Source organism: Piliocolobus tephrosceles, chromosome 10 (assembly GCF_002776525.5).
Source record: "Piliocolobus tephrosceles isolate RC106 chromosome 10, ASM277652v3, whole genome shotgun sequence".
In the NCBI taxonomy this organism is placed as follows: domain Eukaryota; kingdom Metazoa; phylum Chordata; class Mammalia; order Primates; family Cercopithecidae; genus Piliocolobus; species Piliocolobus tephrosceles.
This window is the reverse complement of record NC_045443.1, coordinates 130496970-130568716: the sequence shown is the minus strand read 5'-3', so window position 1 is coordinate 130568716 and position 71747 is coordinate 130496970. Positions and strand designations below refer to the sequence as shown.

At 45.3% G+C, this 71747-nt stretch overlaps 2 protein-coding genes across 15 annotated transcripts in view; one reads left to right on the top strand and one right to left on the bottom strand.

The window, feature by feature from the left end:
- Nucleotides 1–21142: 21142 nt before the first annotated feature.
- Nucleotides 21143–47478, bottom strand: ZNF26 (zinc finger protein 26). 5 transcript variants are annotated; one of them, XM_023196850.3, is made up of 4 exons: nt 46981–47478; nt 26562–26688; nt 26187–26282; nt 21143–23585 (listed from the first exon to the last, which is right to left on the bottom strand). In XM_023196850.3, the coding sequence occupies exons 1-4, from the start codon at nt 47011–47013 to the stop codon at nt 22240–22242; spliced, it is 1602 nt and encodes a 533-aa protein (XP_023052618.2). In that variant the 5' UTR covers nt 47014–47478; the 3' UTR covers nt 21143–22239. The 5 variants fall into 5 exon arrangements, with proteins under 5 accessions (XP_023052618.2, XP_023052620.2, XP_023052621.2 ...); XM_023196852.2 differs by lacking the exon at nt 46981–47478 and adding an exon at nt 36614–36632; XM_023196853.2 differs by lacking the exon at nt 46981–47478 and adding an exon at nt 29110–29128.
- An 18397-nt stretch (nt 47479–65875) lies between these two features.
- Nucleotides 65876–71747, top strand: part of ZNF605 (zinc finger protein 605) — a 35466-nt gene continuing 29594 nt past the window's right edge. For 3 of the 10 annotated variants that reach the window (XM_023196843.2, XM_023196846.2, XM_023196836.2), the window contains exon 1: nt 65907–65958. The gene's annotated coding sequence lies outside the window, so the exon portion shown is untranslated. Of the gene's footprint in view, nt 65959–66239; nt 66409–71747 lie in introns of those variants that run through there. The other 7 variants (XM_023196844.2, XM_023196841.2, XM_023196839.2 and 4 more) reach the window with 5 other exon arrangements.

Here is a 71747-nt window from a genome sequence, read left to right as displayed (position 1 = left end):
TTTAGTTTTTCTTTTTACTTTTTTCTTTTCTTTTTTTTTTTTTTTGAGACGGAGTCTGTCTTCCAGGCTGAAGTGCAGTGGCGTGATCTCGGCTCACTGCAAGCTCTGCCTCCCGGGTTCCCGTCATTCTCCTGCCTCAGCCTCCCGAGTAGCTGGGACTACAGGTGCCCGCCACCACGCCCGGCTAATTTTTTGTATTTTTAGTAGAGACGGGGTTTCACCGTGTTAGCCAGGATGGTCTCGATCTCCTGACCTCGTGATCCACCCACCTCAGCCTCCCAAAGTGCTGGGATTACAGGCATGAGCCACCACACCCAGCCCATTTTTTAGTTTTTCTTTTACAAACTTTAAAACATTATTGTATTCATAATTTCTCAGTTTATATGTGGTTTTTAGAAGATTTATTCCCAGACAGTTCTCATTTTAAATTTAACATTTTATAAGATATATTTCTAAGTAGCTTATCATTTCTATTGCTATAATGAATATGAGGGTTTTTTATAGTATTTTTTGTTTGTTTGTTCGTTTGTTTTTGAGATGGAGTCTCGCTCTGTCACCCAGGCTGGAGTGCAATGGCACGATCTCGGCTCACTGCAACCTCCACCTCCAAGGTTCAAGCGATTCTTCTGTCTCACCCTCCCAAGTAGCTGGGATTATAGGTGCTAACCACCAAGCCTGGCTAATTTTTTTGGTAGTTTTGTAGAGACGGGGTTTCACCATGTTGGCCAGGCTGGTCTTGAACTCCTGACCTCAGGTTATCCACCCGCCTCGGCCTCCCAAAGTGCTGGAATTACAGGCGTGAGCTGCCACACCCAGTCTATAGTATGTTTTCTTATTGGATGTTGGTGGAGTCACGGACTGAATGTGCCCTTTAAGTCATATATTGAAGCCCTAACCCCCAGTGTTGCTGTATTGGGAAGTGGAATCTCTAAGAAAATAATTAAGGCTAAATAAGGTCATGAGAGGCCAGGAGTGGTGGCTCACGCCTGTAATCCCAGCACTTTGGGAGACCAAGACAGGTGGATCACCTGAGCTCAGGAGTTCGAGACCAGCCTGGCCAACATGGTGAAACCCTGTCTCTACTGAAAATGCAAAAATTAGCGGGCATGGTGGTGGATGCCTATAATCCTAGCTCGGGAGGCTGAGGCAGAATTGCTTGAACCTGGGAGGCAGAGGTTGCAGTGAGCCAATTGCGCCATTGTACTACAGCCTGTACTACAGCCTGGGCAACAAGAGTGAAACTCTGTCTAAAAAAAAAAAAAAAAATGATGTTATGGGATCTTTGGGGTGTCACTTTTCTTGTCAGAAACCTCTGTGGCCGGTGGCACCTTTGCTCGAGTTTTGCTGAGGCCCGCTGGGCTCATTCTGCCCCCCTGGCCTAGCACATTGTGCTCAGCTCACACTACCAGCCCAGATCCCACACCTCTAAGGGAAGACCGTGAGGCAGGTGTGGAGCAGCAAGGGGTGTGTGAGCAAGCATGGGATTCAGCCACTGCACCGACATGCTGGCTGCTGCTGTGGGGCAGGCAGCTTCCGGTGCTGCCATGGGTGCCAGCTCTCTGTGAGGCTGCGGACGTACTCAGCACACCACAAGCAGCTTCCATGGCTAGCACTGGAGAATGCAGTGTTGCCCAGAAGCTTGGAGACCCCAAAAACTCCAGGGCCTCAAAGAGGGAGTCACAGCCCTGGCTCAAAGATCTCCCAGGTCTGGGCTCCTCGAAGGGCTGAAGCTCTTCTCTCTTTCTCTTCACCCACAACGTGGCGAGCAAGGGGCATGTTTCAGCCCTGTGTGTGTTACGGCTCTTTCAGCCTTGCCGTTCAGCGGGTCCTGAGTTCTTGTTCTGCGACCAGAAGGAAGGAGGCAGGCAGACAAGTGAGGGTGAGCAAGATGAAGAGGAGCTTTGTTGAGTCATAGAATAGCTCAGAGGAGACCGCAGGGGGCAGCTCCTGTCTGCAGCCAGCGTGTCCCCCGGTGTTTAGCTCCTAGCACAGAGGGTAGCTCCTCTCTGCAGCTGGTTGTCCTGACGAGGGCTCAGCTCTCAGCGGAGAGGAGGCCCTAAAGTGAGTGACCCCTCTCTGCAGGCAGATGGTCCCACTGTCGGTTCACCTCTGGCTGAGCCTGGGGCTTGTACTGGTCTCAGAGAGGAGGAAGTGCTTGCCGATTGGTTCATGGGCGGCCACGAGCAGCCAGGATAAAGGAACCATAAGTTCCCACTCCGCGTTCGTGGGACTGGCAGTCTGGCCCCCTAGTCTTCAGGCCTCCCTTGGACTGCAGGTGGGGCCTCACCAGGGACCCGCCCCCTTCCTCCCAGGAGCCTGTCTCCTGTCACTGTGTGCTCAGGCTGCTTGCACCAAGGGGCACCTGTAGGCCAGCCCCGAGCTGCCCTCAGGCCCGCCTTGGCCACCCCGTTGCACTCTTTGGCACCCGAAGTCTGGCGGGTCGGAGGCGGCAGGAGGCTGGTGTGTCAGTTCCGCCCTGAGCATGTGCAAACCCGGCTGGGCTGTGACTGTGCCTGAGCTCAACTCCAACCCCGCTCCAAGACTGGGCTGGGTGCTGGGAGCAGGAAGAGGCCAGGCAGCGGGAGGAGATACCCCCGAGCCTGTCGGGGGAGGGGTCCTACCCGGGCCTGAGGGTGCAGAGTTCAGAGATGCCCGGGTCCTGCGCCTGGGAGAGCAGGGCTCCGGCCTGCTTTGTGCAACGGGCAGGCAGCCCTGGCCGCAGCCTCCTGGCAGCCTGAGGTGGGGGCTCCAGGTCCTCATTGGGCCCCTGTCTGCCCGATCACGGGTGGCCCAGCCTGGCCCTATCGCAGTGGCTTCCAGGGCAGCAGGCTCTGGAGGGGCTCCTACTTGTCCCTGGCTTCTGCCAGCTCCGTGGAGCACAGCATCCTCTCGGGTCCAGCTCTGCCTCCTCCCCGTGCCCTTCCTGCAGTGGCGGCGGGTGACAGCAGCCACTGGGGACCGGGGCCGGGGAGCGGGTACCACGCAGCCACACAAGGGTAAAGGCAGCGCATCAGGTGCCTCTGGGACACAGGGCGGGAGACCCACTGCTGCCCCCACAGCCGCTCCTGACGGCCTGATGACAGTGGCCACTCTGGATAGCCTGCCGCTGCCATCAGAGAACACTCGGTCTCTCAGCTCCCACTGAGGAAAGGCCGTGTGAAGACAGTGAGGTAGCCATCTGTAAGTCAGGGAGACAGCCCCAACCAGAAACCCATCATGCTAAGCCTGGGCAACATAGCAAGACCTGTCTTAAAACATAAAAATAAATTGGCCAGGTGTGATGGTGGTTGCCTATAGTCCCAACTACTTGGGAGGCTGAGGCAGGAGGATCACCTGAGTCCAGGAGTCCGAGGCTGCAGTGAGCTATGATTGCAGCGCTGCTCTCCAGCCTAGGAAACAGCGTGAAACCCCATCTCTTAAAACACTAATGAATTAAATACAAACTTTTTAAAAGAAACGTATCTTGCTGACACACTGATTGCAGACTTGTAGCCTCCAGAATTGTGAGAAAATAAACCGTCGTCGTTGAAGCCACCCAGTCTGTAATAGTTTCTTCTTGCAGTCTGCGTAGACTAAGATGAATAGTAAACAGCAACAGTATTAATATGTACCTTGGAACAATGCTGAAGTCACTTCTTAGATCTGTATTAGTCAGAGAGACGGAACCAATAGGCTAGCGAGGTAGACGAATAGATGTGTGGGAGGGGATTTACTATGGGAATTGGCTCGTGGGCTTACAGAAGGTGATTAGTGTCCTTATAAGAAGTCCCACAGATGTGCAGTTGCAAGCTGGAAAATCTGAGAAGCTGGAAGAGTGGCTCAGTCCAAGTACCAAGCCCTCAAAACCAGGGAAGCCAGTGGCCTAACGCTCAGCTGGAGGCTGAAGGCCCGGGGACCTTGGGTTCTGATGTTGAAGGGCAGAAGATGGTGTCTCCGCTCCAGGAGAGAGTGAAATCACCTCCTGTCAGCCTTTTTCTTCTGTCTGGGCCCTCAACAGATTGGACAGTGCCCGCTCTCACTGGGTGAGGGTGGATCTTCCTTACTCTACTGATGCAAATGCCAGTCTCCTCTGGAAAAGCCCCACAGGCATACCCGGAAATAATATTTTGCCAGTGATCTGGGTATCCTTTAATCCAAACTGACACCTAACATTAATCATCACAAAATCTTGCTTGCAAACAACCAAAAATATTTCTCTTTCTTTCCTGTCCAATATACCTCTTAATCTTCATTCCTTGTCTTACCACTAAAACGAGACCACTTCTGTTGTCCTTCCCAGCTTCTCCCCCACTTCCCCTTTTCCCTAGTTTATGACAAGAGAAAAGGGGGAAAGCAAAAAGGTGGAAAGAAACAGAAGTAAGATAAATAGCTAGACAACCTTGGCACCACCACCTGGCCGTGGTGGTTAAAATAATAATAATAATATTAACCCCTGACCAAAACTACTGGTGTTATCTGTAAATTCCAGACATGGTAGGAGAAAGCGCCGTAAAACTTTTTGTTCTGTTAGCTGATGCATGTAGCCCCCAGTCACGTTCCTCACACTTGATTTATCACGACCCTTTCACGTAGACCCCTTAAAGTTGTAAGCTCTTAAAAGGACTAGGAATTTCTTTTTTGGGGAGCTCAGCTCTTAAGACGTGAGTCTGCCAACGCTCCCAGCCGAATAAAAAACCTCTTCCTTCTTTAATCCGGTGTCTGAGAAGTTTTGTCTGTGGCTCATCCTGCTGTACCACATTGGTTAGGACTTCAGCTCAATGCCAGGGAGAAATAATGAGAAAGAGCGGTGATCTCAGTGGTTCCTCATTTTAATTATACTGTTTGTAAGGTTCTGCTTGAAGTATGTTTGCTGAGAGGTTTATCATGAGAAAAGGGTGTTGCATTTTATTCTGAGTTTCTTAAGAATATTATAACAAAGAATTGCTCCAATTTATTGAACATAAACAATTTACTTATATAGTTTATTTTTCTTAAACTATATAAGTACTTACGTTTCATATCACCCTATTTCTACATTATCTGGTCAAAATGATAAATACATAAACTTTAATATTGAATTATCTTTGACATATTATTTATTTATAAAGTTGAACTAGCCAAGTGCAGTGGCTCACACCTGTAATCCCAGCACTTTGGGAGGCCAAGGCGGGCAATCACTTGAGGTCAAGAATTCGAGACCAGCCTGGTCAACAGAGTGAAACCCCGTCTCTTCTAAAAACATAAAAATTAGCCAGGCTGGGGGCAGGTGCCTGTAATCTCAGCTACTTGGGAGGCTGAGGCACGATAATCACTTGAACCTTGAAGGCAGAGGTTGCTGTGAGCTCAAATTATGCCACTGCATTCCAGCCGGGGTGACAGAGTGAGACTCTGTACCAAAAAAAAAAAAAAAACTTGAACTATATGAAGTTGTCCTTTTTGTGGGTTGGTCCAGTCACTCTTCTACATAACAGAACACCTCAAAATTTAATGACTTATTATTTTAACTTGATTAAAAAAAGAGTGACTTATTGGCCGGGCACGGTGGCTCACGCCTCTAATCCCAGCACTTTGGGAGGCCAAGCGCAGGTGGATCATGAAGTCAGGAGTTCAAGACCAGCTTGCCCAAGATGGTGAAACCCCATGTCTACTAAAAATACAAAAATTAACCAAGTATGGTGGCAGGCACCTGTAATCCCAGCTACTCACGAGGCTGAGAACTGCTTGAACCTGGGAGGAGGTTGCAGTGAGCCAGGATTGTGCCACTGCACTCCAGCCTGGGCAACAGAGTGAGACTCCATCTCAAAAAAAAAAAAAAAAAAAAATAGTGACTTATGATATCTAATAGTTTCCTGGGTCAGGAATTCAAGACAGGCTCAGCTAGGCAGCTTTTTCTAAGGCTAGATCTAGAAGAGAAGGGGCTGGAATGCCTGGGGGTGCTTTAAGCATCCCTCACTCTTGATGTAGTCTGTGTGTGAACTAGTTTGGGCTTTCTTACCACAGGGCAGCTCAGGGCCATTGGCTGCCAAGGGGTGCAAGTGTGAATTCCAGTGACAAGGTGGAAGCTGCATCACCTTTTACGACCTAGCTCTGGAAGTTACACAGCTTCACCTCTGCTGCATCCTTTTTTGCTTTTTAAAATAGAAACGGGGTTTCACAGTGTTTCCCAGGCTGGTCTCAAACTCCTGGGCTCAAGCAACTTTCCTGCCTTGGCATCCTGAAGCTCTGGGATTACAGGTGTGAGCCACTGCACCTGGCCTATTGCTGCTGCATTCTCTTGGCTACAGGCAAATTACAAGTCAACCCAGGTTCAAGGAGCTGGTGTCGACCTCAACTCTCATGGGAGAAATAGCAGTCACAGTGTATGTGTGATAAGAGATACTTTGCCATGTTTGGAATTACCACGGTCGGCCCTCTCGCTGTAACAATTCACATCACCCCCACCCCCCGGCAAAGTACAGCCATCTCCTCCCCAAAGTCCCAATGTCTCATCCCACTATAATATCAGATTGAAGACCAGGATCTCATTGTCAGACTCTGCTACAGGTGCAGACGGGGCTCTTGAGGATGCAGTTCCTGAGGTGCTATTTCTCCCAATGTGAATGCCTGTGAAATACGAGACAAGTTATTTTCATCTTACACACCCAGGACATAACAGTGGGGCAGACATAGAAAAACTGTTATCAATACTCCTATTCAAAAGTAGGGACAAGGCCGGGCGCGGTGGCTCACACCTGTAATCCCAGCACTTTCGGAGGCCGAGGCAGGCGGATCACAAGGTCAGGAGATCGAGACCATCCTGGCTAACACGGTGAGACCCCGTCCCTACTAAAAACACAAAAAATTAGCCGGGCGTGGTGACGGGCACCTGTAGTCCCAGCTACTCGAGAGGCTGAGGCAGGAGAACGGCGTGAACCTGGGAGGCGGAGCTTGCAGTGAGCCAAGATTCCGCCACTGCACTCCAGCCTGGGCGACAGAGCGAGACTTCCGTCCCAAAAAACAAACAAAACAAAACAAAACAACAAAAGTGGGGACAAGAGGAGGCACACAGTAGTCACTGTTCCACAGAAATTCTTAAATCCTACTGGGTACCCATTACCAGTTCGGTGGTTCGGGTTTGGTTCTGCTGTCTTGGACTTCTCCATGGCTCTTTGCTCTACCCTCTGGATCTTAGTTCTGCTGTCTTGAGTCATCTATGGTTTTTCGTAAAATGTGACCATGTTTGCAACTGAGTACCCTTCTCAACCTCCTTCCTGAGCAAAAAGGTTGAGAGTTCAAATACCTTTTTTGTAGTTTGTCCGTATCTGTCAAGTTAGCATCACTGTTTTTAAAAACGTGTGGGATTTTTATCTATCTGTGTACAATCCATCCCATTAGACAAAAGCCATACCCCAAAGATCTCTTAATAAGACTTTCTCTACCATGGGCTCTCGGTGGGCCTTGTGTGGGACCTCACCTTTAAAATTCTTGGCAGTTCTGTTGCTTATGAGAGGGCTCACAGAAGCATTCCCTCGAGTCCTCAGAAGTCCTTTCTGTTTATTCATTGAAGGGGGTCAGGAGATACCACATTAAACATTTCTGGAATCTTACACAAGGGCACTATAGCCAGGCTTGGATTGCGTCTTTTCCCTGAGGAGCTTTCTTACTTTGAGAATGCTTTACAAGCTGAAAAGACTGTTCTGGGCCATTTATTTCCCCCATGGAGTGGTTCATTTTTTAGTTCTCTTTCCTCTCTCATTTCATTATAAGCAATGAGAAACTAGGTAGCACCCTGAACCCTGGGTCTAGAAAACACTTAGCTCTATCACTGAAGTGATGAGGTACACTTTCTATTTTCAATTTACATTAAGTGACAGTGTTGATAAACATCCTGTCACTACATAAAAACGTCTCATTTTCTCCATGTTTCAATAATGCTTTCCTTGTGTTCCTTCCAGCCCTCACCAGCAACCTCCTTGATGACTTTTAGACTCTGCTAATACCATCCCCAAAGCTCACTGAGTTTTACTGACATTTTACTCAAGGGCCTTTCAGATTCTGCTCATAATCCAGTGCCAAGGCCAGTGATGCATGTGAGTAGCACCCCACTTCCAACACTATATTCCAATCACTACTATGCTCTAAAATATCACCTCAAAATATTATAGCACAAATGGCAACAAAGACGTTATTATCTCTGATGGTGTCTGTTTGTCAGGGATTCAGGAGAGGTTTGACTGAGCCTTTCTGGGTCAGGATCTCTCATGGAGCCGGAAAGGCATGGAACGGGAGCATAAGGGGCTGGACAAGCATCTCTTTCTTTTTATGTCATCTCAGAGCCTCTCCGTGTGGTTTCTCTATATGGACTACTTGAGATTTCCTCCTAGTACTGCAGCTTCAAGGACTGCTTACATGGCAAATGAAGGATCTCTGAAACCAAGGCAGAAGCCGTATTCCTTTTTATATCCTGTGAAGTCTTACATGATCACTTCCTCCACACTCTTTTGGCTACAAGTGAGTCACAAGCCAACAAAACTCAAAGAATGGGGCAAGACTATCAGTGGGAGGAGTGGCAAGATCACACTGTAGGAAAGGAGATGGCAGCTACTGTCATAGCCCACCTCAGAAAACAAAATCTGCCACATATGTAAAACATGGTTGATTATTGTAATTTCCTATGGGTCAACCTTATATACAAATGTATAGCGAAAGAGACCTGGATTTCATTTACTCAGAAAACTTTCATGTATTAGATTGACCTGTATTCTGTATTTCTTTCTTCTACTGTCTCTATCCTGATTTCGTGTAAAGGTTATAAAAGAATTTCTAGGTGAATTTGGAAGAGAAATATATATATATATCTTCCAAATTTACACACATATTACATATTATATATAAAATATATAAATTTATATAAATTATATATATAATACATATTTTTATATATATATAAATTTTTTTTTTGTTTTTTTTGAGACGGAGGCTCACTCTGTCGCCCAGGCTGTAGTGCAGTGGTGCGATCTCGGCTCACTGCAAGCTCCGCCTCCTGGGTTCACACCATTCCCCTGCCTCAGCCTCTGGAGTAGCTGGGACTACAGATACCCACCACCACGCCCAGCTAATTTTTTGTATTTTTAGTAGAGACGGGGTTTCACTGTGTTAGCCAGGATGGTCTCGATCTCCTGACCTCATGATCCACCCGCCTCGGCCTCCCAAAGTGCTGGGATTACAGGTGTGAGCCCCCGTGCCCGGCGGAAGTAATCAATATTTTTAAAAATTTCTAATACCACTTACATAACCTAATGATAATCAAGTCCTCAATATTTGTGAACATTTTATTGGACATTCATCTGGGCTTGCTATATTTCATTGAGGGAAGCTTTTGATACTCCAATTTTCTTATTTATTGTTGATTTTACTCAGTCTTGCTCTTTCTGCTTGGTCGGTTTTGATAATGTGCAATATTCTAGAAAATTGAAAATTTTGTTATGTTTTTATATGGATTGGCTAATGGTTATCCTTAGTATCCTCCTAAAATTTTTTAAAATTTAGAAATGACTCCATACAACATGAAAGTTTAAAGAGTAATACAGAATTTACGCAATGATAATGAATTTGTAAATATTCTTTACCAATATTCCTCAAATTTTTACCATGTTAGCTTTCTCTATAAAAAAACTTTTTTTTCTTTTTTTTTAGACAGAGTTTCACTCTGTCACCCAGGCTGGAGAGCAGTGGTGTGATCCCGGCTCACTGCAACCTCTGCCTCCAGGGTTCACCCCATTCTCCTGCCTCAGCCTCCCAAGTATCTGGGATTACAGGTGCCCGCCACCACGCCCGGGTAATTTTTGTATTTTTAGCAGAGATGGGGGTTTCACCATGTTGGCCAGCCTGGTCTCAAACTCCCAACCTCAGGTGATCCGTTCGCCTCAGCCTCCCAAAATTCTGGGATTACAGATGTGAGCCACTGCACCCAGCTAAATAAATGTTTTTCTTGAAATGTATGAGCATTGGCAGGGCACAGTGGCTCACGTCTGTAATTCCAGCGCTTTGGGAGGCCAAGGCGGGTGGATCACCTGTGGTCAGGAGTTCAAGACCAGCCTGGTCAACATGGTGAAAACCCGTCTCTACTAAAAATATAAAAACTAGCCGGGCGTGGTGGTGGGTGCCTGTAATCCCAGCTACTCAGGAGGCTGAGGCAGGAGAATCACTTGAACCCGGGAGGTAGAGGTTGCAGTGAGCCAACAGGGCACCACTGCACTTCAGTCTCAGTGAGAGTGAGACTCTGTCTCAAAAAAAAAAAAAAAAAAAAAAAGAAATGTATGAGCATAGGTTGGAGGCATAATTTCACAACATCCCTAAACACCTTGGTGGTGAAACAGTGTCCCCCCGCCCCCCAACTCAAAGAGATATGCTGGGGTCCTAATTTCCATACCTTAGAGTGACGCCTTATTTGGAGTGTTTTTACAGAGGTAATAATGTTAAAATGAGGACTTCAGAGTCATTATGACTGATGTCCCTATAAAAAGGGGAAGTTTGGACAGAGATATGCACATATAGAGGGGAGATTATGCGATGAGACATAGTGAGAAGACAGCCTGGAACAGATCCTTCCCTCAGAGCCCTCAGAAGGAACCAAACCTCTCAGTGCCTTGATTTCAAACATGTAGCTTCCAGAACAGTAAGACAATATGTCTGTGTTGTTCAAGCCATCCAGTTTGTGGTTGTTACGACACTCCTAGACAACTTACACAATTGTTGTTATACTGAAAGTGAGATATGAAGTCTCCAACTAGTATTGTTGAGTTGTCTATTTCTCTCTTCATTTCTGTCAGATTTTGCTTGATGTATTTTGCTGCTCTGTTATTAGGTACATATATGTTTACAATTGCTGTATCTTTTTTGCCTTTTTTATTGAGGCAAAATATAAATATATAAATAAAATGCAAATATATTATATCATCATTACCATTTTTAAGCGTACAGTTCAGCAATAATAAATACATTCATATTTTCCCCTTCATCCCTCCCTCTCCTCCCAGCTTCTGGGAACCCTTATCTTCATGAGCTCTACTTTTTTAGCTTCCAAATATGAGTGACAACATGTAATATTTGTCTTTCTGTGCTTGGCTTATTTCACTTAATATAATGGCTTTCAGTTCCATCCCAGTTGGTGCAAATGACAGGATTTTATTATTTTTTTATGACTGAATAGTCATATTGACTGTATTTATATATATCACATTTTCTTTATTCATCTGTTGATGGGCTCTTAACGTTGATTTCTTTTTTTTGAGACGGAGCTTCGCTCTGTTGACCAGGCTGGACTGCTGTAATGCAATCTCAACTCACTGCAACCTCCGCCTCCCAGGTTCAAGTGATTCTCCTGCCTCAGCCTTCCGAGTAGCTGGGACTACAGGTGTCCGCCACTACACCCAGCTACTTTTTGTATTTTTAGTAGAGACAGGGTTTCACCATGCTGGCCAAGCTGGTCTTGAACTCCTGACTTCAAGTGATCCACCTGCCTCGGCCTTCCAAAGTGCTGGGATTACAGGCGAGACACTGCGCCCGGCCTGACTTCATATTTTTGGCTCTTGTGGATAGTGCTGCAGGAAATGTGGGAGTGCAGGTGTCCTTTTGATGTACTGATTTCCTCTCTTTTGGATATCTACCCAGTAGTGGGGTTGCTGGATCATACAACAGTTCTATTTTCAGTTTTTCTGAGGAGCCTCCATACTGTTCTCCATAATGGCTGTACTAATTTACACTCCCACCAACAGCATACAAGGGCTGCCTTTCCTCCATATCCTCACCAGCATCTGTTCTTTCCTTTCTGATACAAGCCATTTTAACTGAAGAGGTATGATATCTGATTGTGGTTTTAATCTGCATTTCTCTGATAATTAGTGATACTGAGCATTTGTTCATATACCTGTTAGACATTTGCATGTCTTCTCTGAGAAACGTCTGTTCAGATCTTTTGCCTACTTTAAAATTGGACTTGGAGTTTGGGGGATTTTTTTGTTATTTTTGTTTTTGCTATAGAGTTGTTTGAGCTCCTTGTATATTCTAGGAATTAACCCCTTGTCAAATGGATAGTGTGCAAATATTTTCTCCCAGTCTGTGGGTTGTCTCTTCATTTGGTTGTTTCCTCAGCAGTATGGAAGCTTCCTCCCCTGCTGTAATCCCAATTGTCTATTCACAATTGTTACATCTTGATGGCTTATTTTTATAAAATACCTCTCTTTATCTCTAGTGAAACTTTTGTTTTAAACTCTATTATGTTGGATATTAGAAAGCCACTGGAGATTTACTATGGTTGCTGTTTGCATTTTATCTTTTTCAATCCTTTACTTCTAATCCAATTGTATCTTTGAGTATGTACGTATGTCTCCTACACACGGTTGGATTTTTTTTATCATCGCTTTGACAATCTGTGTCTTTTGACAGTTTGATCCATTCACACTTAATGTTATTACTGGCCAGGTGCGCTGGCTCATGCCTATAATCTTGGTGCTTTGAGAGGCCAGAATGGGAGGATTGCTTGAGCTCTGGAGCTTGAGACCTCCATCTCTATAAATAAAATAGCCAGGCATGGTGGTATGCACCTGTAGTCCCACCTACCATGGAGGCTGAGGTGGGAGAATTGCTTGAAGCCAAGAGTTCAAGGCTGCATGAGCTGTGATCATGCGACTGCACTCCAGCCTGGGCAACAGAGCAAGACCCTCTTTAAAAAAAGTTATTATTGATATAGTTAGATTTACATAAGCTGCTTTCCCTTTTGTATTTTATGTCTCACATATTTTTTATTCATCTATTTCTCCTTCACTTTTGTCTTTGCCTTAAGGGCATATTTTCTAATATAATATTTTATTTCTTTAATGATTCCTTACAATATTTTTGCAGTAATTTCCTTAGTGTTCGTTCTAGGGCGTGTTAAATACACACTAACTTATCAGAGTCTACTTCAGATTTATACTACCTTAATTCCAATAAGATTTTTATAAACCCATTATTCCTATATAGCTCTAGCTCCCACCCCCACTTTTGTGCTGGTATTGTTATATACATCTGTTACAAACGCAACAACACATTGTTATAAATATTGCTTTATATATTTTATTTAAAGAAGCTGAGAGAAGAATGAAGAGAAAGTATATATTGACAGCTTTTGTTACAGTAGCCTATTTATTTCCTATTTCTGGTTCTCTCAGCTTATTCTTGTGGCTTTGCCATCTAGAGCCATTTCCTAACCCCAACACTTTTCTCCCACCCTCCTCCTTTGTGGTGTTACTGGCAGACATATTACACTTCTGTATGTTATAATCCAAACAGTATTGCATATTGTTTTATATAATTGCTTTTTTTTTTATTTGAGACAGAGTCTCGCTCTGTCGCCCAGGCTGGAGTGCAGTGGCGTGATCTCGGCTCACTGCAAGCTCCGCCTCCCAGGTTCACGCCATTCTCCTGCCTCAGCCTCCCGAGTAGCTGGGACTACAGGTGCCCGCCACCACGCCCGGCTAATTTTTGTATTTTTAGCAGAGACGAGGTTTCACCGTGTTGGCCAGGATGGTCTCGATCTTCTGACCTCGTGTTTCACCTGCCTCGGCCTCCCAAAGTGCTGAGATTACAGGTGTGAGCCACCACGTCTGGTCTATGATAATTGTTAATCAGTTATTAATAAAATTAAAAATCTGCACTTGTACTATCTTTTATTATTACATAACTACCCTTTACTGGTGCTCTTTTTCTGTGGAAACAAATGACTGCCTGGGGTCATTCCTCAGACTGTTGCTCTTCAGTCTCCAAACTGATCACTGGAAATGATGTTAAGTGGGGCCGATCCCGTTCCCACTCCTTGGTTCTTGGACATGTGTGTGCTCCCTATTGAGTAATCACTATCAGATAAAAGTCGGATTCTAGGACTGCATCTTGGAGGACAGTGCCCTATGCTTGTCAAGTACTGTCACTAAGCTGGTACTTCAACCCACCTGCAGCAGGTCATCCGATGCTCTGTCACACCAGCAGCTTCTAGGTGGTGAGGTAAGCATAAGGTGTGACCAACAGATCCCTTGGTTATGGGACCACCACTGCACCTTATCTGTGGTGAAGTGAGACTCCTTGTCTAATGCCCTGTCATGTGGGATAATCAGAATCTCTACTCTCCTAAAAATTAATTATTAAATAGACTTCTTCCAATGTTACACACTATTATTTTCTGGGGTTTATTTCCATATTTTTGTACCACCAAATTACATCTTATAATTTTTAAGTCTGTTTAGATTTGGCCAAGCATGACTTTTTATTTTTTTGACTTATGTTTCCAACTTTCTTAGTATTAAATATTTTGTTTAAAATGACATTATTTCACCGTGGTTTGTGAATAACCCTTCTATTCTAAGTAGATGTTTTCTTTCAGCACATTGAAGACATTATTTTACTGTCTTCTGATGTCTACTGCTGCTATTGAGAAATCAACTTAAGCATGTAAAATTGGAAAAGAGCAACTCAATGATAAAATATCAGACTTTCAACTAATATTCCCATCCTTACAGCCTCCAATGATGATATCTGATAACATATTACAAATACAAAGAGGCCGGGCGCGGTGGCTCATGCCTGTCTGTAATCCCAGCACTTTGGGAGGCCGAGGCAGGCAGATCACAAGGTCAGGAGATCGAGACCATGGTGAAACCCTGTCTCTACTAAAAATACAAAAAATGGCCGGGCGCGGTGGCTCAAGCCTGTAATCCCAGCACTTTGGGAGGCCAAGACGGGCGGATCACGGAGTCAGGAGATCGAGACCATCCTGGCTAACACGGTGAAACCCCGTCTCTACTAAAAAATACAAAAATCTAGGCAGGCGAGGTGGCAGGTGCCTGTAGTCCCAGCTACTCGGGAGGCTGAGGCAGGAGAATGGTGTAAACCCGGGAGGTGGAGCTTGCAGTGAGCTGAGATCCGGCCACTGCACTCCAGCCTGGACGACAGAGCGAGACTCTGTCTCAAAAAAAAAAAAAAAAAAAAAATTACCCCTACACTTTTTCACAATAAACCTTAAATCTTCAAGACACTCACAAAACCAAAAGCCACTTCCTTCTCCCAACACTTACCCCCAAAATATATGGCCTACTTAGTTCAGACTTCTATTAAAGAGTTAAAAATTCCATCAATAAACATCCAGCATGAATTTCTAAATAAATGTCTGCTTGAAGCACTTCTATTTGCCAGTAGAAGTAATATATTCAACTGCCTCAGGTCAGGAGTTCCTTCTGGCCTCCAGCCTGATCTCAGACTGGACTTTCCTCTTTGGGAACTCCTGTGCCCTCTACTCAAGACTGTCCTCTGGGCTTCTTTTGGCTTTTCAGCACCATTGACATTTGTCTTCTTTATTATTTAGTTTGTTTATGTATTTATTTTTACTTTTTACAGAGACGAGGTCTTGCCCTGTCATCCAGGCTGGAATACAATCATGGCTCACTGCATTCTCCACCTCCTGGGCTGAAGCGATCCCCCTGCCTCAGCCTCCCAAGTAGCTGGGACTATAGGCAAGCATCTTTTTTTAGTTCTTCTTTTTTATTCTTTTGCAACAAGTTGATAATTGAGGCCCATGCAAATGAAGATGTAGACACGTGCCACAGTTAGGACTGTGCTATATACACAGTACATGTGTCTTTGTTTTTTTCTTTTTCTTTTTTTTTTTTTGAGACGGAGTCTCACTCTGTCACCCAAGGTGGAGTGTAGTGGCGTGATTTCTGCTCACTGAAACCTCCGCCTCCTGGGTTCAAGTGATTCTCCTGCCTCAGCCTCCCGAGTAGCTGGGATTACAGGTGCCCACCACCATGCCTGGCTAATTTTTGTATTTTTAGTTGAAACGGGATTTCACCATATTGGCCAGGCTGGTCTCGAACTCCCAACCTTGTGATCTGCCCACCTCGGCCTCTCAAAGTGCTGGGATTACAGGCGTGAGCCACCGCTCCTGGCCATGATTTTCATAAACACCATTTACATGATGTAAAAGCAGTGGCCCCAGGAGAACAGGACAGCATTCTACAATAGTCAATTATCCCACAGTAATGGGGAACCTCTGGATTTCAGCAATGCCGTTCAGTATTTCAAATAAAACAGAGGTTGGCCAACCAAATGCAAATCTAAAAAATACTACATAGACACAAAAGCCAAAGTGATGTCACCCTTCATTAGTGATTACAGGAAGGGTAAAGGAATCCTGAACTCAAGTATTACCCAGTTTGCACTGGCTACACCTTTCCGTGGAAGGCTGGACTATCTTGCCAATACACCTGTTGTTTCCTAATGTTGCCCTATTCTTTATGGTTCTGTTATCTTATCTGTAATAAACAACTCAAACTGCTATGTTTTCTGATTTTCTGAAAAGTTAAAATCCTTCTGTTTCTTAATTCCACTTTTATATAAGAATGCTTTTAAATGCAAAAGAACCCCCAACTGAAAGTGGCATAAAGACTGACTTGCAAATCCTTGGTTCTAAGTATTTCAGTTCTTCTTTCTTGTTCTTTTGCCACAAGTTGATCATCGAGGCCCAAGCAAGTGCAGATACAGATACATACCACAACTAGGATTGTGTCACATACACAGTACACATGTCTGTGATTTTCATAAACACCATTTACATGATGTAAAAGCAGTGGCCCCAGGAGAACAGGATAGCATTCCACAACAGTCAATTATCCCACAGCAGTGGGGAACCTCTGGGTTTCAACAATGCCCTTCAGTATTTCAAACAATACTTGCAAGTCCTTAGTCCTTACACTACTTTAAGTTACAGGTTCTTTTATTTGCATTTAAAAGCATTCTTATATATTACAGGTGGTGGCTCACGCCTGTAATACCAGCACTTTAAGAGGCTGAGGCGGGGAGATCACTTAAGGTCAGGAGTTCGAGACCAGCCTGGCCAACATGGTGAAAACCCACCTCTACTGAAAAAACAAAACTTAGCTGGGTATAGTGACGCACACCTGTAGTCCCAGCTACTCGGAAGGGTGAGGCAGGAGAATCGCTCAAGCCTGGGAGGCAGAGGATGCAGGGACCTATGATCGCGCCACTGCATTCCAGCCTGGGTGACACAGCGAGACTCTCTCTCAAAAAAGACTAAGGACTTTTTTTAATACTAAATTTGGAAGAAAGTAGTTCCAGGGTTGGATCGCAATTCAATTATTTTCAAAAAGCCAGGATTTTGCCACCTCTAGTGCTATTCCTAGTGATTCCCACTTTGATCACAAACCAATCACATCATCACACACCAATATAAAACAAATGGGAAAGCGAGTTTGCATGCAATCGAGGAATACCATTCCTGGAAAATAACCAGCAGACTTTCATTATATGTTACTGGCAGGACCTCAGAGACATGACTCCTAAACTAATCAGTAGCAGAGGGAAATGAGGTTTCCACCCTCCCTGTGGACAGTACTACCTCGATACCAAATAAATGTGGATTTCTTACCAAGGCAGACACTCTGGTAGCCAGTGATTACCACAGAACATGGTTAGTAACTGTCCACTCCTCTGCTTTTCTGAGCCACTATTCTATGAAGCTTTCCCTGAGGGAGTCCTGTGCAGGCTGAGTGGAATTGTTCACCCTGATACCGTTTGCCTTTGCCCACGCCAGCACCAAATTATCCCAAGTGCAGAACTAGTTTTTACGTGAATTTGATAGTTTGAATGTTGCTGAACTTGCAGATGGGATTTGGGACCTTAAAACTGAGCATGTTGCAAACACAAAACACTTCGCACGCAGTCCCCAGTACAAGCTTCCGCATCCCTTCCTTCAGTTGGTGGGTAGGCTTTCCCTACTTTGTCCTTTTGCTATGGGTGCTGTCCACTCACGCTCTGCCTTTAATGCAGAATTTGCAGTCCACAAGTCTTAAAGTTGAAATCTCGCACACACTGTTAAAATGTGGTCTGGTCTGCAAGCTAGTAGCAGTCTGTATGAATTTATCAACTATAAACAGGCATGTGACATGGTCATGGCATCAGAGGCAGAGTGGGCTCTTCGCCTTGTGAGAGTACAGCCCCGTTAAGGAATTGTTGTATTTGTGTGGTGAGTTACATGGGCACAAACTGCCTACCAGAGCAGCACTGGACTATGATGTCCTGGGAAACAACCACTGGAGAAGATTCAATGGTCCACATTCCTTGGATCAGAACTCCGACTTGGCTCATCAGATCACAGTACTGTGATCTGATATGTGAGGTCGGAGCTAGTATTCAACAGCCTCTGAAGCTACTTGGGTTATGAGTATAGCACCCTAAAAATGACAGGAAATAGGTTCACATTATATTCTTTCTTCAACAGTATATGGCCTATGGCTAATTCAAGGAACACGGGCTCTTCGAAGCAAGTATGCAAGTTGGGCTGGGGACCATGGCACTCATGATGCCTGTTACATCAGGTGCTTTGATTTTACAGACAAATCCTTAAATGGGTTGAATTCCATTCTTAGAGTTCACAATTAACAATCAACTGGAGACCTCATTACCATGCCCACCCTACCACCCTACACTAATCAAACCAACCTAGCTTAGTTGTTAAGGGCCATTACCAGTCTTCTGAAAGAACAGTATCCTCCGAGAGATGATAGATTTGAGTAACAGATGCTCTCACCCACATTCCCAGCCTAGGGAGAGCAGCTACTACTTTCTTCTTTTTGAGACGGAGTCTCGCTCTGTCGCCCAGGCTGGAGTGCAGTGGCGCGATCTCAGCTCACTGCAAGCTCTGCCTCCCGGGTTCACACCATTCTCCTGCCTCAGCCTCCCAAGTAGCTGGCACTACAGGTGCCCACCACCACACCTGGCTAATTTTTTGTATTTTTAGTAGAGACAGGGTTTCACCATGCTAGCCAGGCTGGTCTCGATCTCCCGACCTCGTGACCCACCCGCCTTGGCCTCCCAAAGTGCTGGGATTACAGGGGTGAGCCACCATGCCCAGCCAGCAGCTACTACTTTCAATAACACATTTGTATTGGGTCTCGGTGGAGGGAGAAGGCTTAGGGTCTTAGGAACACATAACAGATTCAATCCCAGCATGTCACAAAGCATTACCATTCTTTCTTCTAGATCATGGCAAAGTTCCTGACATTTGTTCTTCCTCTTGCCAGGAGCCAGTGTTGGATCTGGTCTTGCCCTAGCTGCTGCAGCTAACTTATAAAACCACCATCATGGCCAGGTGTGGTGGCTCACGCCTGTAATTCCAGAACGTTGGGAGGCCAAGACAGGTGGATCACCTGAGGTCAGGAATTCAAGACCAGCCTGGCCAACATGGTAAAACCCCATCTTTACTAAAAATACAAAAATTAGCCAGGCATGGTGGCATGCGCCTTGTAATCCCAGTTACTCGAGAGGCTGAGGCAGGAGAATCACTTGAACCCAGGAGGCAGAGCTTGCAGTGAGCCAAGATGGTGCCATTCACTCCAGCCTGGGCGACTGAGTGAGACTCCATCTCAAAAAAAAAAAACCAAAAACCAAAAAACAAAACCATCATCACTGCTGGGTGTCAGCGCACCAAGTACATGCTGTAAGTAACTGCCCTTCACTGAACACCCTCAAAGGATTTCACAAGTATTTACCCGCTCCCCCGACTTTTTTCCTGAGACAGGGTCTCACTGTTGCCCAGACTGGAGTGCAGTGCAGCTCACTGCACCCTTGACCTCAAGCAATCCTCCTGCCTCAACCTCCTGAGGAGCCGGGATTGCAGGTGTGCACCACTGTACCCAGCTTTTTAAAAACTTTCGTAGACAGGGTTTTGTCACGTTGCCTTGGGTTTCGTCATGTTGAGAAGTTTGGATATATTACTCACTCCTGCAATGCTCTATGAATTCTACCTATTTCCCTAAATGAGCAATCCCATCCCAGGGCATGTTTAGTGTAGATTATTGTTACCAAACTGGTAAAAATAAGCCACGGGGAATTGGTAGAATAAGCTTCCTCCTGCAAGGCAAATTCCACGTTTTCCCAGAAAAGGGAAGGGGTTCTATTTATATCAGGAGGTGGCAGGTTTTTTATACCTCAACTACTCAACTGTGCCATTGCTGTGCAAAAGCAGTCAAATAATACACAAATATATTTAGCCATGTTCTAACAAGTTATTTATGGACACTCAAGTTTGAATTTTATATATTGCCAACATCTAGTCTATATCCTTAAATGAAGCACCTGCAGTGCAAAGTACATCAGAAGAGTTTGCTAGGCTGAGTTCTCAGGTTCTTCCCAGATACTCCTATTCAAATTATCAAGGGATAACTTTTTTTGGGGGGGGAAGGGGAGAATATGGATAACTTTTTCAATGCATGTTTACATTAAGGGATTTAGTGAACATTTGAGGTGAACTGACTTTAATTCACCAAGCCAAATATACTATTTGATCCCCACCATCTCACTCCTACAGCTGTAAGAAACTTTTACAGCAATGTCAAAATTGCTGAGTCTAACACTCCAACCTGAGATGAGATTTCAGGGCTTCAGGCCTGGCATTCTTATGATCTAAGATCTAGCACGATCAAAATCAGCCATCTCCGTCCCATCTCAGATTTTCTCATAAATTTAAAATTCTTAAAAGGCTATAGTTCTTCAATGTTTCCAAAATTTCAGTGCCAGGGACTACAACATTCCAGGTGTACAGAAACAATAACATTAGTTCACGTGATGGGCTAAAAGTTGCTATCTTCAAATATAAACAAGAATGGGATTTTCTTGTCTCAGGAAAAACAGACAAACCTAAATCATATACCCCACTTTTTGTCAACTACATGCTACCAAGGCAACAACTTATCAGTTAAAGCCCTTAGGTTACAAGAAATAGAAAGCTGGCCGGGCGTGGTGGCTCACACCTGTAATCCCAAGACTTTGGGAGGCTGAAGTGGGCGGATCACCTGAGGTCAGGAGTTCAAGACCAGCCTGGCCAACATGGTGAAACCCCATCTCTACTAAAAATACAAAAATTAGCCGGGCGTGGCGGCAGGCAGCTGTAATCCCAGCTACTCGGGAGGCTGAGGCAAGGGAATTGCTTGAACCCGGGAGGCAGAGGTTGCAGCGAGCTGAGATCGCGCCACGGCACTCCAGCCTGGGGGACAAGAGCAAAACTTAGTCTCAAAAAAATAAAAAAGAAATAGAAAGTTATTCTTCTTAAGAAAAAAAAAACAAAAACCCAAACAACAAAAAGTAAAAGACATTTTTATTGAGAAGTGAGGAAACAACAGAAGATCAGAGAAGCAGGTTCTAAAGGGATAGTATCCACAGTTATTCTTGTAATCAATTAGCCAGAATGAATGGATGTTCTCAACAGAATTCTGGGACAAGAATGAATGAGTTCCCACATTTTCTGGTTCACGTGCGAATGAATTACAGACTCAAAATTCTGAAAAAGAGATCACCATTATCCAACAATGGGTAAAATGCTCACCTGTAGCTAGTGGAACGGATACCTGAAAGACACTACCACAGGAAGCACCCAGAGAGGGGAGGTATTTCTCCAGAGAAAACAAGGGTGCTCATGTCAATCAATGGACAACAGGCACGGAACTGCAAAATACAATAAACGTTCATTACAATGAGTTCTCTGAAGCGGCAGCCCTGTAATAAATGCCAGATCTGCTTATGAAAAGAAAAGACAATTAGCATTTAATATGGAAAATACTGGGGGATATTATTCCACAAACTATCAAATATACATATATATAGTTAGATAGACAGAACAAGTTACATTAAAATATAAAATACTAAAAATTTTAGAAATACTTTTCGGTGTTAACTCAGGGAACTCATATGAAATATCCCTTAACTTTAAGAATCTGTTCCCTGTGTTTTTCCTGAACATTACTTTATTTACATATTTTTTAAAAAACAACTTTATACTCCACCATGAAAAGTCAACTGTTCATAACGAGATTTTATTTTACAAAAACACAGCTTCAAATCTGGAATGTGACTTTCCATGGAACACACTTTCAATGGGAAAATGCTTCTTTAATTTATTGAACTTATAAGGTGTTCCTAGTGTAAATTCTCTGAATCTTCATGATGATACTACAACATCTGATACATTTATTGCTCCGCATTCCTTCCATTATTTTCATCTACAAAGATTTGCAACTTATTTCTGAAAGCTTTTACACTCATCCCAAATATGGTTGGTCTCTCTCCTCTCTGATTTTTGACATGAGTGTAGTTTTAGGGCCTCCTGCTTGTAAATCCTGTCTATATTATCTGAAGTCTCCTGAACATCAGTTTCTCACATGGCATCGTTCCGATTTCTCATTTATGAGTCTTCCGATGTATACGAAGCCCTGAATTCCAACAGAAGGATTTCCCACATTCAGAGCACTTCCACGGTTTCTCTCCAGTGTGAACTCTCTGATGTTCACTGAGAGATGACTTCTGAGTGAAGGCTTTTCCACACTCACTGCATTTAAAAGGTTTCTCTCCCGAATGAGTTTTCTGGTGTATCTGAAGTGATGCCTTCCTAGGGTAGGCTTTTTCACATTCATTGCATTCATAGGGTTTCTCAGTTGAATGAGTTCTCTGATGTATAATCAGCTGTGATTTTCCACAAAAGGCTCTCTCACACAGACTACATTCATAGGGTCTCTCTCCGGTGTGTGTTCTCCTGTGGATAACAAGGTATGACTTGCTACTGAAAGCCTTCCCACATTCACTGCATCCATAGGGCTTCTCTCCCGCATGAGCTCTCAGATGTGCAGTGAGCTGTTCCTTCCTACCAAAGGCTTTCCCACATTCACCGCATTGGTAAGGATTATTTCCTGTGTGAACTCCCTGATGTACGATGAGTTGTGTCTTCATATTGAAGGCTTTCCCACAATCACTGCATTGATAGGGTTTTTCTCCCGTATGCATTCGGATGTGAACAAGGAGATAGGACTTACTCCTAAAGGCTTTCCCACATTCACTGCATTTATGTGGTTTCACTCCTGTATGCGTTCTCTGGTGTACAACGAATGGAGACTTCAAACTAAAGGCTTTCCCACATTCACTGCATTCATAGGGTTTCACTCCTGTGTGACTTCTCTGGTGTAAAAGCAGCTGTGATTTCCAACTGTAGGCTTTCCCACATTCACTGCAGCCATAGGGTTTCCCTCCTGTGTGAATTTCCTGATGGACAATGAGCTGTGACCTGAAAGAGAAGACCTTCTCGCACTCACTACATGAGTAGGGTTTTTCTCCTGTATGAACTCTCTGATGAGCATTAAGGTTTGACTTGGCACTGAAGGCTCTTTCACATTTACTGCATTCATAAGGCCGCTCTCCTGTATGAATTCTGAGATGTACAATGAGCTGTGACTTACAACGAAAAGCTTTCCCACATTCACTACACACACAATTTTTTTCTATGCTATGAGCTCTTTGATGCTTAAGAAAATATGGTTCTTCATAACCAGGAAACTTCTCAGAATTCCTTCTCAAATAACTTCTGCTTGAAGCTGAGTTTTGTGTCAAACTTTTCCCATGTGTGTTATAGAGTCTCTGTCTTGAAGAATCATGGGTTTTGCTCAGATTAAGTCTTCTCAACACACTACAAGTATAGCTTCTTTCAATACTTTCAAGCTCATCTTGATTGTTCTGGTACCATTCTTCCCACCCATCTACAAAAAACAAACAAAAGATTAACTTTTGGAATCATGACATAGCCTGATACGGAAATAAACAGTGTGAGGACTGTCATGTAATCAACCTTTCTCTTTTGGTAACAAGTCTACCACACTGGTTCACAAGAAATACTGGCCGAGCATGGGGGCAAGGGAACTGAATCAAAACAGACCAAAATAGGTCCCCTCGTGAAAACTGGTAGCAAATTACCAGTAATCAAAAATAGTTTTTAAAATAGAGGTTTAAAACTGGCACTTGGATTAGCCAGGCATGATGGCGGGCACCCGTAATCCCAGCTACTAGGGAGGCTGAGGCAGGAGCATCACTTGAACCCGGGAAGCAGAGGTTGCAGTGAGCCGAGATCGTGCCACGGCACTAAGTACAAAGTTCCTGAGGAGGAAGCCTGACTGACAGAGTTTAAGAAATAGAAAAAGGCCAGGAGAGCTAAAACCCACTGAGTGAATGAATGAAAGCAGAACCAAATTATTCAAAACCATGGCAAAAAGTTCTTTACATTTCTAAGACTTTTTTTTTTTTTTTTTTTTTTTGAGACAGGGTCTTTGCTCTGTCATCCAGGCTGGAGTGCAGTGGCGCAATCTTGGCTCACCGCAGCCTAGACCTCCTGGGTTCAAGTGATCCTCCCATGTCAGATTCCTGAGTAGCTGGGACTATAGGCACTCGCCACCACATCCAGCTAATTTTTGTATTTTTAGTAGAGATGGGGTTTCACTTGTTGGCCAGGCTGGTCTCAAACTCCTGAGCTCAAGCGATCCATCCGCCTTTGCCTCCCACAGTGCTGGGAGTACAGGCGTGAGCCACAGTGCCCAGTCTAAAGGTTTTTAATTACAGAAAATCTTAGTCTTCTGCATTTAAAAGATCAGTTTGACTGTTCTGTAAAAAGTAAGAAAAGGGCAGAGAAATACTTTCGACAGTTATTGCAGCAGTCCAGAATGAGATAATTTGAACTACACTTCTTGATATACTTTGGATACCTATTCCCGCCCAAGTCTCATGTTGAATTATAATCCCCCATGCTGGAGGTGGGGCCTGGGGGGAAGTGTTCGCATCTGGATCACAGGAGCAGATCCCTCATGGCTTGGTGCAGTCTTCATGATGGTGAGTCCTTGTGAGATCTGGTCATTTGATATTATGGGGTACATTCCGTGCCCCTTCTTGCTCCTGCTTTCACCATGTGATGTGTCCGCTCCCGCTTTGACTTCCACTATGACCGGAGCTACCTGAGACCTCCCCAGAAGCAAATGCTGCCATGCTTCCCATACAGCCTGCAGAACTCTGAGCCAATTAAACCTCTTTTCTTATAAATTACCTAGTCTCAGGTGTTTCTTTATAGCAATGAAACAATGACCTAACACATGTCTGGAATTGAGGAAATTTGGAACATATGGGAGAGAACTAAGATGACTTGCTGAGGGACTGGACGTGGGAGAACAGAAGGGGAGGAGTCAACAGTTTGAATGGCAAGATGGCACTGCTCCTTAGAGATGGAAACACTAAGAAACAAACTTGTGGCCGGGCGCGGTGGCTCAAGCCTGTAATCCCAGCACTTTGGGAGGCCGAGATGGGTGGATCACAAGGTCAGGAGATCGAGACCATCCTGGCTAACGCGGTGAAACCCCGTCTCTACTAAAAAATATACAAAAAACTAGCCGGGCGAGGTGGCGGGCGCCTGTCGTCCCAGCTACTCAGGAGGCTGAGGCAGGAGAATGGCGTAAACCCGGGAGGCGGAGCTTGCAGTGAGCTGAGATCCGGCCACTGCACTCCAGCCTGGGCGACAGAGCAAGACTCCGTCTCAAAAAAAAAAAAAAGAAACTTGTGAAGAAAATGAAGGACTCTGGCTATTTCTTTTGAGGAAGAATGGTAATTTTAGAAGGAAATCCCCATTTCTGATACTGAGAGTAAAGTCTGGGAAAGCATGGGGTAGCGCTCCCACAGGCAGGTAAAACCCAGGACTCATGTGCCAAAGAGAAAGACCTCATTTTTGATGTTACAACACTGGGGGGAAAGCTTAAACCTTCAGAATGGAAGAGTCTTTCGACAGTTACAACATAGGAGAGGAGAGCCAAACTGGGAAAACATACCCCTCTGGACAACGCAAAAGGGAAGTGTAAGGTGTGTAAAATCACTCAGATACAGGGGACACCAGGGCTAAGACTGTGAGTCAAGTCTAGGGGATTTAGCTGTGGAAGGCAAAGGAGGAAATAAAAGAAAGAGAAATAGAGGGCCACGAGCCACACCAAGTGAGGGAAAAAGAAATCCCCTAAAGGTCTCGATGTCCAATGAAACCCGTGACCATGACCATGGGGAGGAGGCAAACTTACCCAAAAGCAAACCTGGAGCAGAGTTCAGGGAAGAGGGGCATGCCTGCCTCTCAACAGTAAGGGGGAAGAAAAACCCAAATACATGAAGAGTGACGGCGATTTCCTTATCTGAGGAGCTCCTGGCTTCATCCTGAGTCAGCTCCAGTAGCTCAAGGACTTCCAGAAGAATTTCTGAAGACAACACTGCGAGTGCCCACTCCTCAGGTACTCACCAGCTCACTCCCATGCCTCCCACCTTCCTCGTTCTCACTCACCCACCTGGACGGCTCTGCCTGGAAATTTTGGCATTTATTATCCATGGATCTTCTCCTTGTTCCAACTTGAAGATTAAGTCAGGCTTGGTACCATGATACCCTGTTGATGGGAAATCACAAAGGGTGGGGACCAGGCTGTTAGGGACAGGACCAAGGAATCAAGAGAGCAAACTACAGGGCAAAACTGCTCATCTCACTTGGGGAAAGATTACAATTAGGAAGTGAGGGACAAATAGGGACGAAGGAAATTTGACCCCTAAAGTTCAAGTTCATAATCATTAAGCACTTCAGAGATCCCAGAGTAGGTCAACAACAAAAAAAGGGATGGCAATTTTTTACTCACTATCTGAGTGATGTGATGTTGAGACGCAGTACCTACCCACTGATAACAGGTTATGATAGTTTTCCAATATCACATCTCTGTATAGGTACTTCTGTGTAGAATCCAGCAGCTGCCATTCATCCCAGGTGAATTCCATAGATATATCCTTGAACGACAATAATCCCTGAAATAACACACATCCTGTTCAATTGGATGCAATTACATTAGGTGATGTAGAAAAGATGTAGAGGAACTGGGAAGGGAAAAATGTTCCTCTACCGACTATTTCCTGTGTCCGGTTTAGCATTTACTCTGTGAGAGAATTAAAAATCAATCAAGGAGTTCCGGGCATGGTGGCTCACGCCTGTAATCCCAGCACATTCAGAGGCCAAGGCAGGAGGATCACAAGGTCAGGAGTTCAAGACCAGCCTGACCAAGATGGTGAAACCCTATCTCTATTAAAAATACAAAAATTAGCCGGGCGCAGTGGCAGGCCACCTGTAATCCCAGCTACTCAGGTGGCTGAGGCAAGAGAATCACTTGAACCCGGGCGGCAGAGGTTGCAGTGAGCCGAGATCGCGCCACTGCACTCCAGCCTGGTGGACAGAGTGAGACTCCATCTCAAAAGACAAAAAAAGAAAAAAAAAATCAATCAAGGAGCTTCTATTTGCCAGTACTCTCTTGGGTCCTGAAGATTTCAGGATGAATAAAATCCAGTTCTGTCTTCAAGAAGCTTTCTATCTTGTAGATAGGAATGAACATTTTATACATGCAAACAAAGTAAGGTGTTCTGAGTCCTTGGTAAAAACATCCAGGGTGCATTTTGCACAGGAATGAAGAGAGCCACTCAAGTAGTCTCAGAAGATTCATGATGTGTTCCTCAAGAAGTTGGGGTGGAAAGGGCAATTCAGGAGGTGTGTGGATGAGGTTCAACTGAGAACAGGGGGATAAACAAGAGAGTTTATCCTTCTACTTGCAGGAGTCTGAAGGCAATTGGTCTGGGGCTTCCATCTCTGCTCCACCTTACACGGCTTCCACTTCCAGGGCAACCCAGTCTAAGATGGCTCTAGTCATCACATCTGCATTCTAAGCAACAGCAAAGAGTGGGGACTGGGAGGGAACAGCAGGGAAATTCAGAAATGGAGTCTGTTTCTGTATATGCCCAACTGAAAAACTGGCAAATCTATTATGAAAGAAAGAAAAAAAAATAGATTGGAACATAATTTGCAGTCCCTGTACCAGGAGCAAGCATCACACAGAACACACGGTAGAGCCTGGTCAATTCAAGGAACTGCAAATATTTCAGACACAGAAAAGACTGCTGTCTTTGTTTTCTATTTTTATAACAGCATACCAGAAACTGGGTGATTTATAAAGAAAAATGTTCATTTAGCTCAAGGTTCTGGAGGCCGGGAAGTCCACGAGCATGGTGCTGGCATCTGGTGAGGGCCTTCTTGCTATGTCGTAACTTGGTAGAAGGCATTACATGATGAGAGACAGGGAGCATGCCAGCTCAGGTCTCTCTTCCTATCCTTATAAAGCTACTAATCCCATCATAGGGGCCCTGCCCTGATGACCTTATCAAATCCTAAATACCTTCTACCTCCAAATATCATCAACAAATAAATTTAGGAATTAAATTTCCAACATATGAAATTTGAAAGATACACTCAAACCATAGCGATGGCTACAATGGGTGAACAGGTAAGAGCTAGACTACAAAATAAACCCAGAGGCCGGGTACAGTGGCTCATGCCTGTAAGCCCAGCACTTTGGGAGGCTGAGGGAAGCAGATCACAAGGTCAGGAGTTCAAGACCAGCCTGATCAACATGGTGAAACCCCATCTCCATTACAAATACAAAAATTAGCCAGCCGTGGTGGTGGGCGCCTGCAATCCTAGCTACTCAGGAGGCTGAGGCAGGAGAATCGCTTGCTTGAACCAGGGAGGCAGAGGTTACAGTGAACCAAGATTGTGACACTGCACTCCAGCCTGGGCGACAGAGCGAGACTCTGTCTCAAATAAATAAATAAGCAAGCCTGGAATGATTTTCCTAGTTTACAGAAAAATTGCCAATGTAGGTTTATATAAATAAGAGAAATAATAGGGCAACGTTCGAAGAAATACAGCCTGAAAATTCTCCCGGAGTGAAGACAAATACAGGAGTTCACATGATAAAAACCTACCAATTGAGATGCAAGATAAGTCAACCAAAAAAAAAAGAGGTCCAAATTTAAGCAGATGGTAATGAAACGTCTGAAAATAAAGTAAAAAGAGAACACCTGATAACCAACTAAAAGGAAAGAACAATGCTTCCTGAAAGTGCGAGAGAAATAAAGTATGGAGAAGAAACAATGCTGATTCTGAAATCTTACACCAGCCAAACTAAAAGGCAAGAATAAGGGAAAATAAGAGACATTTTCAAATATACAAGCACCTGGAAAATTTATATCCATCAAGTGTGGTAGTCATGCCTATAATCCCAGCATTTGGGAGGCTGAGGCGGGAGGATCACTTGAGGCCAAGAGTTTGAGACTATCCTGGGTCACATAGTTAGACCCCATCTCTACAAGTAACAAAAAATGTGTGGGCATGGTGGTGCACACCTGTAGTCCCAGCTACTCAGGAGGCTGAGGTGGAAGGACGGTTTGAGCACAGGAGTTTGAGGCTATAGTTGGCCATGACTGTGCCACTGCACTTTACACTGGGCAACAGAACCAGACTCTGTCTCTAAAAAAAAATTTAACAACTTTTTTAAATTAAAAAAAATATACACCCTATACAGACAACATTAAGACACAGAAAGAATTGGTGGGAAGCTGGATACAATGGTGAGCCCTGAAAACAGCAGAACATAAATCTAAATATTGATTCAAACACATCTGAACTAAAATTATTATCAGCTATACGATTTAAGCATGTGTGTGATGCAAATAGATGAGAATCACAGAAAATGAAGGTATAAAGAAACATCTTTCACTTGGGAAAAGAGAAAATGCAACTGTATAGACTTTGGTTTAAAGGGAAACGTTCAGTGGGTCTGTGAATGACTCAAAGACAACCGAGCACTAAAATGTAGGGAGGGAGCGCGGAGGAAGTACAGCTTCCAAAACAGTAGAGAAAAAACCCACTGACAAAGAACACATTCATGTTAGAAGAAACATACTGAAAACATAACTAAGACAGTCTGAAACTCATGAGATACACCAAAGAAAAAATACAAATTAGAAAATAAATGAAAAAAGATATCAGGTAAATGCTAAATCAATGAAAGCTGATACTCACAGAATTAGCACAAAATAATTGCATTTTTACATCAGTTTAACTCAAGGGACTTAAACTAAAGGCATTTCTTATGCATCCCAAGTAGCATGAAGGTCTCACTACAGCCAACAGCTCCTCTTGCTCAGGCACCTCCGTGTAGGTCACCATCCCTACTGGCTCATCGATACTCGGCCATAATTCTTCTATGCTAGATGGCTTTTCTACCATATACAATTTCACAAATCAAAACACCTACAAAGTTGTAAGATTTATGCCCATTAGGGAGGTGATTTGAAAGTAGGAACAGAGAGAATGGAGAGAAGATTTAAACATGACTATCAGTATCCTCCTCTGAGACTCATTTAAATTACATACAGGAATATAGCACGCACAAACACACCTCTAAAAAAAAAGGGAACTACGTAAACAGAAGCCAGTAAGATATTTTGATAAATTTTTAATAAACAGTAAAGCCAAAAATCTGATAACTGACTTCCCTGAGCAGAAGCTCTCCAGAGGTAAGTTGAGGCACAGCAAACCATCTCTCCCACAGAAGCCCTAAAAGCTCTGGGAACAGTCATCCTGCATGAGGACAACGAGGTGTGAACTGAAAATAGCTAAAAGCAGTATACGAATTAGGCTCCCAGGTCCCAGCCACCTAGGGTCTCCAGGGTGGGTGTTACTCAGCCAACACATGACTACCTAACATGCCAGTGGTGCCAGGTACTCTTAACAAAATCCAGGCTGGGCACTGTGGCTCACGCCTATAATCCCAGCACTTTGGGAGGCCAAGGCGGGTGGATCACCTGAGCTCAGGAGTTCGAGACCAGCCTGGCCAACATGGTGAAACTCCGTCTCTACTAAAAATACAAAAACTAGCTGGATGTGGTGGTGCATGCCTGCAATCCACCTGCTCACACCTGTAATCCCAGCACTTTGGGAGGCTGGGACAGGAGAATCGCTTGAACCCATGAGGTGGAGGTTGCAGTTGAGTAGAGATCGCACCACTGCACTCCAGCCTGGGCGACACAGCAAGACTCTGTCTCAAAACAAAAAACAAACAAACGAAAAATCTGAGCAGGTAAGGGACAGGGTCACCAGAGAGAGGGAGGCACGGGTGCTGTCTCAGACAGGGTGATCAGGGCAGCTCTCTGATGAGGTGATTTCTGGGCAGAAATGCAAGTGCTGTGAGAAGCCACTGAAAGGCTTCTCGCTCTGACTCGTATTTTGAGGAGATCATCCTGACTGCTGTGGAAGAGGGAGGGGGTTGTAAGAGGAGATACCGGGGAGACCAGTTAGGAGGCAACTGTGTTAGTCCAATGGAAGAAGGCGGCTTGGGCCAAGGGGACAGCGATGGGGATGATATGCAGTGGCTGGACTCTGGGCATCCTGTGGGGACAGACCAGAACACAGCCTGACAGAGACACCGTGGCACGCTTAGAGACAGAAGCGGGACCAGGAGGACACCAAGCAGCCTGGCCAAGCAAACTACAGAACTTCCCCTTTAAAGAGGTGGAGAAGCCTGGGGATAACAAACGGAGGAAAGAAGATAGTGAATAACCGGTCCATGAATGACTGAAGATGGGGGAGATCCAACCAGAAAACAGTCCACAGAAGGGAGTCACTGAAGGAGAAAAGTGACCTTGCTAGGAACACGTGGGAAGAAAGGGAAGCCAGTATCCATCCTCTCAAACACGAGGGGCTCCAAGAAAAGGGGACTGTGCAAGCGCCCCACACACAACCTGGACGTCTGCAAGAACTGACCAGGCTAAATCTGGGGACTTTTCAGAAGGAACTGACATGTGCTTAGGAATTTAAGTAAACAAGGATGCGATAACTGCTTTCCTGCAAAAAAATTCTGAAGGCAGAGACTGCAGGGGGACTTTTAAAAGGTAGCAGGGGAGTGAGGGCTCAGCAGCTCACCTCAGGAAGGGCACCGTCTCCCTGCAGCTCACCTCAGGCAGGGCACTGTTTCCCTGGGCCCAAGGAACACCCAGAAGATTCCTGAACTTGACACTTGAGCTCATTAGCAGGCCCCTCCTCAGCAGCACTACTTGCAGGAGGGAGACCCCAGGGGAAAAGGCAGTGAGTAGACTTCTGGGTGAGTCTGCAACCAGTGAGGGAAAGAATCACATACAGCATGGAACTGCTGGGTAGAGCTCTGTCAGAGGCTCTAACCAAGCCCCACAAACTCCACAGATGCCTGTCAGAACACTGGGTACTGACCACCACACAACAGGGGCCTTTGTATCGTTTCCTCTAACCACTGATCTTCCCATCCCAACCCAGAAGGAGCCCCCACCGGAGGGCAACAAGCAAATGGAGTGGGAATAGACAAGCCTCCTCCATCTCCCGTGCAGGCTAGAATGACGGGATGTACGAGAGCTTGGAGTGAATGTGTGGACTGAACTTTCCCATACCTGAAAGTAACTGAGAGTTAATAACAAACAAGACTGTGATCAGAGCATCGTCAGCTCTCCTCACACGACCACTAGGGAAGAAAGGGCTGACAGAGCAAGCCTGAGGCTGTGATGAGAAAAATGAAGACACTACTGTGCCCTTATTATGTTCAAGCCACTCGTCAAGCTGGTCACTTTAAATCTGAGGGAGAAGGAACATGGAACACATCACGTCGATGTGACCATGTTAGAAGCTGGAGGTCTATACCAGAAGAGGAAATGGAGCCCAAAGCAGCTGCTTCTGGGGACACAGGATGGAAGAGGAAAGGTCAGAGCAGAGAGTGGGTAGACCAGGAGCAGCAAGCAGACCAGGAGGCTTGTTATCTATTCTATTTAAAGCCTTTTACTATTTCTTTAAGCTTGATATGAATAAAAATAGGCCGAGCATGGTGGTTCCTGCCTGTAATCCCAGCACTCTGGGAGGCAGAGGTGGGTAGATCACCTGCGGTCAGGAGTTCAAGACCAGCTTGGCCAACATGGTGAAACCCCACCCTACTAAAAATACAAAAATTAGCCAGGTACGGCGGCGCACGCCTGTAATCCCTGCTACTCAGGAGGCTGAGGCAGGAGAATCACCTGAACCCAGGAGGTGGCGGCTGCAGTGAGCCGAGATCGCGCCACTGCACTCCAGCCTGGGCGACAGAGCAAGACTCCATCTCAAAATAAATAAATAAATAAAAGAATAAAAATGAAATACAAAATAATGGTTAAAATTTTGAATTGACCTAGCTTGATCAAAAGAAAATTTTATGACCAGGAAGCAGTCCACAAACTCTAACAGATTTAAAATTTCACAAGAGATTATGATAAACAGTTCTACTGTAATGGGATGCATATGCTGCAAAAAATCACACCATTCAGTCGCATAAAAAGCCATAGGGCTTATGGGAAAAATGGGGTAAAGGCATAGTGCTGGTGACACACAAAAAGAGAACCTAGAACCTGATAAAAACAGTAGTTTTATACATGCTAAATGGTTAACAAACATATAAACACTACAGTAAATATGACACTTTACCTTGAAAATGACCAGTTATTACATGGTGGTGGAAAGAGGGTTATCTGAAATCAGATGGAAAGCTCACATTGTTCCTTAATATAGCAATAGTGTGGAAACAAATTCATGTTGTCAAAGCAAACAAAATAGCAGAACTGACTGTATTTACACATTTGTTCCAAAAATTGGAAAACTTAAAGTGGAGATTTTTCTATGAAAATAAAAGTAACCAAAATTACCCCAGCAAGAATTAGGAAAACCAGGCTACAGCATGGTGGTTTATACCTGTAATCCCAGTACTTTGGGAGGCAGAGATGGGTGGACCACTTGAGTCAGAGTTCATCAAGACCAGCCTAGGCAACATGGTGAAACCCCATCTCTACAAAAAAACACAAAAATCAGCTGGGTGTGGCACACATCTGTAGTCCCAGCTACTTGAGAGGCTGATGCGGGAGGACTCCTTGAGCCTGGGATGCGGAGGGTGCAGTGAGCAGAGATCACGACACTGCACTCCAGCCTGGATGACAGAGTGAGACCCCATCTCAAAAAGAAAAGAAAAGAAAAGAAAAACAGACTAGTCGATGATCATTTTAAAAAACTGAAGTAGTAGTCAAAGGATCAAAGGTATACCCTTCCCAAAAAGGCAACAGTCCCACACTAATAAAAGTTCTAACACCACCCAAAGAACAGAAAATTCCCAGTATATTTCATCTGACGTAGGGCTACGAAATGATGGGACACCTGTATAATGCATCACACAAAGGTGCACAACCCTACAGACAAAACAAGGACAGCACAAACTGTAATCTAACCTCATTTATGATTAACATTGATTAAAATACTTAAAAATATTAGTAAAGTAAAACTAATCCTGCATATGTGTATGTGTGTGTGTATATATATATATAAATATAGCATGTATTTGTACATACGTACATAGCAAACTACACCAAGAGTTTATCCAATGAATTAAAGGATAGTCCACATTTTTAAAAAACAAAAAACAATAAAATAAGTCACATTAGCACATTCATGGAGAACAGTCAATCATCTCAATAGACATAACAAAAGGAACATGATAAAACTCAACACTTTTGGCCCGGCACGGTGGCTCACGCCTGTAATCCCAGCACTTTGGGAGGCCGAGGCGGGCAGATCATTTGAGGTCAGGAGTTCGAGACCAGCCAGACCAACATGGTGAAACCCTGTCTCTACTAAATACAAAAAAATTAATCAGGCATGGTGACGGGAAGCTGAGGCAGGAGAATCGCTTAAACTCAGGAAGTGGAGGTTGTAGTGAGCTGAGATCACGCCATTGCACTCCAGCCTGGGCAACAAGAGCGAGACTGCCCCTCAAAAAAAAAAAAAAAAAAATTCAACACTTTCAAAACTCAGAATTTAAAGCAAACTAAAAGTAAAAGGAATTTCCTTGACGCAATAAAGTGTTTCTTCCCTAAACCTATAGAAAATATCATACTTTGGCTAGGAGTAGTGGCTCACACCTGTAATCCCAGCACTTTGGGAGGCCAAGGCAGGTGGATCATGAAGTCAGGAGATCGAGACCATCCTGGCAAACGCGGTGAAACCCCATCTCTACTAAAAATACAAAAAATTAGCCAGGCATAGTGGCGGGCACCTGTAGTCCCAGCTACTCAGGAGGCTGAGGCAGGAGAACAGCATGAACCTGGGAGGCAGAGCTGGCAGTGAGCCAAGACTGTGCCACCACACTCTAGCCTGGGCAACAGAGCGAGACTCCATCTCAAAAAAAAAAAGAAAAAGAAAATATAATACTTTATATGAACCATTAAAATCATTTCCTTTAAAAACACATGACGGCTGGGGGCAGTGGCTCACGCCTGTAATCCTAGCACTTTGGGAGGCTGAGGCGGGCAAATCACGAGGTCAAGAGATCAAGACAATCCTGACTAACACGGTGAAACTCCATCTCTACTAAAAATACAAAAAATCCGCCAGGAGTGGTAGTGGGCGCCTATAGTCCCAGCTACTCAGGAGGCTGAGGCAGGAGAATCACTTGAACCCGGGAGGCGGAGCTTGTAGTGAGCTGAGATCATGTCACTGCACTCCAGCCCTGGCAACAAAGAGAAAAACTCCATCTCAAACAAACAAACAAACAAACAAAACTAAGAGAATCAGCTGAGATAAAATGAGAACTGGTGGAGATCCACCATCTTGTTTTGCAGCTGCCTGAGACACAGATATGGCTTCTGTTCAACTGACTCTAGAACTATGTAAACAGCTGTTGGATTCTACAGTCCCTGATAAACAGCTCTCACCCGACTGGCAAAGAGCTGCTTGACTTGTGGATGGCAGTTCCAAGGTGAACAAATGACATCCTGTTTGGAAGGCTGCTGCTCTGATTAAAGAAGAGTCAAGAATCTTTCTGAGTTATTTACAGCTTAGAATAATTGGGTAAAGAATGTTTTTGTGAGCAAAATTTACCTTTCTCTCTACCTGATTTCTCCAAAATCTGGAAACTATTCATGAGTATTCTGATCTTATGGCAACAGAGTTATTTACATAAGTTCAGCAAGAATCTGTTTTCCTTTGCAAAAGGACACAATTGGAAAGACTGGTTATTGTATCAAGGCCTCAAATGGAATGGCATATTTTCAGATATAACCAGGCTGCTTTGAGAAATTTAGGTTGGATTTACAGAGCTGATAAAAAGCCTCTTGGAAAGACTGGCCTGGTACTCTGTCCACCTTAAAGATTCCTGACCTGTGGCAAGTAAAGAATGTCACTTTCTTTTTTTTTTTTTGAGACGGAGTCTCGCTCTGTCGCCCAGGCTGGAGTGCAGTGGCGCAATCTCGGCTCACTGCAAGCTCTGCCTCCCGGGTTCACGCCATTCTCCTGCCTCAGCCTCCCGAGTAGCTGGGACTACAGGCGCCCGTCATCTCACCAGGCTAGTTTTTTGTATTTTTTAGTAGAGACGGGGTTTCACCGTGTTAGCCAGGATGGTCTCGATCTCCTGACCTCGTGATCCACCCGTCTCGGCCTCCCAAAGTGCTGGGATTACAGGCTTGAGCCACCGCGCCCAGCCAAGAATGTCACTTTCTAACAGGCTCAGGAACCTCATGGTATTTTGGGGTCTCGAGAAGACAGGAATTTGTACAGGTGTTACAAGCACAGTCGAGCGGCAAATCCTTGGGTTGGCTTCTGGCCTTCTAAGCTTTTAAAAAGTCGAATCAAAAATTCCTTATAAAAGTTCCAGCAAGGCCGGGAGTGGTGGCTCACACCTGTAATCCCAATACTTTGGGAGACCAAGGTGGGCAGATTATGAGGTCAGGAGTTCGAGACCAGCCTGACCAACATGGTGAAACCCTCTATCTACTAAAAATACAAAAATTAGCCAAGCATGCTGGCACGTACCTGTAGTCCCAGCTACTCAGGAGGCTGAGGCAGGAGAATCGCTTGAACCCGGGAGGCGAAGCTTGCAGTGAGCCGAGATTGCGCCATTGCACTCTAGTCTGGGTGACAGTGTGCACCCATCTCAGAAAAAAAAAAAAAAAAAGAAGCTCCAGTAAAGTCAACTTAAAAGAAGCCTACATGGCTGGTCACTATCCTTGCCATTCTTTATGCAAATAACCAGGCCAAGTATGAGACCAACATTTATTTGCAAATAAATTGGTCCTGCTATGATTTATTCTTGGTAGAAGCAGGAAAACTGGAGACAGAAAATTTTAGATTCTGATTGCTGTTCTGAGTTTTAGTATTTGCCTATAATTTGGGCTAATTCTGAATTATTTCCTGGCTACAAGAAGTCCCTAAAAAGGAATGAGGTTTTCATTTTCTTCATGATACTTTTAGTTGGCCCATTAACGGAATAGGTTATTTGCTGCTGTTGTTCCGGCACAATCAAAAGTTCTCTTTCATTTGTAATCCTTGCGGGCATTATATTTCTATTATTCAAATTATTATGTATCTCTCAATGTTTTACTTCATCTGAGAAAACCAAAGTCATAGTATCCTGAAGACCAGAAATGATTCAATAACCCTGTGAATCTCCTTAATTTGGAATCCTCCTGGGCCTGATGTGTTTTCCACTGCCAATGCACTGCTGCTAAAGCTACGCCACATCAAGCACCCTCCCTAAGGTTCAGAGGAGGGTGCCTAAGATAGAAAAGTTGGGCCGGGCGCGGTGGCTCAAGCCTGTAATCCCAGCACTTTGGGAGGCCGAGACGGGCGGATCACAAGGTCAGGAGATCGAGACCATCCTGGCTAACATGGTGAAACCGCATCTCTACTAAAAAAATACAAAAAACTAGCCGGGCGAGGTGGCGGGCGCCTGTAGTCCCAGCTACTTGGGAGGCTGAGGCAGGAGAATGGCGTAAACCTGGGAGGCGGAGCTTGCAGTGAACTGAGATCGGGCCACTGCACTCCAACCCGGGTGACAGAGCAAGACTCCGTCTCAAAAAAAAAAAAGATAGAAAAGCTGGATTGGGAGGTAAAGTGTGAAGGCCAAAGCCATCTTGGAAGCTCATCTACCACGTGGGCTTTTGATTAACTCCTGTTCTGGGAAGGCCTGTAAGATTTCCAGTTCATCTATTGTTCCTTGTGTCAGAGCAGGTACTTACCATAAATCCTACCGTTAGGTCAATCTTGATGCAACCATACTTCAACTGTCCTACACATCCCTTCTGAACCACCCCTCCCTATGGTCTAGATGCCCTGGGTCTGGGGGTGCAGGGATCCACCATCTTGTCTTGCCACCACCTGAGACACAGACATGGCTTCTGTTCCTAAGTCCCTATCAAATGTTTCTTTCTAAGAAACAAACAAACAAACAAAAACACATGAGAACCAGTAAGAAAAGTCAACAGGGTAGCACTTTTAAACAAATCAGTAAGGAACAGCTTTTTGGTACATTAGCAGTAACCAACTAGAAAATATAATAAGAAAATGCCTATATGATCATAACAAATCTAGAAAGTACTTAGAAATAAAAATATTTAAAATGCAGGAACACCTAACAAAAAATACACATGATAAAATATGTAAGTACAGAAGAGATTGAAGCAATATACCATGTTTATGATGAATAGACTTATATGGTAAAGATATTAATTTTGCCAGGCACAGTGGCTCACCCCTGTAATCCCAGCACTTTGGGAGGCCGAGGCGGGCGAATCACGAGGTCAGGAGATTGAGATCATCCTGGCTAACACAGTGAAACCCTGTCTCTACTGAAAATGTAAAAAATTAGCCAGGCATGATGGCGGGCGCCTGTAGTCCCAGCTACTCAGGAGGCTGAGGCAGGAGAATGGCGTGAACCCGGGAGGCAGAGCTGGCAGTGAGCCAAGATTGTGCCACAGCACTCCAGCCTGGGTGATAAAGCAAGCAAGACTCCGTCTCAAATAAATAAATTAATTAAAGATATTAATTTTCGACAAATTAATTTGCAAATTTGATAAATTCTCAATGAAAATACCAAGAAAAATTTTCATTTTATTTCATCTAATAATTCTAACTCTCGTTACCGTAAAATAAAATCATACGCTTGGACTACTGCTGCTACAACTAGAAAATTTTAAATACCCTTATCTTTTTAAAAAAACAGAGACCTATGGAAACAAGGAGGACTAAATAAACTAAAATTGCAGAGAGAAAAGAGCTGCTCTTAGGTGAGCTAAAATGGGTGGCTGTTACCGATCTGGGTCATTTGCTCAGCTTGAGAACAGTGAAGGAAGGGCTCAGCCCAGACAGAGGACTATTATAGGGGAAAGAGAAACCAGTGAAGGTTTTGATGCGCCCCAGTGGACAGTGAGTTTTCCCCATGGGACATCTGTTGAGTGCTGGTCAGTGCAGGAAGCTGCAGGCTGGGCTGGAACGGCAGACTGAGTCCCCCACAGGCTGAAGGTGCTCCAGAAACAAAGTACCTACCAGTAAATACATCATCCAGAAACCTGAGGCCACAGGTAATAGAGTCCAGCCCCTAAACAGCTCAATTCCTGTTTAAACTGAAGTGATCAGCCATTCCCCTACTGCATGACAGAGAAAAAGGGAAATATCCTCTGATATAAAACAACAGGAAGGCCAGGCGTGGTGGCTCACCCCTGTAATCCCAGCATTTCAGGAGGCCAAGGTGGGTGGATCACCTGAGGTCAGGAGTTTGTCGAGACCAGCCTGACCAACATGGTGAAATCCCATCTCTACTAAATATACAAAACTTAGCCAGGCATGGTGGTGGGCGCCTGTCATCTCAGCTACTGGGGAGGCTGACGCAGGAGAATTGCTTGAACCCAGGAGGCGGAGGTTGCAATGAGCCAAGATCGCACCATTGCACTCCAGCCTGGGCGACAATGCAAGACTCCATCTCAAAAAAAACCACAACAGTAAACTTTGGCCTCTGTGGTTATTCCTTTTAAAACAATGTCAGCAAAGAATTGAAAACTTTGAGACATGAGGCAGGAAAATATGACTGACAAAAGGAATAGGCAGATAATTGATCCAGACACACAGATGATCCAGACAATGTTAGCAGACAAGTAATATTACAAATAACTATCATAATACATAACTGTATAAGTATTTAAAATACAGAAAAGTTGTATAAAGTGAATAAAAAGAGAATTGGAATTAAAATAAAATAAAAAAAGAACAAGGAGACATTTAGAAACAAACAACTGATCCCTGAAATAAGCATCAACGGGACAACGGCCACCACAAGCCCGTTAAGGATGTGGAGCAAACCATGCTTCTCGGGGGCTGTGCTACTGTCCAGTGAGCACACGGTGAGAGCAATGCTGCTAACGCCTACGCAACACACCCACATCAACTACAGTGCTGCAATTTTTCGAAAAGTGGAAAACCTCTTTTCCATGAAAATAAAAAAGGATGTAGGGCAAATGCAGCTCTCAATTCCTGGTACTGGGAATGTGAAGTCATTTTGCCACTTTGGAAAACCGAGAGTATGTACTAAATTTAAATGTATGTATACAGTGACTCAACGGTATCACTCGTAAGTATGTGCCCAGTGGTTCTCAATGGGTAAGAGGGAGATTTTGTCCCCCAGGGGGCATTTGACAATGTCTGGAGCCATTTATGGTTGTCACAGTGGGGCAGTGCTACTGGCACCTACATGGGTCGGGGCCAGGAATGCTGCTCAACATCCCACAACGCCCAGGACGTTCCTCCGCAACAAAGAATTATTCAGTCCAAAATGTCAATAGTGCTGAGGCTGAAAAATCCTGGTGTGTGCCTAACAGAAAGGACAGCTGATGTCTACCAAAATAAATGTGCAAAAATATTCATAGTAGTGTTATCGAAAATAGCCAGTAACTGAAAACAACCTAAACACTGATGTTGATAACAGATGATTACAAGAGACAAACTATGACATGTTCATACAACAGAATATCACACAACTTCACAAAAATAAACCAACACAAACATTTTAAGGATATAAACATCTGCATTAAAAATGTATAGGGAAAGACCTAGAAGAATATCTACCAAACCGATTACCTCCGAGGAGAGAAAGGGGATTGGGATGGGTGGGTGGTTATAAGAGACAATTGTGTTCTCAGAGAATGTAGAAAAATAGCAACTGTATCATCAAAAATTAACAGTTCCAGTTCTGCATGTAAAGAGCCTGTAAGCAGCCACTCTGTCCTAACAACAAGTAAAAAGTTTAACAAACTGAAAAATCAACAACTCTTCTTAGATCTGAAAGAGAAGTGAAAATACAGGGCAAACCACTGTCCCCAAAATCAGAGACAGGCAGAAACACAGCACTTACCAGAGCACAAACCTCTGTGAGAAACAGTGTCAGGACAGAAATACCTGAACTGCAACTGACAAACTGCTAGAGGCTAGGTGTGTACATGTCTGAAGTTAAAACGCCCAAGGGGGGGCCGGGCGCGGTGGCTCATGCCTGTAATCCCAGCACTTTGGGAGGCCGAGGTGGGTGGATCACGAAGTCAGGAGATCGAAACCATCCTGGCTAACACGGTGAAACCCCGTCTCTACTAAAAAAATACAAAAAATTAGCTGGGCATGGTGGCGGACACCTGCAGTCCCAGCTACTTGGGAGGCTGAGGCAGGAGAATGGCGTGAACCCGGGAGGCGGAGCTTGCAGTGAGCCGAGATGGCGCCACCGCACTCCAGCCTGGGTGACAGAGTGAGACTCCATCTCAAAAAAAAAAAAAAGTCCAGGGGGACCCACTTATGGTAGGAGTGGAGGGAGACAAGGTCCCAAGCTTTTCTGAGTTTTACTTTCAGGAGCTCAACCAGGTTCCCAGAGCCTAATCTACTAAGGTTTTGTCAGAGCCTAACTAACCTGAGGGAAGAGATAGACCAAATTCCATCCTGTCCCATCTAAGGGATGGGGTGGGGGTGGCCTGGGAAATACTTGTGAGGTTCGGAGTCCAGGGGAACAGGCTCACAAAGAGACAGACCTAATCAGGGGCCTACAGAATGCTCACCCTTTCCCGACATCTCACCACCACATTAGTAAAGTACTATTAAAAGTAAATCTTTGTACTCAGTACATCATGTCCAGCTACGAACAAAAAGGGACAAGGCAATACTAAAAGGCAAATAAACATAGACAGGGTGACCAGGCACAGTGGCTTACGCCTGTAATCCTGGCACTTTTGGAGGCCGAGGTGGGCAGATCACCTGAGGTCAGGAATTCGAGATCAGCCTGGCCAGTATGGTGAAACTCCATCTCTACTAAAAATAAAAAAATGGCTGGGCGCGGTGGCTCACGTCTGTAATCCCAACACTTTGGGAGACTGAGGCAGGCAGATTACTTGAGGTCAGGAGTTCAAAACCAGCCTAGCCAACACAGTGAAACTCTGTCTCTACTAAAAATACACAATTTAGCCAGACACCATGGTGTGCACTTGTAGTCCCGGCTACTCAGGAGGCTGAGGCACAAGACTGGCTTGAACCCAGGAGGTGGAAGCTGCAGTGAGCCCAGATCGCACCACTGCACTCCAGCCTGGGCAAGAAAGTGAGACTCCATCTCAAAAAAAAAAAAAAAAAGAGGCCAGGCATGGTGGCTTAAGCCTGTAATCCCAGCAGTTTGGGAGGCCAAGACGGGTGGATCACCCGTCTTGATCATAAGATCAAGACCATCCTGGCTAACACGGTGAAACTCTGTCTCTACTAAAAAATACAAAAAACTAGCCGGGCGAGGCGGCAGGTGCCTGTAGTCCCAGCTACTCAGGAGGCTGAGGCAGGAGAATGGCGTAAACCCGGGAGGCGGAGCTTGCAGTGAGCTGAGATCCAGCCACTGCACTCCAGCCTGGGCGACAGAGCGAGACTCCGTCTCAAAAAAAAAAAAAAAAAGAAAAATAAAAAAGAAATACTAGTGATCAAAAACACTGTACAGAAGTGAAGAATGCCTTTGACGGGCTATGTATTATGTAGACGGTATGAGATTGAGGGAAAAAAATCAAACCTCCAAGCAAAGAGAACACTGGGGAAAAAAAAAAGAACAGAATATCCAAGAACTGTGGACAGCCATAAAAGGTGTAGATATGCACAATGGAAACACCCGAAGGAAAGCAAAAGAACAGAAGAAAGACAGCCGGTGCCTGATGCATGGTGGTTTGACTTAGTATTTTTCAATTTTACAACAGCGCAAAAGCAATACACATTCAGCACATTCCCCAACTTACAATGAGGCTCCATCTGGATAAACCTATTATAAGTTGAATATATTATAAGTCAAAAATGCACTTCTGACAAAGAGATTTTCAATTTATGATGAGTTTATCAGGATATAACCACATCATTAAGTCAAGGAACATCTATATATGAAACAATAATTACTGAAAATTTTGCGGAAGTAATGTCGGACACCAAATCACAGATGGAGGAAAATCCGAGAATACCAAGAAGATACATGCCAAAAAACCTGCATGTAGGCATATCATTTTTAAAACACAAAAAATCAAAGATAAGCCTGAGGGGGAAAAAAATACCTTACCTACAGAAACCACACAAGCAAGAAAATGGAGTGAACAGTTAAGATGTTTAGAGAAAAAAAAAATCCATCAAAACAGAATTCTGTACCCTGCAAAATTATCCTTCAAAAGTAAAGAAAGACTTTCTCAAAAACTAAGATAATTTATTGCTGTTACAAGTAAACTTGCCTCAACTGGGCAGAAAAGGAAAATACAGGTCAGAAACAGATACAATTTCTTTTTTTTTTTTTTCTTGAGACAGGGTCTTACTCTGTCACCCAGGCTGGAGTGCAGTGGCATGATCTTGGCTCACTGCAACCCTCACCTCCTGGGTTCAAGCGATTCTCATACCTCAGCCTCCTGAGTAGCCAGGACTACAAGCACGCACCACCACACCTGGCTAATTTTTATATTTGTAGTAGAGACATGGTTTCGCCATGTTTGCCAGGCTGGTCTTGAATTCCTGACCTCAAATGACCTGCCCGCCTCAGCCTCCCGAAGTGCTGGGATTACAGGGATGAGGAGCCACCAGGCCCGGCCACAGATATACATTTTAAAAATTGAGAACATGAAAGAAAGAATAAGTGAAAGTAAAATTAAAACTTTTTTCTTATCTTTTTTTTGAGACGGTCTCACTCTGCTGCCTAAGCTGGAGTACAGTGGTGTGACAGCCTCAAACTCCTGGGCTCAAGTGATCCTCCCACCTCACCTCCCAAGTAGCTGGGGCTACAGGTGCACACTAGCACACTTGGTTTTTTTTTTTTTTTAGGTTTTTTGTTGTTGTTGTTGTTTTGTATAGACAAGGTCTCTGTGTTGCCCAGGCTGGTCTCAAACTCCTGGCTTCAAGCTAGCCTCCTGCCCTCAGCCTCCCAAAGTGCTGGGATTACAGGCGTCAGCCAACATGCCTAGCTATTTTTCTTTTCTTGTTGTTGTTGAGACGGAGTTTCGCTCTGTCACCCAGGCTGGAGTACAGTAGCATGATCTTGGCTCACTGCAACCTCTGCTTCCTGAGTTCAAGCGATTCTCCTGCCTCAGCCTCCTGAGCAGCTGGGATTACAGGTACGCGCCACCACGCCCGGCACTAATTTTTGTATTTTTAGTAGCAACGGGGTTTCACCATGTTGGTCAGGCTAGTCTTTTTGTTGTTGTTGTTGTTGTTGTTGTTGTTGAGGCGGAGTCTCGCTCTGTCGCCCGGGCTGGAGTACTGTGGCCGGATCTCAGCTCACTGCAAGCTCCGCCTCCCGGGTTCACGCCATTCTCCTGCCTCAGCCTCCCGAGTAGCTGGGACTACAGGCGCCCGCCACCTCGCCCGGCTAGTTTTTTGTATTTTTTAGTAGAGACAGGGTTTCACCGTGTGTTAGCCAGGATGGTCTCGATCTCCTGACCTCGTGATCCGCCCATCTCGGCCTCCCAAAGTGCTGGGATTACAGGCTTGAGCCACCACGCCCGGCCCAGGCTGGTCTTAAACATCTGATCTCGTGATCCACCTGCCCTGGCCTCTCAAAGTGCTGGGATTACAGGCCTGAGCTGCCACGCCTGAGCCACCATATCCGGCTATGCCTAGCTATTTTTCTTATTCTTAGTTGACCTAGTCTGTTCAAAATAGTAATAGTGGCTGGGCACGGTGGCTCACACCTGTAATCCTAGCACTCTGGGAGGCCAAGGTGGGCGGATCATGAAGTCAGGAGATCGAGACCATCCTGGCTAACATGGTGAAACTCCGTCTCTATTAAAAATACAAAAAAATTAGCTGGGTGTGGTGGCACAAGCCTGTAGTCCCAGCTACTCAGGAGGCTGAGACAGGTGAATCACTTGAACCCAGGAGGTGGAGGTTGCAGTGAGCCGAGATCGCGCCACTGCACTCCAGCCTGGGCAACAGAGCGAGACTCTGTCTCAAAAAAAAACACCGAAAAACTCCTGGAACTGAGTGATTATACCAAGGTTGCAGGATACAAACTTAATGTACAAAAGTCAACCCCTTTCTTGTACGCAGGTGTAAGCTGAATTTGAAATAAAAAACACAATACCATTTACAGTAGCACACACAACAATGAAATACTTAGGCGTAAGTCTAACAAAATATATAATGATATTATATAAAATCTTTATGAGAAAACCCACCAAACACTGCTGAACGAAAACTAAGAACTACATAGATATAACATATTCATGGATAGGAAGACTCAATATTCAAGACTTCAGCTCTTCCCAGCTTGATCTACAGATTCAATGCACTGTCAGTTAAAATCCCAGCAAGTTATTTTGCAGATGTTAACGAACTGCTTATGAAGTTTAGACAGACAAAAGACTTAGATTAGCTAACAGGATACTGAAGCAGAAGGATAAAGTTAGGAGAATGAACCTGACTTCAAGACTTATAGGCTGGGCATGGTGGCTCACACCTGTTATCCCACCAACGCTTTGGGAGGCCAAGGAGGAAGAAGTGCTTGAGGCCAAGAGTTGCCGGCCAGCCAGGGTAACACAGTGAGACCCTATCTGCACCAAAAAAAGGAAAAAAATTTAATTAGCCAGATGTGGTGGCACGTGCCTGTAATCCCAGTTACTCAGGAAGCTGAGGGGGGAGGATCCCTTGAGCCCAGGAGTTCGAGGCTGCAATGAGCTGTGACTGTTCCACTGCACTCCAGCCTGACAGAGCGAGACTCCGCCTCAACAAAATAAAAAAAGACTTATTTTAAAGCTCCAAAAATCAAGACAGTGTGGTAGTGTGGTATTAGTGAAAGAACAAATAGATCAACAGAACTCAATAAAGAGTCCAGAAATAGGCCCATATAAATATAGTCAACTGATCTCTGACAAAGGAACAAACTCACAGGGGGGAAAAATCCACTCCTAACTTTCTCTCATTTCTTTAGCACCACAGCCTTCCTCACTGTGTCCTTTCCTTTCATTAACTTGAGTCGTCACCTCGGTCCTCTTGAGGGTTCTAGTTGGTCACACTCTGAGCTTCCACGAATATAATAAAATGTCTTTAGATATTTCCAGTTTAGACCTCCCATGTGAGTTACAGGCTGAAATATAGGCATTGGATATTCAACACCTGCGAAAGTCTCTCCCAGGGTCCCTCTTCTAACAGCATTCCTAGTCTCCGGCTGTACAGCTCAGAGGCAGAGCACAACATCCGGCAACATCGTCGCCACCACTCATCGAGTGCAATGGATTTGGCAATGAAATCACTTGTAAAGTCTTCCCTCTGGTTCACTCCATGAATCATTCATAAAGTCCAGATGATCCACTGGCCCGCCCCTTACCTCTTGGACTCTCGGGCTCCGCTCCTAGCCTTTTCTCCCTACTCATACACCCGTCATTGTGTCCACAGTTCACTAGACTACCCTCCCCACCAAACCAAAGCTCCTCTAAAATCAGGAACACACATAATTTATCTCTGCATTGCCAGCACCAGCTCTAGAGTTCAGCACACAAAAAGGCACTCCATAAACAAGCATTTGGCCAAACGAAAAAGGAGGAACTGGTAATTTCTTCAACAAAGTTCCAACGGTCTGCATAAGACAACTTTCTGTAGAAAACACGCAAAGATGGAGGATCCTCAGATTTCAGGGCCCGCAGCTGGCAATGAAGTGCAGTATAATTGCCTGTCACAGATTACAAGGAGGCACGTTTCTGCAGGACCAGAGCTTGGGTGAGCTTTAGAGGAGCTTTGGTTTGGCGGGGAGGGTAGTCTAGTGAACTACGGACACAATTACAGGTGAACGTGAGTTCAGTTCCCGGGAGTAACCCTGAAGAGATCAACGTGGCCACCCTCAGTATCCAGTCGACTTTTAAACACGGAAAGTCTCTACTTACCCAGCACGAAGCTGTCCGGAAACTGGTGGCCATCCCCACGCCCACGTTCGTGCGCTGCCTAGGGGGCAGGACTCGCGGGCTGCGGGAGACCGTGAGGGATGCGTCCGCCCGAAGACAGGTGCGGGCCCCGGGCCCCAGGCACCTGACCGTCCCGGGGCTGAGTCGCTCGCAGGGACGCCGGCTCCTCAGCTCTCGCCCAACGCGGAACGCGCGTGACTAGACAGCCTCCCGGTCTGGGTACCAGGAGTCGCACCGATGGATTTGTGCCGTTCAGCAGCCCTAACTCGGGAGAGCAGGCGGCTGGCCTGGCTCCGTCCACGCCCCGGACCGAAGGAGGTATTTAGCTGGTCAAGTCCCTGGTCTGCCCAGGATAATCCAAGCCGCTTAGTTCCGCGCCTCCGCGGTCACAGAGACTAGCCAGGTACACCCACTGGCCAGATTTCGGTCCACTGAGTCTAAGCCGGAAACAGCCCTGCACGCGCGCACCCGACTAAGACAGGGTGTGCGGCGCACGCGGAAGGGCGTCATGCGTCGACGCGCCAGGAAGCGACAGCGCCGGAAAAACTACATCTCCCACAATCCCCGGAGAAGGCTCCCTAGTCACAGGCCTGGCTTCCAGCTGCAGCGTATCTGGAGCGGGGCACAGCCTGACAGGAAAGGAAGGCTGGGAGGGGGCTCCGTCAGCGGCACCTGGTTCACCTTCCCCCGGCTGCGGCAGGTTCAGTACCATCCTCGGAGCCCGGACGCCCAGTTTCCCAGGGCCTGTAGAATTGACTCAGAGTCCGACCCCAGCAGAGACGCAGGCGTGCTGAGATCTTGCTATCAAACAAGATAGGGTTCAGACCAGAAGGCACAGCAAAAAAGGACGCTTTGTAAAGCTAAAAGCTGCAATTCGTAGGGTTAAATAACAGTTTTGAAACCAGTGCACCAAATAATAGAATAACCAACTTCATAAAGAAGAAACTGGCCGGGCGCGGTGGCTCAAGCCTGTAATCCCAGCACTTTGGGAGGCCGAGACGGGTGGATCACCAGGTCAGGAGATCGAGACCATCCTGGCTAACACGGTGAAACCCCGTCTTTACTAAAAAAAAAAAATACAAAAATCTAGCCGGGCGAGATGACGGGCGCCTGTAGTCCCAGCTACTCGGGAGGCTGAGGCAGGAGAATGGCGTAAACCCGGGAGGCAGAGCTTGCAGTGAGCCGAGATTGCGCCACTGCACTCCAGCCTGGGCGACAGAGCGAGACTCCGTCTCAAAAAAAAAAAAAAAAAAAAAAGAAAAGAAGAAACTATAGTAGATGTTAAAGACAAATAAATAGAACCACACTAATAATGAAACTGCCTTTGCAAAAATTATATCAGTGAGAAAATTATTGCCGTGGGGGAGGTCTAATCTAACCAAACCCGCGACCCCACGCGCCTTTGGCTCTTCTAGGCTTAGGCCAAGCTAACTTTGGAAGACATTTAGGTTATAGTTTAAATGATAACCCTTTTCCAAAACTCAACTGCCTTTGTAAACCTATGAAAGACCACCAAGCTAGGGGGAGGTAGAGGAGCCTGAATTCTAAGATGTAGATTGGTCACAAGATATGCAGCTTCCCCAATTACTCCCACAGATAACACCACTATTGTAGATTCGCCTTTCGAGATTTAAAAATGTGCAAAATGGCCAGGCGATGGCTCACGTCTGTAATCCCAGCACTTTGGAGGGCTGAGGTGGGTGGATCGCATGAGCCCAGGAGTTGGAGACTAGCCTGGGCAACACGACGAAACCTCGTCTCTACAAAACATATCAAAAGTCAGCCGGATGCGGTGGCATGCATCTGTAGTCTCGGCTACTTGGGAGGCTAAGGCAGCAGAATTGCTTGAGCCCGTGAGGCGGAGGTTGCAGTGAGCGGAGATTGCACCATTGCGCTCCAGCCTGGATGACAGGAGTGAAACCTGTCTCAAAAAAAAAAAAAAAGCCAAACACCTGAATAGACATTTCTCAAAAGAAGACATACAAATGGCAAACAGGTATACGAAAAGGTACACAATATCATTGATCATCAGAGAAATGCAAATCATAACTACAATGAGATATTATCTCACCCCAGTTAAAATGACTATTATCCAAAAGACAAGCAATAATAAACACTGGTGAGGTTATGGGGAAAAGGGAACACCTGTACACACTTGGTGGGAATGTAAATTAGTACAACCACTATGGAGAGCAGTTTGGAGGTTCCTCAAAAAAAATAAAAATAGAACTACCATACAATCCAGCTATCCTACTCCTAGGTATGTACCGAAAAGAAAGAAAATCAGTATATTCAAGCACTGTCTGCACTCCCTTGTTTATTGCAGCACTATTCACAACAGCCAAGATTTGGAAGTAACTGAAGTGCCAATCAACAGGTTAATGAATAAAGGAAATGAGGCCGGGCGCGGAGGCTCAAGCCTATAATCCCAGCACTTTGGGAGGCCGAGACGGGTGGATCACGAGGTCAGGAGATCGAGACCATCCTGGCTAACACGGTGAAACCCCGTCTCTACTAAAAAATACAAAAAAATTAGCCGGGCGAGGTGGCGGCGCCTGTAGTCCCAGCTACTCGGGAGGCTGAGGCAGGAGAATGGCGTGAACCCGGGAGGCGGAGCTTGCAGTGAGCTGAGATCCGGCCACTGTACTCCAGCCTGGGCAACAGAGCAAGACTCCGTCTCAAAAAAAAAAAAAAAAAGAATAAAGGAAATGTGATATGAGTACTAGGAAGCCATAAAAAAAATTAGATCCTGTCATTTGCAACAACATGGATGGAACTGGAGATCATTATATTAAGTGAAATAAGCGAGGCAGAGAAAGACAAACTTCACATATTCTCACTTATTTGTGGGAGCCAAAAATTAAAACAATTGAACTCATGATGATAGAGAGTAGAAAGATGAAGGCCGGGCGCGGTGGCTCAAGCCTGTAATCCCAGCACTTTGGGAGGCCGAGACGGGCGGATCACGAGGTCAGGAGATCAAGACCATCCTGGCTAACCCGGTAAACCCCATCTCTACTAAAAAATACAAAAAAAAACTAGCCGGGCAAGGTGGTGGGCGACTGTAGTCCCAGCTACTCCGGAGGCTGAGGCAGGAGAATGGCGTGAACCCGGGAGGCGGAGCTTGCAGTGAGCTGAGATCCGGCCACTGCACTCCAGCCTGGGCAACAGAGCTAGACTCCGTCTCAAAAAAAAAAAAAAAAAAGGGAGTAGAAAGATGGTTACCAGCAGCTGGAGAGTAGTGGGACACTGAGGGGGATAGAAATGGTCATTGGTAGAAAAAATAGAATAAGACCTAGTATTTTCTAGCACAACAGGATATACTCAAAAATAAGTTAATTGTACATTTTAAAATAACTAAAAGTATAATTGGATTGCTTGTAACACAAAGGATAAATGCTTGAGGATACCCCATTTTCCCTGATGTGATTTTTATGCATTGCATAATAATATGCATTCTATATCAAAATGTCTGATGTAATCCATAAATGTATACACCTACTATGTACTCCTAATAATTAAAAATTTTTAAAATTAGCCAGGTGTGGTGGCATACACCTGTAATCCCAGTTACTTGGGAGGCTGAGGCAGGAGAAATGCTTGATCCTGAGAGGTTGAGGCTGCAGTGAGCCATGATCCCACCACTGCATTCCAGTCTGGGCAACAGAATGAGACCCTGTCTCAAAAAAATAAATTAATTAATTAAAAATTTTCCCACAGAGAAAATCTGGGAGTGGATGGCTCCACTAGAGAGTTCCATCAAATATTTAAAGAAGAAAGGATAATTCTTCAGAAATTATTTCAGAAAATAGATGAGAGGGAATACTTCCCAACTTATTCTATGAAGCCAGTATTATTCTCATACCAGAGTTAGACAAAGACATCACAAGGGAAAAACAAAATAAAACTACACACCAATATTCCTATGTTGTGTAGTACCATAGACATAGACACAAAAATTCTTAACAGGCTTGGACTTTTTTTCTCCTCAAACTAGTTTTGCAGGTATTTACTCATGTGAAAACTTACCAAATTGTTTAAATATGTGCAGTTTATTCTATATCGATTATAACTTAATAAAGCTGTTTAAGAAAAATGTTAGTAAACTGAATCTGGCAACGTACAAAAAGGGTTTTATAACATGACCAAATGGAATATATACCAAGAGTAAGATTGGTTCAACACTGAAAATCAGTATAATAAAAGACAAAAACTATATGACTATTTCAACAGATGCAGCAAAAGGCATTTAGCAAAATCAACATCTATTCATGGCAAAAACTCTCAACCATCTAGGAATAAAAGGGAATTTCCTCAACTTAATAATGGGCATTTAAAAAAACCCTAGCTAACATCCTACAGAATGGTGAAAGACTGAATGTTTTTCCTCTATAATAGGAAACAAGCAAGGGTGTCTGCTTTCAACACTTCTGTTCAACCTTGTACTGGATGCTCTAGCTGGTTCCGTTCAGCGTTGTACTGAATGTTCTACTTGTTTCCGTTCAACCTTGTACTGGATGTCCTAGCTGCTTCCGTTCAACGTTGTACTGGATGTTCTAGCTGCTTCCGTTCAGCGTTGTACTGGATGTCCTAGTTGGTTCCATTCAACGTTGTACTGGATGTCCTAGCTGCTTCCATTCAACGTTGTACTGGATGTTCTAGCTGCTTCCATTCAGCGTTGTACTGGATGTTCTGGCTGCTTCCGTTCAACGTTGTACTGGATGTTCTAGTTGGTTCCGTTCAGCGTTGTAAAGGATGTTCTAACTGGTTCCGTTCAGCGTTGTACTGGATGTTCTAGTTTCTTCTATTCAACGTTGTACTGGATGTTGCAGTTGCTTGTGTTCAATGTTGTACTGGATGTTCTAGTTGGTTCTGTTCAGCGTTTACTGGATGTTCTAGCTGGTGTAGTCAAGCAAAAGAAAACAAAAGAAGAAAGCATCCAGATTGGAAAAAAGTAAAACTGCCTTTATTCACAGATGACAGGATTCTGTATATAGAAAATTTCAAGAAATCAATGATAATAATAAAACTACTGAAACTAATAAAAGATGTTAGCATGGTCAAAGGTTACAAGATCAATATATAAACACTATACTTCTATATACTAGCAATGAATAATCTTAAAATAAAGTTAACAATTTCACACCATTAAAAAGAATAAAATAGTAACAAATTTAATAAAAGAAGTAAAAATGTGGCCAGGCACAGTGGCTCATGCCTGTAATCCCAGCACTTTGGGAGGCCGAGGCAGATGGATCGCGAGGTCAGAAGATTGAGACCATCCTGGCCAACACAGTGAAATCCCGTTCCTACTAAAAATATAAAAAATTATCCGGGCGTGGTGGTGGGCACCTGTAGTCCCAGCTACTTGGGAGGCTGAGGCGGGAGAATCACTGGAACCCGGGAGGCAGAGCTTGCAGTGAGCCGAGATCGTGCCACTGTACTCCAGCCTGGGCAACAGAGCGAGACTCCGTCTCAAAAAAAAAAAAAAAAGAATAGCAAAACAATTTTGAAAAAGAATAAAGTTGACTTACACTACTTGATTTTAAATTTGCTATAAAGCCACAGTGATGAAGACACTGTGATATTAGCACAAGGATAAGTACATAGATCAATGGAAAATAAGTAAGGATCTATAAATATATTGTAACATTTATGGCCAATTAATTTTTGACACAGTTACCGAGATAATTTGATGATGAAAAGGTAGACTTTAGTAAATGATTCTGGGTAAACGGATGCATACATGCCAAAGAAGGAGAAGGAGAAGACTTGCCTTACACATTATACAAGAAAATTAGCTGAAAATGGGTCATAGACCTAAAAGTAAGAGCTAAAACTATAATACAATAGAAAATTGTTGTAAATTTGTGTTGGGTAAAGAGATTCCAGATATAACAACAAAAGCATGATCCATGAAATAAAAGCATTGATAAACTGAACTTTGTCAATATATAAAAACTTTTCTGTTTCAAAAGACAGTATGAAGAAAATGAGAAGACAAGCCACGGTCTAAAAGAAAATATTTGAAAATCATTTGTCTGATAAAAGACTTGTATTCAGAACACTTATGACTCAATAATAAGACAAGCAACCCAATTTTGCAAATAAAAGATCTGAATATATACATTTCACCAAAGAAGATATATAAATGGCTAATAAGCACATACAAAGATGCTCAAGGTCATTATTCATTAGGGAACAGCAAAGTTAACCACAATGAGATACCAGTAAAAACTCAATAGAATGGTTATAATAAGAAAAACAGACAAGACCTACTGTAGGGAAGTATGTGGAGAAAGGAGCCTGTGATTTGCTAGTGAGATGTAAAATGGCAGTCACTTTGGGAAACAGTTTGGCTGTTACTTAAAAAGTTAACCATAAACTTACCACAGGACTCTGCAATTCTAGGTATCTAAGAGAAAATGAAAACTTATGTCTGTATAAAGTCGTTTATGATCATGTTTATAGCAATATTATTATTAGTAGTAGTATTTTTGAGACGGAGTCTCCCTCTGTTGCCCAGGCTGGAGTCGGCGGTGCGATCTCAGCCCACTGTAACCTCCACCTCCTGGGTTCAAGTGATTCTCCTGCCTCAGCCTCCTGAGTAGCTGGGACTACAGGTGCCCACCACCATGCCCAGCTAATTTTTTGCATGTTTAGTAGAGACGGGGTTTCACCATATTAGCCAAGATGGTCTCGATCTCCTGACCTCGTGATCCGCCTGCCTCGGCCTCCCAAAGTGCTGGGATTACAGGCATGAGCCACCGCGCCCGGCCAGTAATATTATTTATAATAGCCAGAAACTGGAAACAACCCAAAATGTCTATCAACTGCTGACTATATAAACTTCAGTGAAAACAACTCAAATATCCATCAAATGATGCCTGGATAAATAAGTGTGGTATAGCCCTACGATGGAATACTGTTCAGCAGTTAGAAGACGGGGAAGTGCTGGTACGTGATATGTGAACAAACCTCAGAAACATGATGCTAATGTCAGGAAGCCAGACACAGGCCGGGCGCGGTGGCTCATGCCTGTAATCCCAGCACTTTGGGAGGCCGAGGCGGGCGGATCACGAGGTCAGGAGATCGAGACCATCCTGGCGAACACGGTGAAACCCCGTCTCTACTGAAAATACAAAAAAATTAGCCCGGCGTGGTGGCAGGCGCCTGTAGTCCCAGCTACTCAGGAGGCTGAGGCAGGAGAATGGCGTTAACCCGGGAGGTGGTGGAGCTTGCAGCGAGCGGAGATCGCGCCGCTGCTCTCCAGCCTGGGTGACAGAGCCAGACTCCGTCTCAAAAAAAAAAAAAGCAGCCAGACACAAAAGTCATCACATGGATGATTTCGTGGATATAGTGTCTAGAAAATGCAAATTTGTAGAGTGAAAAATCACATCAGTAGTTGCCTAAGGACAGGAGTGGGAGCAGGGGTTAAATGTAAATGGGCATCAAGAACTTTGGGGAGGTAACGAAGATGTTCCAAGGCTGCATTGTGGTGATGGTAGTAAAACTCTATGGATTTACTAATATCACTGAATGGAATACTTACAATCGATAAATTTTGTGGAATGTGAATTGTATTTCAATAAAACTTTTTTTTTTTTTTTTTTTGAGACAGAGTTTTGTTCTGCCGCCCAGGCTGGAGTGCAGTGGCCGGATCTCAGCTCACTGCAAGCTCCGCCTCCTGGGTTTACACCATTCTCCTGCCTCAGCCTTCCGAGTAGCTGGGACTACAGGCGCCCGCCACCTCGCCCGGCTAGTTTTTTGTATTTTTAATAGAGACGGAGTTTCACCGTCTTAGCCAGGATGGTCTCGATCTCCTGACCTCGTGATCCGCCCGTCTCGGCCTCCCAAAGTGCTGGGATTACAGGCTTGAGCCACCGCGCCCGGCCTCAATAAAACTTTTTTAAGGCCACTGAGTTTGACTGTTGGAAATGAGAGAGATAAAAGCAGAAATAAATGAGGTCGAAAGCAGAACAACAGTAGAACTACTAAATAAAACATTTGTTTTTGAAGAACATTAACAAAATAGACAGACAACTCGGTATTCTAATCCAACAAAAAGAGAGAAAGTACAAATACACAAAATAAGAAATACAGGCCGGGCGCGGTGGCTCAAGCCTGTAATCCCAGCACTTTGGGAGGCCGAGACGGGCGGATCACGAGGTCAGGAGATCGAGACCATCCTGGCTAACACGGTGAAACCCCGTCTCTACTAAATAATACAAAAAACTAGCCGGGCGAGGTGGCAGCGCCTGTAGTCCCAACTACTCGGGAGGCTGAGACAGGAGAATGGCGTGAACCCGGGAGGCGGAGCTTGCAGTGAGCTGAGATCCGGCCACTGCACTCCAGCCTGGGTGACAGAGCGAGATTCCGTCTCAAAAAAAAAAAAAAAAGAAAAAAGAAATACAAAGAGGAAATAACTACTGAAACAGAAGATAGATCTTTTTTTAATCATAAAAGACGTTTTTGCCCAACTCTAGGCAAAAACATTTTGAAGACCTAGATGAAATGATTAAATTCTAAGGAAAATTGAATTTTCCAAGATTTACCTCAGAAAATTCAACAGTCTTCTTTTCATCAAATAAACTTGTCAAGAACCACCCCACAAAAAAAGTAACAGATTTGGGTGATTTCATAAGAAAATGCTGCCAAACTTCAAAGACCAGATAACCCCATGCTCATAAATTATACCGAATAAATAATACTTCTGGCCGGGCCCGGTGGCTCATGCCTGTAACCCCAGTAGTTTGGGAGGCCGAGGCGGATCATGAGGTCAGGAGATGAAGACCATCCTGGCTAACACAGTGAAACCCTGTCTCTACTAAAAATACAAAAATTAGCGGGGCGTGGTGGCACCTGCCTGTAATCCCAGCTACTCAGGAGGCTGAGGCAGGAGAATCACTTGAACCCGGGAGTTGGAAGTTGCAGTGAGCCAAGACTGCGCCACTGCACTCCAGCCTGGCAACAGAGCAAGACTCTGTTTCAAAAAAAGCAAAACAAAACAAAACAAAACAACTTCCGAATTTCTGGAGCAATTATAACAATAATATGTAAACCTAAAAAGGTATCACAGAAAATGAAAACAAGGCCGGGCGCGGTGGCTCAAGCCTGTAATCCCAGCACTTTGGGAGGCCGAGACGGGCGGATCACAAGGTCAGGAGATCGAGACCATCCTGGCTAACACGGTGAAACCCCGTCTCTACTAAAAATACAAAAAACTAGCCGGGCGAGGTGGCGGGCGCCTGTAGTCCCAGCTACTCCGGAGGCTGAGGCAAGAGAATGGCGTGAACCCGGGAGGCGGAGTTTGCAGTGAGCTGAGATCCGGCCACTGCACTCCAGCCTGGGCGACAGAGCAAGACTCTGTCTCAAAAAAAAAAAAAAAAAAAAAAGAAAATGAAAACAAAAGTCGATTTCACTTGTCAACAGTGATGCAAATATTTTAAATAGAGAGTGAAGAAGTCTTCAATTACTCTAGAATATTGCTCTCATGAATGCTGTTTTTGCTTTATATATTTTTGTTATTAGATATATAAGTATTTATAATTATAATGTCCTATATTGAATATTTTATTAATCTACAATGTTATTCTTTGTCTTGTAATCTGTTTTGGTTTAAAGGCTATTTTGTCTGATGCAAGCATCACTGCTTTCTTTTGGATGTTTACATGGAATATCTTTTTCAATCCATTCACTTTCTACTATTTGTGTTTTTGGATGTAAAGTGAGTCTCTTATAACAGCATATAGTTGAATTACATATTTTTATTCAGTCTTCAAACGTAAGTCTTTTGATTGAAAAGTTTAATCATTTATATTTAACTGCTAATGAGAAAGATACTCTTTTTTGTTTTGTTTTTTTTTTTTTGAGACAGAGTCTTGCCCTGTCGCCCAGGCTGGAGTGCAGTGGCGCACTCTCGGCTCACTGAACCTCCGCCTCCTGGGCCTCAGCTTCCTGAGTAGCTGGGACTACAGTTGTGCGCCACCACGCCCAGCTAATGTTTGCAGTTTTAGTAGAGACACGGTTTCACCATATTGGTCAGGTTGGTCTCAAACTCCTGAACTCAGGTGATCCACCTGCCTCAGCCTCCCAAAATGCTGGGATTACAGGCGTGAGCCACTGCGCCTGGCCAGAGGCTATTATTTCTGTCATTTTGCTTTGTTTTTGAAGAGGCTTATAAGCTTTTTTATCTCTAATGTCCTGCATTACTGTCTTCTTTTGTGTTTAGTTGATTTTTTTTTTTTTTTTTTGAGAGGGAGTGTTGCTCTTCTTGTTGCTCAAGCTGGAGTGCAATGGCACGATCTCGGTTCACTGCAACCTCCACCTCCCAGGTTCAAGTGACTCTCCTGCCTCAGTCTCCTGAGTAGCGGGGATTACAGGTGCACACCACCACGCCCGGCTAATTTTTTCTATTTTTAGTAGAGTCAGGGTTTCACCATGTTGGCCAAGATGGTCTCAAACTCCTGACCTCAAGTGATCCGCCCACCTGGCCTCCCAAAGTGCTGGGATTACAGGCGTGAGCCACCGTGCCTGGCCTACTTGATTTTTTATAGTGGAATGTTTAAGTTCCCCTTTCTGATGTTCTTTTGGGTCTATTCTATAGCTATTTTTTTGTGGTTACCATAAGGAGTATATTTAACATCAGAAACTATAGTGCTCTAATTTGAATTTTTACCAGTTTAACTTCAATAACATATGAGAACTCTGCTCCTTTAAAGCTCTGACCCCACCCCTTTGATTTGTTGATGTCACAAAATTACATGCTTATATATTGCATGCCCTAAAACATACATTAATCCTTCTTTTAAATGCATTAATCTCTTAAATTATGTAAAAAAAAAAAAAAAAAGAAAAGAAAATGTGGAGTTATAAACCAGAGTTACAATAATGCTATCGTTTGGCTTAATGATTATTTTATGATCTGCTCAAATTTTTTTTTTTTTTCTTTTGAGACAGTGTCTCACTCTGTCACCCAGGCTGGAGTGCAGTAGCACAACCATGGCTCACTGCTGCCTCAAACTCCTGGGCTCTCCCAAGTCAGCCTCCCAAGTAGCTGAGACTACAGGCATGTGCCACCATGCCTGTAGGATCTAGCCCTACAGGGTCTGTGGGATTTTCTCCCTGTGTGCGGAGACGAGAGATTGTGGAAATAAAGATGCAAGACAAAGAGAAGAAAAGACAGCTGGGCCCGGGGGACCACGACCACCAAGACGCGAAGACTGGGAGTGGCCCCGAATGCCTGGCTGCGCTGTTATTTATTGGATACAAGGCAAAAGGGCAGGGTCAGGAGTGTGAGTCGTCTCCAGTGATAGGTAAGGTCATGTGAGTCACGTGTCCACACGACACGGGGCCCTTCCCTACTTGGCAGCTGAGGCAGACCGAGAGAGGACAGCTTACGCCATTATTTCTTCTATGCATTTCAAAGACTTTTAGTGCTTTCACTAATTCTGCTACTGCTATCTAGAAGGCAGAGCCAGGTGTACAGAGGGAAACATGAAAGTGAAACAGGAGCATGACCGCTGAAGCACAGCATCACAGGGAGACGGTCAGGCCTCAGGAGGCTGTGGGCGGGCCTGAGTCAGGCCTTCCACAAAAGGTGGTGGAGGAGAGTCTTCTCTAACTCCCCTGGGGAAAGGGAGACTCCCTTTCTCCGTCAGCTAAGTAATGGGCGCCTTCCCAGGCGCTGGCACTACCGCTAGACCAAGGAGCCCTCTAGTGGCCCTGTCCGGGCATGACAGAGGGCTCACACTCTTTTCTGGTCACGTCTCACCGTGTCCCTTCAGCTCCTATCTCTGTATGGCCTGGTTTTTCCTAGGTTATAATTGTAGAACAAACATTATTATAATATTGGAATAAAGAGTGATGCTACAAACTAATGATTAATAATATTCATATCTAATCATATCTATATTCTATTTCTAGTATAACTATTCTTATTCTATGTATTTTCTTTATTATACTGGAACAGCTCGTGCCCTCTCTTGCCTCAGCACCCGGGTGGTTTGCTGCACACAGATTTTTTTACTTCTATATTTTTAAATTATTTAGCTTAGGGTTATTTTAATTGGCATGAAAATGGATGCTGGGAATGCCCTAATTACTACAGTAAGTTTGTATTAAGACTCTTTTGAAGTAAAAGGGTGAATTTGTGGCTGGGTGCAATTGCTCATACCTGTAATCCCAGCACGTTGGGAGGTCAAGGTGGGTGGACCACTAGAGTTCAGGAGATCGAGAGCGGCCTGGGCAACATGGTGAAACCCTGTCTTTACAAAAATTAACCAGGCATTAGGCTGGACGCAGTGGCTCAAGCCTGTAATCCCAGCAGTATGGGAGGCCGAGGTGGGTGGATCACCTGAGGTCAGGAGTTCGAGACCAGCCTGACCAATATGGTGAAACCCCGTCTCTACTAAAAATACAAAAAATTAGCCAGGCATGGTGGTATGTGCCTGTAATCCCAACTACTTGGGAGGCTGGGGCATGAGAATCACTTGAACCCAGGAAGCAGAGGCTGCAATGAGCCGAGATCGTGCCATTGCACTCCAGCGTGGGCAACAGAGTTAGACTTTGCCTCAAAGAAAAAAAAAAAAAAAAAAATTAGCCAGGCACGGTGGCATGCACTTGTGCTCCCAACTACTCAGGAGGCTGAGATGGGAAGATCACTTAAGCCTGGGAGGTGGGGTGCAAACTGTATTTGCACCACTGCACTCCTGCTGGTTCACAAAGTAAGATCCTGTCTCAAACAGAAAGAAATGAAAAGAAAAAAAAGAGTAAATTTGTAATAAGGCTCTGCCAGAAATATAACTCAAACTAGCGTAGACTAACAGAAGAAATCTATGAGCTTTTATAACTGAAGGAGCCGATCTGAAGGCTTCAGGAATAGCTGACTCCAGGGCTTCAATCAGCACTAGGATATGTTAATCTAAAACAACTAAAAGGGCCTGGCATGCTGGCTCATGCCTGTAATCCCAGCACTTTAGGAGGCCAAGGCGGGAGGAGTTAGAGACTGGCCTAGCCAATATGTTGAAATCCCCTCTCAACTAAAAATATAAAAAGTTACTGGGTGTGGTGCCACTCACCTATAGTCCCAGCTACTCGGGAGGCTGAGGCAGGAGAATCACTTGAACCCAGGAGGCGGAGGTTGCAGTGAGCCAAGATCGCGCCACTGCACCCCATACTGGGCAACAGAATGAGGCTCTGTCTCAAATAATAATAATAATAATAATAATAATAATAATAATAATAATAATAAAAAACATAATAAAAAAATAAAACAGGCCGGGTGGGGTGGCTCACACCTGTAATCCCAACAGTTTGGGAGGCCGAGACGGGTGGATTACAAGGTCAGCAGATCGAGACCATCCTAGCTAACAAGGTACAACCCCATCTCTACTAAAAATACAAAAAATTAGCTGGGTGTGGTGGTGCCACCTGTAATCCCAGCTTCTCAGGAGACTGAGACAGAATCTGGGAGGCAGAGGTTGCAGTGAGCCGGGATCACGCCACTGCACTCCAGCCTGGGCTACAGAACAAGACTCCACCTCAAAAAAAATAAATAAATAAAAATAAAAATAATAATAATAAAAGGATCTGACTGGGTGTGGGTGGCTCATTCCTGTAATCCCAGCACCCTGGGAGGCCAAGGCGGGCGGATCACCTCAGGTCAAGAGTTGGAGACCAGCCTGGCCAACATGGCGAAACCCCATCGCCACTAAAAATACAAATTTAGCCAGGCGTGGCGGGCGAGGTGGAGGGCGCCTGTAATCCCAGCTACTCAGGGGGCGAAGGCAGGAGAGTCGCTTGAACGTGGGAGGCGGAGGTTGCAGTGATCCAAGATCTCGCCATTGCACTCCAGCCTGGGCAACAAGAGCGAAACTCAGTCTCAAAAACAAAAAAATAAAATAAAACTGGCCGGGCGCGGTGGCTCACGCCTGTAATCCCAGCACTTTGGGAGGCCGAGGCGGGCAGATCATGGGGTCTGGAGATCGAGACCATCCTGGCTAACACGGTGAAACCCCGTCTCTACTAAAAATACTAAAAAAATTAGCCGGGCGTGGTGGCGGGCGCCTGTAGTCCCAGCTACTCCGGAGGCTGAGGCAGGAGAATGGCGGGAACCCAGGGGGCGGAGCTTGCAGTGAGCCAAGATCGCGCCACCGCACTCCAGCCTGGGCAACAGAGCTAGACTCCGTCTCAAAAAACATAAAAGCAAATAAATAAAATAACTAAAAGGATCAGTATCTAGTTTAAATATAGTTTATTTCAGTGTAAAATTTGAGGACAGCCACCTAGGAAGTATAAATCTTAATGAAAGTTTGTGTTTTGAAGTGTAGAAGTCTGGGATTGTTTATATAGACAATGTTTAGAAAAGTTTAACAGAACTTTAATTTTTTTACATATAAGGCTTAATGTAGCGTTATAATGGTCTGATTAGTTAAGGTGGTTTTTTTGGGGGAGAAGATATACTTACTATTTTATATTGAAGATGTAGTAGTTACGGGTTTTCTGTGTTATTTGGTCTGAGTTAGGTTAGGTACAGGACAATAAAAAGGCATATATGTTAAATATATAATTATAAATATATATTTACAACTTGTATAGATATATAACTTGTTGTGGGGGAGCAGTGGAACTGGGAAAGTGGAACAGGAGTAAAAGAATTTACCAAGACAGGGCCAGGCGTGGTGGCTCACGCCTGTAATCCCAACACTTTGGGAGGCCAAAGTGGATGGATCACAAAGTCAGGAGATCGAGACCATCCTGGCCAACATGGTGAAACCCTGTCTCTACCAAAATGCAAATTAGCCAGGCATGGTGGAGCACACCTGTAGTCCCAGCTACTCGGGGGGCTGAGGCAGTGGAATAGCTTGAACCCAGGAGGCAGAGGTTGCAGTGAGCCAAGATCATGCTCCTGCACTCCAGCCTGGTGACAGAGCAAGATTCCGTCTCAAAGAAAAAAAAAAAAGAATTCACTAACACTGGCAGATTTATTAGAGGAAGTAGGAAAATACTTTCAAGAAGGTAATGGGCAGCCAGCAAGAGAGGAACTGACTGCAAGGAAACGCACGCTTCCTGGAGATGGAATAGGTGGTTCTTGGGCTGCAGAGTGCTACATTCATTTCTGATAACACCAAGGTTGCAGGAAGCTGACTTGCATTTTTTGTATCAGCTGAGAGTCTGGTGATAGCTAGGCATAGGAAGATTGTGAGTTATTTGCACAGGACGACTCTGTGTCCTGGACCATTAGGAAAGGCAGACTTACAGCTTATCTGCTTTTTCTTCTTTCTTATTTTGCTTTCCCCTGTTCCCACTACCCTCTTTTTCCCTAATTAGGACTCCACATTAATACATAATAATTTACAAAAGATAAGTGATCGGATGGGAGGAGGAAAAAAGAAGCCAAGTCTTGGCAAGGCAGTTTAGAGAAGGAGGGATAAAGAGATGGAGAAGCAGAAGGGTGAGAAGAAGTTTTGGCAGTTTCCTTTTTTAATATATCGATAGTTCTAGAGAGTTTATTTTTTTCTGAAGGGAAAGAAATTTTCAGAGTCTCTTTTGGATGCTTTTTAACATCCAAAAATTTTAGACTCAGTTTTTAAAAATTATGTACATAAATGAACTAATTTAGGTAATTTTTAATGGCATTTCATTTTGGTCTTCGTAGTTTGGGTCTTTATGGGTTAAATAAGACCATTTTAAAAGATACTGATGGGAGATCACATCATAAGTACTATTTATGAATATGAATTTAGCTGGAGTTACTTAAAGGTGTATTTTTTTTTTTTTTTTGGAGACGGAGTTTTCCTCTTTGCCCAGACTGGAATGCAGTGTGGCATGATCTCAGCTCACTGCAACCTCCACCTTTCTGTTTCAAGTGATTCTCCTGCCTCAGCCTCTCGAGTAGCTGGGATTACAGGCCCCCGCCAACACACCCAGCTAATTTTTGTATTTTCAGTAGAGACAGGCTTTCACCACGTTGGTCAGGCTGGTCTCGAATTCCTGACCTGGTGCTCTGCCCACCTTGGCCTCCCATAGTGCTGGGATTACAGACGTGAGCCACCGCATCTGGCCATTAAAGGTGTATTTCTTTTGAAGGGGAAAGACTCAGTGTTAGACGGACGATTGTCCATAATTCGGGGTTTTTGTTTTAATGGTCAAAGACCGAAAGGGAAAGAGTTGTTGGATCTGGCATGCTGCTTAATAAGGATTATTTCTTGAAGAGTCACCCATGAATCACTTTTTTCCTCTTATATGTCTTGGTGAAACCCAGTAATTTGGAGCACTTAGGGCACTAGGATATTTTTGTATGTTTTTTGTTGAGGGGAGTCTTATGGGTCCAATGTATATCATGAAGGATGATGAGCTTAAATAGTTTCACAAAACCTTAGTCACTAAGCTATCTTTTGGCTGGGAGAAATAGTGTCTTATCTTTAAAACTTATCTCTGTCTTTATAGAAAGTTTCTTTTATTGGCTTTGGTCATTTAAAATGGGACCTTAGATATGTCAAATGAACTGAACTAAGAGTTTAGCCAGTTTTTTGGATTTTTTTTTTTTTTAACTTACAAGTTTTACTTAAGTCATGCAATATTTATTTTAGAGAGAGAAACTTTTCTTTCCTGACCAAAATTTGAATGGGAGAAAAGGCCATGGCCATGCTCGGTGACTCATGCCTGTAATCCTAGCACTTTGGGAGGCCAAGGCGGGCAGATCACCTTAAGTCATGAGTTAGAGACCAGCCTGGCCAACGTGGTGAAACCCCGTCTCTACAAAAACACAAAAAATTAGCCGGGCATGATGGTGGGTGTCTGTAATCCCAGCTACTTGGGAGGCAGAGATGGGAGAATTGCTTGAACCCAGGAGGCAGAGGTTGCAGTGAGCTGAGATCATGCCACTGCACTCCAGCCTGGGCAAAAGAGCCAAACTCCGTCAAAAAAAAAAAAAAAAAAAGGGGAGGGAGGGGCGTATAAATTCTAGTGAGTCATTTAATAAATAACACAACCTCAGAGAAAAGTGAAAATCATAAATCTGTGAACAGCAGAATTTTCCGAGAACAAAAACAAAACTACCTTAAAGCAGAATTTTAATTTTAGCTCTGTTGAGCATGGAATTGGGTTGCTTAAATAAAGTCTGAATTTCAATTAGAACCGGGGCAATGTGGGCCAGGTGCAGTGGCTCAGGCCTGTAATCCCAGCACTTTGGGAGGCTGAGGCGGATGGATCAACTGAGGTCAGAAGTTTGAGACCAGCCTGGTCAACATGGTGAAACCCATGTCTACTAAAAATACAAAAAATTAGCTGGGAGTGGCTGGGTGCGGTGGCTCACGCCTGTAATCCCAGCACTTTGGGAGGCCAAGGTGGGTGGATCACGATGTTAAGAGATCGAGACCAGCCTGGCCAACATGTTGAAACCCAGACTCTACTAAAAATACAAAAATTAGCTGGGCATGGTGGCATGCACCTGTAATCCCAGCTACTCGGGAGGCTGAGGCAGGAGAATCGCTTGAACCCAGGAGGCAGAGGTTGCAGTGAGCCAATATCGTGCCATTGCACTCTAGCCTGGGCAACTGGGCAAGACCTGTCTCAAAAAAAAACAAAAAATTAGCTGGGAGTGGTGCTAGGTGCCTGTAATCCCAGTGACTCAGGAGGCTGAGACAGGAGAATCGCTTGAACCCGGGAGGCCGAGGTTGCAGTGAGCTGAGATTGCGCCACTGCACTCCAGCCTGGGCAACAAGAGCAAAACCCCATCCCTCACAGGCTCCAAATTTACTAATATAGAATTGAGCTAAATATTATTTCACAAATACTTTTAATTTGTTCTTTATGGCCATTCCAATTTTTTAAATTGCCAATTGTGTGTGTTTCCTGTTTTTCCCCATTTTTATTTAAAAAATTAATATGCTTTCATGGGTTTTTTTTGACGGAGTCTGTCTCCCAGGGAGGACTGCAGTGGTGTGATCTCAGCTCACTGCTACCTCCGCCTCCCGGGTTCAAGCAATTCTCGTGCCTCAGCCTCCTGAATAGGTAGGATTACAGGCATGAGCCACCACACCCGGATAATTTTTATATTTTTAGTAGAAACGGGGTTTCACCATGTTGGTCAGGCTGGTCTCGAATTCCTGACCTCAGGTGATCGACCGCCTCGGCCTCCCAAAGTGCTGGGATTACAGGTGTGAGTCACCGCCCCCGGCCTGGCAAAAAACTTTTTTTTTTTTTTTAGACAGAGTCTCGCTCTGTTGCCCAGGCTGGAGTGCAGCGGCGCAATCTCAGCTCACTGCAACCTCTGCCCCCCGGGTTCAAGCGATTCTCCAGTCTCAGCCTCCTGAGGCACTGGGATTACAGGCGCCCAGCACCACTCCCAGCTAACTTTTTTTTTTTTTTTTTGAGACGGAGTCTCGCCCAGTCGCCCAGGCTAGAGTGCAATGGCACGATATTGGCTCACTGCAACGCGCATAACACTAAAGTTTACCTATATTACTTACAGCCGTGATGTAAAATGGAAAAGAAGCCGGACGCAGTGACGCATGCCTGTAATTCCAGCATTTTCGGAGGCTGGGGTAGGAGGATCATTTGAACCCAGGAGCTGGGAAACCAGCCTGAGGCTGCAGTGAGTGGTGATGGCACCACTGCACTCCCCACTGGGTGACAGAGCGAGACCCTGCCTCCAAAAACAAAAAAAAAACAAGGAAAAGATGCAGAGGCTTCCTCCTGGAGGCGCCTTTAGGTTCTCTCACAGACATGTTGGGCCAGCACTGCTGGCTCCATCCTAGATTTCTTCCAGTCCTCCCCAGTTAGCCGCCAAGCGGCTTTTCCAACCGGAAACGTCCAAGCGGCGACCCCGGCGGGTGCACCGCGGAGTCCCCCGGGAAGTGTAGTTCCAGCGCGAGCGGGACGCTGGTAAATGTAGTTCTCTGCGCGTTCCCTTCCGCGGTGGGGCCGTGTCCACCTCGGCACTGCGAGGTCCGAGGGGTAAGGGAGTGTGCAGCGGGGGCGGGACGACTAGGCGGCGGGGCTGGAAGCGGCCTCTGTGTCTCGGCCGGGGGTCGCGGTGACCCCAGCGCGCACGAGCTGCCGGCCGGGGCCAGAAAGGCCTGCGGAGCGGCTGGGCGCATGCGCAGACGGCGGGCCTCGGGCGGGGGCCCTGGGGGCGCGCGGGGGTGGGAGGCAGCAGGCAGGGTGGGGGCTGTAGGGCCGGCGGCGGTGGGGCGCTGAATGTGGGTGTCGGGGGAGATTTGGGGTCAGCTGGGCGATTCACTGGCGGCCTATGGAGGTCGCTGTAGACTTGGGGTGCAGCGCGGGCGGGGCAAGGGGACGCGAGGCTGCTCTTGGCCCTAGGGGAGAGGGGCTCCTGGGAGGCCGTGTGGAGGATTTGTCTGCAGCGGTTAGGACTCTGCTGATCCATGATTTGGATGCCTTGTGGTGAGCATTGGAGGCCGGCGGGGTGAATGATGAGGCTTCTGCGGGGGTCTGCTTGGGAGGGTTTGGGGCTCGCTTGTGTGGGTTCCATTCACTGAAGCCTGCCGGCTGTGACTGTTGAATTTCACCAGAGCCTTGTGCTCCTGGAAACAGTGAAGGCTGAGGAATTTCCCACCCTTTTGGGTTCCAGGAGATGACTCACTGCAAAGACCCCCCTTCCCGATATGATTTAGGTCAGCCTCCAGGATGCCCCTTGTTCACACAGACCCGCCACGTTGCTGTGGCTTGCCTCATCAGTGACGGGCTGAACTCCACTGAGCGGTCGGAGCAAAATGTTCCTTAACCAAACTTTAGCTAAGCTTCTTTCCTTTCCCCATTTTCTTGAGCTTTGGCCCATCCCCGGCCTGAGCCAACACACAGCCTCGGCAGAGAACAGGCTGGCTCAGGGTCGGGCTTTCTCTGCTTTGCCGTCTGGTCGCGCGAACTTCCACCTCGCGTGTCAGGCCTGGTCTTTGCTACCCTTGTTCACATCTCTCTATGAAAGAAAATCCCTTTTTGCTTTGCAGAGATGCACGTGAGTCTCGTGGCTTCAGGGTTCTTCCCAGAAGCCCCTTCTTCCCCTTCCCAACCCTCTTCCGCGTCTTTTTTCCCCACTTCCAATAACCTTTTGGAGCCGTCTTTGCTGTGTCCAGTTGCATGTTTTATTTGACAGCTGAATAACGGTGGTTGCTGTTTCAACCCGTCTCCAATAGCGGAGGCGAGTATGGGGTGGCCTGTGCTGGCGAGTGGCTGGGGTTGGTTTCTGTGCTTGTGTTTGGAGATCTTATGATTGAAGCACTAGGAATGGGGGCGCTGTGTGTTTGTGACAAGGGAGTCTGGACGTAAGTTAATGGTGGACCCGTTGCAGGTTGTGAGTGCGTGGACAACGGGGTCATACTTGGCGTCATTGGAGTGGCCTGCGGGGTCGGCATTTGTGCACAGCCCCACAATCCCTTTCCAGGTGGCATTTGGGAAGGGCTATGGGAGTGTCGGTGAATGCTCCAGCTTGGAGTGGATTAGAGAATGGGGTGTCATGGGGCAAATGCTTGGGGACCCCAGGGATAAGGGATTAGGGATCGCTTGGCATTGAGTGACGGGTCCAATTTAGGTGGTCTGTGGCGCAAGTCTGAGAATGTCAGTTATTGGGGAGGGGCTCTGTGAGCGCGTGACCTGGGCACCTGATAAAGTGAGTGAATGGAGACCGGTGTGTTCGTCCCAGGACAGAAGCCCCTTCTCCTCTCCTCCCCACCTCACCTGCAGGGGTGACTGAAGCCCCTTCTCCTCCCCCCCCCACCCTTGCCCCCCCCCCCCCCCTCCTCCTCCCCCCCCCCCTTCTCTTCCTCTCCCTCCCCAGCTCACCTGCAGGAGTGTCTGAGTTCTGTGGGGATCCTTTGGGACTCAGTGTTTGGCGTTTCAGTCTGTGGTGATTCTTAAGTGGGAGTTTGGGGGTGCCGGTGATGATGGTGTCTGGGCATCTGTATTTAAAAGCCGTGTGGCAGTCACTGGGGTCCAGTCATCAGTTGGGCCTGTAGGGATGACTCTGCCTGGCCCATGGGGTCTATGGCGTGACATAGGAATGGTAAACACCAGGTGAGTGTGTGGGGGCCTGTGGAGGATTAGGAATAAAGGGTCCAGTGTGCATCGTTGAATGGGGGATGGTTTTGTTGGCTCGTGCCCTGTGCGTTGGCTTGGTTATTTGAGGGTGTTGGAACTAGGTGAGAAGGAGCTTGTTTGTATCAGTGACTGGGTACCAGACATGACTGAAGGACTGATGGGGTGGGCAGTGAGGTCTGTGAGGAGGAATGATCGGAGGGCTTGGGAGTTTGATGTTTGGGATGAATGCCAAGCATGCATGCAAGTGTCTGTGACTGATGTGTGGGTGGGTGAGGGCGAGAAATCGGGGACCCTGTGGGTGTCAGTGAGAGGGAAGCCTGGGGAGCCTAATGGTTTCTTTGCCATTTGCGGTGAATGTGGAGTTAGAAGTTAGTGGCCTTGGCCGGGCAAGATGGCTCACACCTGTAATCCCAACACTTTGGGAGGCCGAGGCAGGCAGATTACGAGGTCAAGAGATCCAGACCATCCTGGCCAACATGGTGAAACCCCATCTCTACTAAAAATACAAAAATTAGCTGGGAGTGGTGGTGGGCACCTGTAGTCCCAGCTACTCAGGAGGCTGAGACAGGAGAGTTGCTTGAACCCAGGAGGTGGAGGTTGCAGTGAACCAACATTGCGCCACTGCACTCCAGCCTGGTGACAGAACGAGACTCCATCTTAAAAAATAATAATAATATTAAGTTAGTAGCCTTTGGATATCTGTGATTAGTTGTCTAGGAACCAATACCGTGCCAGTCTGTGGAGTCAGTGGTAAGGTGTTTCTGGAGGCTGTTGTGGGGCCACTAGAGTTACCACCTGGGGGCTTTGTTGATCACTGGGGAACCCATAGCATGTGTCACTGAAAGCCCTGGAGGAGCGGCCTTTCGGGGAGAGAGACTGCGTGGCCTGTGAAGTCAGCCGTTGTGGTTCTGTGGGAGTGATGGGGGCACATGGGTGAGTGGGAGTGGAGTTTATGGGGTTCAGTGGTTGTGTGGTCTGGAGGTCTGGGAAGCAGGCCTGTTGGATTCAGTGATCTGGGGACATCTTGGGATGTGGAGCTGGAGAATTCTCAGGTGGTCAGTGTGAGTGACTGGGGGACTTGGGACGCTGGAGGTTGGCATGGGCTTGTAGCTGCGGAGTTCAGTGGTTCGTGTCTGGGATGTGTGTGTGTGATTGAGGCCCTCCCTGGGACTTGGTAATCCAGGGGCCTGGGAGGGCCGTGTTGGTGGGTCTGGAAGCAGGTCCAAGTGCGTATGGTTGTGAAGCCTCTCGTGTGTGACAAGTCTTTTTGCCCTTTGGCCCTCTCGTTGTAGCATGTGACCGTTGATCAGTGACCACTCTTTTTACGTGATTATTTCCTTTTTAAAAGTTCTCAGTGACCCGTTGGCTTTCAGATCTTCTCCTTGTGGAATTTTCCCCTTGCTGTTTGTACCTCCTGGGCCTCTTCCATCCCTCCTGATGACCTCTGGCTCCTCCGCCCAAGACCTTTGCCTCTGAGGTGCCTGGAGTGGTATGGTCGGCCCAGCCTTCGGTGGTAGGCTCCTCCTGCTTCAGGCTCAGCTAAAAGCCGTCTCCTCCCACAAGCCTCTCTGAGGTCTGGGAAGAATGTCTTCTGTCCATCCGTCACTAGGTCACAGTTAAAATTTCCCTTTTTTTTTTTGAGACAGAATCTCGCTACTTCACCCATGCTGGAGTGCAGTGGCCTGATCTCAGCTCCCTGCAACCTCCAACTCCCGGGTTCCAGTGATTCTTCTGCCTCAGCCCCCTGAGTAGTTGGGATTATAGGCGCCCGCCACCATGCCCAGCTAATTTTTTGTATTTTTAGTAAAGATGGGGTTTCACCATGTTGGCCAGGCTGGTCTCGAACTCCTGACTTCAAGTGATCCGCCTACCGCCTCAGCCTCCCAAAGTGCTGGGATTATAGGCGTGAGCCACCGCATCCGGCCCACAGTTAAAATTTCTTCTGAGCACTCACAGTCAGAAATCATTTATTTACTTGGCTGTTTCCCTGGAGGGCAAAGACGCCGTACATCTTGTTGAGTGGTCTTTCCCATGTGTGCAGAGCAGTGCCTGGTGTGTAATAAGAATTCAGCAAATGCTGCTTTCCTGGGTAAATGAGACCGTGTGTGTGTGATGCATGCATGGATGTGTGTGTGATGTGTGTGTGAACATGTGTGTATGTGGTATATGTACGTGTGTGAAACTGTGAGGTCTGTGTGTGGGAATGTGTATTGTGAGAGTATGCATGATGTACGTGTGTATCAGTGTCTGTGTGTGTCTGTGTGATGTACGTATGAATGTGTGCTTGTGTGATGTTTGAGTGTGAGTATATGTGTGTGATGTATGTGTGCATTTGTATGTGTGGTGTACGTGTATGAGTGTGTGTGATGTATGTGTATGAGTGTCTATGAGTGTGTGCACGTGTGATATACATGTGTATCAGTGTGTGAGTGTGTGTATGTGTGATGTGTGTTGTACGTGTGTGTCATGTACATATCAGTGTGTGTGCATGTGCGATGTACGTGTATGTCAGTGAGTTTGTGCATGTCTGTGTTATGTGGGATGTATGTGTGCATCAGTGTGTATATCTGTATATGTGTCTGTGATATGTCTGAGTGTGTGCGTGTGTGTACGTCTGTATGTATGATGTACATGTGCATCAGTGTGTCAGTGTGTGTATGTGTCTGAGTGTATCTGTGATGTATGTGTACATCAGTGTGTGTACCTGTCTGTGTATATATGTATGCGTCTGTGTGCATGTCTGAGTGTGTATATGTGTGAGGTACGTATCTGTGTGTGTACATGTCTGTGTGTGAGTGTGATGTACATATCGATGTGTGTACATATATGCATGTGTGATATGCATGCGTATCTGTGTGTCTGTGATGTATGTATCTGTGTGTGTGTCTGTGTGTACATGTTTGTGTGTGTACATGTGTATCTGTGTGTACGTATGATGTACATGTGCGTCAGTGTATCTGTGTACATGTCTGTGTATGTGTGATGTACGTATCAGTGTGTCTGTGTGTACATGTCTGACGTACATATCAGTGTGTGCGTTTGTGTCTGTGTGTCTGTGATGTACATATCAGTGTGTGTGTACATGTTTTTGTGTGATGTACGTGTGTATCAATGTGTGTGTCTGTGATGTACATGTGTATCAGTGTGTTTACGTGTCTGTGTATGTGATGTACATATCAGTGTGTACGTTTGTGTGATGTACGTATCATTGTGTGTGTGTATGTGATGTATGTATCTGTCTACGTGTCTTGAGTGTGTATGATGTACGTATCAGTGTGTCTGTGTGTACATATCTGTGAGTCTGATGTACATATCATGCATCTGAGTGTGTGTACGTGTGTATCTGTGTGAGTGTATGCGTGATGTACGTATCGTGTCTGTGTGTACATGTCTGTGATTTATGTATCAGTGTGTCTAAGTGTGCATGTCTGTGTGTACGTGTGTGTGTGCATCTGAGTGTGTGTGATGTACGTGTGTATCGTGTCTGTACATGTCTGTGTGTGATGTACATGTGTATCACTGCATCTGAGTGTGTGTGCATCTGTGTGCGTGTCTGTGTGTATGTTTATCTGTGTGTGTGCCTGAGTGTATGCGTGATGTAAGTGTGTATCATTGTGTCTGTGTGTACATATCTGTGTGATTTATGTATCAGTGTGTCTGAGTGTGCATGTCTGTGTGCGTGTCTGTAC

Excerpts from the sequence above, each read along its gene's own strand:
- ZNF26 (XM_023196850.3), bottom strand. The coding sequence starts at position 47,013 with ATGGCCACCAGTTTCCGGACAGCTTCGTGCTGG. Across the intron at positions 26,689-46,980 it reads TCCGGACAGCTTCGTGCTGG|GGATTATTGTCGTTCAAGGA; the intron begins GTAAGTAGAGAC and ends GTGTTATTTCAG. Across the intron at positions 26,283-26,561 it reads TCATAACCTGTTATCAGTGG|GGTATCATGGTACCAAGCCT; the intron begins GTAGGTACTGCG and ends TCCCATCAACAG.